General features: G+C 43.8%; 1 protein-coding gene across 1 annotated transcript; it reads right to left on the minus strand.

Moving 5' to 3' along the window:
- Positions 1-21,902: 21,902 nt before the first annotated feature.
- Positions 21,903-56,242, minus strand: ADAMTS5 (ADAM metallopeptidase with thrombospondin type 1 motif 5; the record flags this gene model as incomplete). Its single annotated transcript, XM_082279014.1, has 8 exons — positions 21,903-23,659; positions 26,975-27,150; positions 27,814-27,989; positions 28,423-28,606; positions 29,788-30,071; positions 33,864-34,031; positions 45,220-45,352; positions 55,391-56,242. The coding sequence occupies 8 exons, from the start codon at positions 56,240-56,242 to the stop codon at positions 23,089-23,091; spliced, it is 2,544 nt and encodes an 847-aa protein (XP_082135140.1). The 3' UTR covers positions 21,903-23,088.
- Positions 56,243-61,858: the final 5,616 nt, after the last annotated feature.

Genomic DNA, 61,858 nt, shown 5'->3' on the forward strand with positions numbered 1-61,858 from the left:
GCACTATCTGAACACAAATCGTGTTGGGAAGCAACTTCTGCAACAGGTTTGCTGGCTGTCACACCTGGATCACCACCTGGATCATCTTGTAAGTGCTTGACGTGCTTCCTCTGACCAACCCCAGTGAGTTTAGCTGGATTATTCAGGACACTGAAGCCTCTGCACACATATTTTTAAGCTGTATTGTACCAAATCTGTGCCAGCTCAAATCACAGTTTATGTGAATTAAGACTTAGAAACGCACTGACCTTTCTCAGGATTTCACTTAGAGAAAGACCCAGAAAAGGCATAAAATTTGTCTTTTGAAAGAAACTTCTAGTGCTTGGAGAAAAAACCAAATCCAGTCAGGGATGCAAGATGCTGTAACTCCAAGTTAGCCACCAGATAGCGCCACCACATCATCGTTTTGGGGTCAGATCATCGTATTTTGCTCTGCAAGAATAGTTTTTACGGCTCAGACCCAAGCGCTGTCGGTCTCTGAGCAGGACTAACAATACTGAAGCTTTAATTTCTTCACCACTGTTTGCATAAACGGCTGCTTCCAAAATCTAAAAATCTAAAAATGCAACACAAACAACTACCCCAACCTTATTTGTTTAAATGCTGCAGAATGATTGCTTGTTTCAGAAACTGTTATAATTTAAGAATTAAAACAGCAGATGGCACATTAGGCCCATTGAATAGGGGATAAAAGACTTGATGCTGTTGAAAAAGTCCTCTGAGAAACACTTCCAAGATTATTTCTGGAGATTGTTTCTCTATGATGTCTTTGTGTTATGTGTGATTAATTGATATTTTTCCATTTATTGTTCATTTTGAGGCCATTAACCATTGGGTTTTGTTAGTAGGATAACAGGGCTAAGAGAGAAAACCTCTAATTTTGCCTGTTTTGATAATCAGCAGAAATATTAAAAAGCAAAACAATGTCCATCGTCACCTTAATGAGAAGTACACATTTTTATTTTGGAGGAGAATCATGGGATTTAACATGGTGATGTGTTTCTTTGTAATTTCTGCTTGTACATTGCTGGTTATCAAAGTTGCCGTAAAAAAAATAGATGCAGAAATTTGGGCAGCCTCCAAATTTTATTGCTAAATAGCCCACAGAGGCCTCTCTGCACTCAAAATGAGCTGCTCCCTATTCTTTCTACTTTCCATTATAAGCTCTTATCAAAATGGGATTCAGCAGGAACTTGGGCTGACACTCCTGGCTTCGTGAGTCAAATACTTTGCTATTTAAAAAGGAGGTGGTTTGCGTGAGAATGTGAATTCAGACCTGGCCATATCCCACATAAATCCACAATAAGTGGTTTAAAAGAGTTGAGGTCTGACTCTGTGTCTCACTTGCTGGTAGTAGAAGTATTCCTGCTGAAGAATTTGTGCCACCATCTAAATTTCTTGTGAACAGCTGACTTAAATACGAATTTTCATGGTCAAAACAACTGCCAGGGATCAAATAAAAGCAATCAGGCAAAACAGAACACTGCATTATGGCATGTCTGCTTTAAAAGTCTTTCACAAGTTAAATACAGCTTTGACAAAGGCTCCAAAGTCCCTTGGCAAATGGCAAGGAGCACATTCATAGTGCCCTGAGCTCCACTGACATTTTGATATTTTTATCGCACTGGGATTTCAACAGATCCCACACTTTCTCCTGTGCTGTGGACAGGGGGTTGCACAAGCACTGCAAGACATGATACAGTTTCTGTGGAATTCCTCCTAATGAAAACTCAGCACTGCATGTATTAATTTCTTACCTTTGAGACTTCTGTGAGTGATGCCACACTCCTTCCAAAGCCACTGTCCAGTAAGATTTCCATGCTGTCCTGCCTGGATGTGCTGGTCATTCTTTCTGACCAGAGCCCACATAATGCTGATACACCTGCCAAGAAGTTTGAATATTAGCAGCAAGCATTTTCAGTGGAGTTAAATATCAAACTGGGCAGTTGCCTCACCCTGGCTCATCCCCTCTTCCCCCAGCCTTCCTCCTTGTTATGCTGGGTAATCAAAAGTTGGCCATGAGTGTATTTAACGAAGGGCACAAACCTTTAAGGAAAGTGATTAACCACTCTCCACTCTCCAAACAATTTATACACGTGTTTAGACTCATCTAATCCATGCTTTGCTAAAAGCTTGGATGGGCTTTCCTCTTGGTTTGTAGGGATGGGGCTCAAATGAGCAACTCACTGCCATTAAGGAGCATCTCCTAAAATCCCCTAGTGAGTGTTACCCTTCTTTAACTGGTAAAATCCTGAGGTACAAAGAGATTAAGTGATTTCTTAGCAATAAGACAAAATACCTTTGTTACATCAATGCAATTCTTAGACATTTGCAGAACCTGTAGCTCTGCCAGAATTTTCAGGACGGGGCTCATGATGTTGCTGATCTGTTCTTGCTTTTTGGCGGTTTTATCCACATTTTGATCAGAACATTGGTTGCTACCTCTTTTTTTTTTCCTCATGCTTCCAATCCCCCTTGTTTCCTAACGTTAGGCTCCAATTTCAGATTGCTTTTTGCTTCTCTTTTAATGCTGGGGATGAAGTACATGGGAAATCTTTGCTTGCCATCAGGTACAAGGGCATGTAAGTCAGTGAGACTTGTTTAGGTGTCTTGGGATGGAACAAAGTCCAAAAAGCTCTCCCTAAATCCTGGATTTAGGTCTCCCTAAAGCCACATAATTTCTATATGTCAACACTGATATGCTCTTTTAATCACAAGGTCAGCTGAGCTGGAGGCAAGACATCACCACATATTTTGCCTGACATAGCAGGATGCCTAATATTTCCATTTTATCAATGAAAAGAGTGAAATAAAAGGTTGTAACACTGATCTTAGGCAAAGAACTGCAGGATATTGTGGTGGGCTGACCTTGGCTGGATGTCAGCTGATCCCTCATTCCTCCTCCAGAACAGGAGGATGAAAACAAGATAGAAAAGCTCATGAATTGACATAAAGGTGGGGAGATCAATTACCAGTTACTGCCATAAGCAAAGCGGAGTTAACTTGGGGCAAGTTAATTTAATTTATTGCCAATTAGGGTGGGATGGTGAGAAGAAAAGACAAGATCTAACCCCTGCTTGCATTAATTTCTCCCCCCTTAGTTCCTGCCTCCTCTGCCTCGCTCCCACGTGGTGCAGGAGGATGGGGAATGGAGGGCTGTCCTAAGTCCGTGAGAGCTCCTCTTTCACACCGTATGATTTTCCCAAGCCATGCCAGAACCTACCACCAGGAACTGACAAAATAGATCAAGCTGTTCCATCAGGTTTGAGTCGACGCTGCCCCTTCCTGGCTGTCCCTCGCTGACACATCCCCAAGGAGGTGTGTGAGGTGAGGAAGCCCCTGGCTGCCCAGGCGGGTGTTGCGGGCAGAGGAGCTGAGCAATGGCAGCTAGAGCCTCCCTTTGCTGCTGCCTCCCGTTTTTGGAAGGTTTGACCTCTCTGTCTGTCCCAGTTGCCTGCAGAGGCCTGGTTGTGTCTCCCTGGCTGAGCTCAGGGAGCCCCTCTGGCACAAAACCTCTCTTGCACAACTGCAATTCCCACTGTTAATACCTTCCCCCCAGGAGCAGCCCCCCCGCGGCAATGGGACACGGAGCTGGGGCACAAAATAGGAACAAAGGAGACTGAGCAGACACGTAGGCCCCGCTCCTGGGAATATTTATAGTCAGGCTTAACTCAGCATCGTGCTAACCCCTCACAGGATCCAAAGCTTCATAAAAACTTGGCCGAAATGCTCTGTTTACAAATGATATCCAGAGGAAGCATGTGCAGTGTCTTCCACAAGAAATGAAGCTTTCAAACAAAACACCCATCCATCGCCCATGTCAGCTTGTCCCGCAGACACAGCAGGAAATCAACAGACAGTAGTAAACCCACGCAAACAGAATTTCTATTTTCACTCTTGCTGCTCTTAGGTCTTCTGAAAGAAACATTGTTGCTGCTTAAGACCAAACATCAAAAAGTTGGTTGACAAAACATGTAATTTCCATTTAGCATGACTCAATTTCTCCTCTTGCTTTGATACGCAAAGCCCTTGCTGTTGGGGATCTAAGAAAAGAGGGAAGGGATGAAATAGGCATAGGGAAAGCTTTTGCCAGTATTTTGACTTATTCTCTCCTAGTTGTTTCCCACCTTCTGTTTAATTGGAGGATTAGAAGTTTCAATTCCAAATATATTTCGATATGCTGTTAAAATATTGCAGGGAGAAAGATGCATCATTGTTTCACATGGAATATTTTTTAGCATAATAATTAATTTAATTGCCTGCACAAGCTCAGCCATCCTTTCTGACCATAAGATGGACATGACTGGAAGGTAGACATCATATCCCCTTTCCCTCTGGCATTGCCCTCTCCTGTTGGGAAAGAGGCCTGACTCTTGTGCCCAGTTTGGATCCATGGGGAGCACAGCTGAGGCAACCCCAAATTCTTTGGGTTGCAGCTGGCTCTGCCTGCCTCAGTTGCATGCTGGGCAGAGGGACATCTGCATGTCCCTTGGGAAATGCAAGTGGGCAAGAGGATGCAAAGTCCTCTTTGTGGCTGATCCGGGCTGGTTTGGGCTCTGTGGAGGTGCTGGTTGAGGTCATGTGCCTGCTGATGAGCTGATCCTCAGGGATGCACTGGGAAGAGCAGGGCAGAGTTGGGCTAGTCCCCGTTAAGTGTGGGATTTAACGAGGGATGTGGATTGGAGACTTCTTGGGCTTCTGAGGCTGACATTCCAATTATTTCAATTATTCCAGTAACCATTCTGCTTATATGTTATGTGTCTTCAAAGCCGTCTAGGGAAGCCCCTTCCCTGAGACCTCCAAGCTCCCAGAGTAGATCAGCACAATTTCCAAGCTTCCCTCACCCACTTTTCCTTTCTTGATTATTTAAAAATCTCAGAAGCTTTTGCTCAATACCATTTATGAACTGTGTGTGGTATAAAAATCCCCGCTCCAGTGCAAATATGCACAGCTGTCACATAGAACACACTTTTTAAAACCAAGGCACCATCAGGTATTTTAGCAAACAGGTAAAATTTTTCCACTTCATAAAAACATACATTTATGTAATCCTAGTGATGCCAGCTGAGCTGGCTTTGCTTTATATGGTAAATACACCAGCTAAAACAGGTTGTGCAAGAAATTGCTAATAAGGCAGAAAAGTGAACCCAAATTTAACTGAGAGGGCCCTGCCAGCTTTGCAATTTGGATTTCAAAGCTCTCCAAGAAAAATATTCTCTTTTTACCTCCTCAAAAGGATCCAAACTCAAACATGGTGTCGGAAACGAATTGAAACGCTATGAACACTCCAGCTATGACATCAGGCACTCAGAAACTGCAAGCAGTGACAACATTAAATCGTGATTTTTGCTTCAGGGAGGGCACGTGTGTAGATGTGCTTTCCAGCAGGAGGGATGGAGACAGAGGGCTGTAAAATTGAATTTGATGAATTTGAGGATTGCATTACGTGTATCTACCTCGCACCCCAGCAATGGAAAGGACGCGCTGGTGAAGGAAGCAGCTTCCAGACCCCTGTCCCTAAAATGCTGCAAACCATCCATGCACAAACTCCCTGCCTGGGCTTGTTTCAACATCCGAACAAATTTGCAAGCAGTTTTGATTATCCAAGAGTAGGGGAATGCAAGCCTTCTGACGCTTCTAGAAAGCCTCCAACAAGCACTTGGAGCAGGAATCAGTGCCTGGGGAACATTACCACACAGAGATAAGTTTAATTACAGACATCAGCATTTTGCTGGAGAGGCTGCCTTGTCCAAAATTTTGCTCTGTATGTCATTTCAACCCTCAGAGATAGCACAAAAAGGATCAGCTGGTGTTCTAGACTCCAGGGCCAAGTGGTGTAAATAAATGCTGCTCCACACATGAGTAATTCCTTTGGCTCTGTGTGTGCTGCCTCTGGGTAAGGGAACACAGGAAAAATGCTGACCTGTTCTTTGTACTCCTAAGGGGTACTCAAAGCCCAGCTACCTCCAACACCTCTGCTCTCCCTACCAGGTGGAATTAGGCTTTGCTACGGGAAGTGTCTCATTTGTCCAGGAGTTGGGGTAGAAAGGCCTCTCACCCCATTAAGGCAAAAGAAAAAGCATTACCTACTCCACTACACTCAATTTCTTCTCACTAAGGTGAAATTAGTTGACCACCAACCTTTTCAAAGGGACATTGTAATCTAATCCTATTTAAAATCCTATTAGAACCATTGGTTTATGGCTAGATTTTGTAATTTTCATGTACCAGGTAGCATGGGAGCAGTATTTTATGTACACTTTTAATTCTGTGTTGCCAGAGCAGGCGTTACGTTAGATTTCTGGATGCTTGGGTTTTGTCTGGTTTTGACATAGATCTACTTTTAGAGCTAACAAGGAATATTGAATTAAGACAATATAAACAATTAAATTAATGAGCATATTGTTGATCATACACTAAGAGTCAGGAGGAAGAAATTTGGTGCTATAGGGTGTGACTGAACACATAGATAATTATCTTATAAAATAGCACAAACATTGGCCAGAGCTGGAAAAAAGCAGTGCTTCTAAAGAGGAAAATATTTTGCTGCTGGGGATTTGGGGATTTGTGTGCTAAGAAGCGGCTGGAGCGGGCGGTTCTTTATGCAGCACGGAAACACTCCCAGCCATTCCTGCTCCCATTGAGTTTTTTGTCATCCCCGCGCTCTCTAGAAACAAGTGACACGTGGCTTCCCAGGCACAGAAATGGTGGCAAGTCTATAGTTGCTTTGATTAAGCTGTTCTGTAGTATTAGGACCACCCAAAAGATGGCACTAAACAACTTTTAGTCCTGCTCACATGCACCCACACGCATGAAATAATACTCAGAAATAGCTCACTAGCTTAATTCTGTAATTTTGTGTGCAAAAGTAGGAACCATTTTAGATAATTCTATGTTAGACCCAACAGGAAAATTGAGGAGACTTTTATATAAGCAGGTAAACTTTGCACTGCAAATACGACTTCCCATGGCCCACATGAAAGCATTCATGCTCTTGTAAACACGACAATGTGACATTTGGTGAGCTGTGAAAGGGGCTTAAAATTACCCAGGAGTTAGGCACTGCACTTAAAATATTTGTTTCCTTAGAAGCTGTACATTGACCTTTATAAATCTGTGGTTATTGGGCCCAAAGTATTTTTATTTATGTGGGAGAAATGTGGAGCCATCCCACCAAAGCCCACAGAGCTCTGTGGAATGATGAGGGTTAGCAAGGGGCTGATGGTCACTACCTTTTTTAATAGGTAGGGCTGATTGTTTTGATTTTTAAATTAGCTTATTTTCTGCAATAGGAAGAACAAGACATGTTTTTGCTAGTCACTATTCATTTTATGATGTAATAGTTGAAGGAGGAAAAAGAAAATCCTTTCATATTTATAACCTCTAAAAGCTCAGAAGTGGCCTCTAATTTACACCAAACCATAAAGATGAGAGTGTTCCGAGAAAATGCTAGAGGAGGAATCCTCACATCCTGTGGGAGTAATTTTCTACAATTACTTCAGTTTCATGATTCTAATCAAATACATGTTAATAATAAACGATATGAATGAAAGAACACTGAGCACCACCTTTGCTTGGAGCAGAAATCATTTGGGTAGCAAAAGAAGTTGAGAGATCCAACACCTTCCACAAATATTTGACTCCCCTTTTTATGAGGCTCCTCTTTTGAATGTGGTTGCCTGTAAAACTACAGCTAAAGTAGGAGGATAAAAAGAAACTTCCCAGGAACTAGACACAAAAGCTTGCACCAGTTGCTCCAAAGCTTGTCCCCTCCATGAGCTGAGCAATTCACTCACTTCTGCCTTTCTTACTGCCTAACTATCTGGTTATAATCAAAATAAGAAACTTGGATGTTGGGGTTCTCTTCAGGGAATGAGCTGGAGCACATTCAAGAGGATTGAGTGCCACCTGCAGAAAAACTGCACAGACATGAAAGCAGCAGCTGGCTCAATTACACTTATTCACCACGGAGTAAAGAAGGCCAAAAAAAGAGAGATAGTGGAAATACAGACACAGCAACTGGGTGAGGAGCTGGGTTCCCTTTGTGCTGGTAGCACAGCAACAAGAGTTCCCCACCGAGAGATTCTGCACAATGCAGAACAGTCAAAGCCTCTGTGTATTTCATGGTTACATTTTGGATCTCACAGTCCCAGCTCCTTGAAGCTAAAGGCTTGCCAATATTGGATGTGCAATAGGGATACTGAGTTCTAATAACCACTGCTAATATATAATTCAATAGTTGACCCTAAAAGCTCTGTAGTTACAGTTTTGATGTTGTGTATCAAGGCCAAGTGAAGCAAATATTTACCATCTCTCCAAGGCCTTCCTAATTTGATTTTAAACAACTTCACATTTTAATTAAAAAAAAGCAAAACCAAAACAACTGAAAATAAGTTGCAGCATAAATATTAGGTCACTCCACAGGAGTATATCTTGGGCAGGGGTAGGTGAGCAAAGCATTTTTCTGATAATCATTGCAACCTTCACATTCTGAGGGGATTTGAATGCGCTGCAGATATTTTCTATAGCAGAGAGGAGGTACAGTTTCTTACTTTGAGCTTGAAGATAACTTTGCAATGAAGTAAGAGCTGGAGGACGTCAAGGGGAGGGATGATAGGGAGGGAAAGAGGCTGAATTGGAACATTACTAATTCTCACAATGGTAGCTCAGTGAAAAAAAATGCTGCAGAACAAACCTGCCTTCATCCAGTCAATTTTTGGAAAGAATTATGGTCATTTGGAACTGAGTTCTTACTTGAAAACTCTTTGGAAACAGGATACTGCTCCCAAGCACTTTGAGCCCTTTGAGACCTGGAATGAGATTCATCTCACTCAGCCTCAGATATCTGCATTGTGCCTGTCTGCATCTGAACCCCGAGTCCCTTTGTCACTGGAAAGGAGTACATATTTGGAATGTGCAATCCAGCTCACCCACCATGGACATCCCCTGTAGGCTGAAAAGAGGAGCACAAGTGAAGTGCCTGTTCTCTCCCTGCTGAATCCAAAAGGTACCTATAAACACTGTTCAGAAGCACATCCAAAAGTCCTGGGAGAAATCCCTTCCCCAGTGTCAAAATATTTTTTTTACATTCTTGAAAGTCCATTAAACAGTTGCAACAGCTTTATATATTTAGGCTTTAAAAAATAAATAAATAAGAGGAGCAGTGTAATGCAGCCTTGGCAGACAATGTGGCACTGGAATAAATTATGACAGCAGTGTTTGTCTTCATAGATCTGCTCCCAGAGAAGTCAGCCATTGTTCCATAATGCAGCCTGTAGACCAGTCTGAGCCCAGGGATGGATTTGTCTGGTCAAAGGGAGAAGCATTTTCCATCTATAAGGACCTAGACCACTGAGGACAAGCAAGAGCCTGTGGGGCATGGTTCACCTGACCCTAAGGCCAGTGGCAAAAGCCACAAGCATTGTACCTCTTAGGTGCCTGCCTGTCAGTCCTGTTTGATCTCTTCAGTCCTGTTTAGTACCTTTACAGGCGATCTGGATAAGGGGATTGAGTGCAGCCTCAATCAGTTGCAGAAGAAACCAAACTGGACAGTTCTGGGCCCCTCACCATGAGGACGTTGAGGTTCTGGAATGTGTCCAGGGAAGGGAACGGAGCTGGGAAGGGGTTGAAGCCCCAGGAGCGACTGAGGGAGCTGGGAAAGGGGCTCAGCCTGGAGCAAAGGAGGCTCAGGGGGGACCTTGTGGCTCTGCACAACTCCCTGACAGGAGGGGGCAGCCGAGGGGTCGGGCTCTGCTCCCAGGGAACGGGGACAGGAGGAGAGGGAACAGCCTCAGGCTGGGTCAGGGGAGGCTCAGGGTGGAGATCAGCAGGAATTTCTCCATGGAAAGGGCGCTCAGGCCTTGGCAGGGGCTGCCCAGGAAGGTTTGGAGTCCTCATCCCTGGAGGTGGCAGTCAGTGCTCTGGGCTGAGGACAAAGTGGCATCGGGCACAGCTTGGACTCAATGATCTTGGAGGTCTTTTCCAAGCTCAGCGATTCTGGGATTCTCTGTCAATTAGCAAAGGTGCCTGGGTTTACTAATTAAAGGTGCTGTAGGCAGGGCCAGTGCTCCTGTCTGCAGTGTGGAGCTGCTTCTGTGGATGCAGCTGCAAGAGGTGGCTGGAATGAAAACATAGCTGCAAACGTAAACCTGATGCTGAAAGCAGCTGTAAAAAATCCTGGTAACAGAGGAACAGTTGTTTTATATCACTATTTTGGAGCCTAGAAGCCCACGGTACATTCCTGGCTGTGGTTCTGCTCACTGTGTGACTTAAACCAGGATAATTATGACTTTTATGTCTTCCAGTTGCTTCAGCAGGGAAACGGGGGGAAGGGTATCTGCTGGTACCTATTTGTCACCACTTCATTTGACCTGTGCAAGCCTAGACAAATTCTGAAATCTTGCAGCTCAACTTCACAGTTAAGGGGAACTTGGGGATATTCGATTAGGATTAGGCTTTGAATGGCAGCACTATCTTTTAGCTAGGCTAGGCCTGGATCAAGCCAGCATAACTTACCTGGGAGAAAGTCCAACCAATGAATTAATCAGTCAATCCTTGGACATGCAAACTTCAATTCACTTCATGGCATCATATGCATGAGCTTCGCCTTCTCATTTCTTTTGCTTCTCCTGTTACTGCAATGTGCTGCTGAACCTGGAAGTAAAACCATGAAAATATTGACCTCAAAGGATTGGATCCTTGTCTCTGCTGTTACCTTCCCTTCTATTTCCCATGATTTCCAGCTTTTATGTGTGTTTGGGTGCCCACACTGTGCTTCTGCCATTTGTTTGCAAAACATCTCATAGGCTGAAGCTACTGTGGTGGAAATTATTAATGACCCCAATGCGTGCCATGCCTAATTAGACCTGGAACTCGTGCCTTATCTTCTCAGAGGCAGCTAAAAATCTCCAAGGGAGTTGAATCATGATCGTTGTGGTGCATTTTGATAAAACTTCCAAATTCAGTCCATATTAGAGAATTCCTGCTTTATAAGCAGCTGTTCATTCTTGATTCCCTTCATTTTTGACATTCTTGTAAATTTAAGTTCATTTGCCACACAGGGGCTTGAAAGAACAGCACATTGAGCTGTTTGCTCCAGTGCTCTGTTACAATGTTTTCCCATAATAAGAGGGCATGAAAACATCCAGCTATCTGCTGGAAAATGTACTAATTATTTTCTGAGTGGTGAAAGGTCACAGCCGACAAAGCAAGGGAAAGACAAGCAAGATCCACATAGCTCTGCACTGGAATTACACCTTGGGAGGGAAAATAATAGTTATTAATACAGCCCATAAAAGCAATTGTAAAGCTTTTCTAAAAGCATGTTGTCAAACAAGGAATTTAAGACTTATTTTGTGTCACGACCAGGAAGAACTGCCCATAGAAACAGAGTTATGGGACTAGCAAAGAATAGGAACATTTTATTTTCCAATTCATACAGCAAACTTTGATCATCGTGCAGGAAATAGCCCAGACTTGAGAAATCCTGCCACTGACCTCGAAGGTAGAGTAAAACTAAGGGAAAAGGGGAAATAACTCACCAATTTTTTAATTAGTATTATGCCAAGACTTTTAAGAGTTTGAATTCCAAACATGTGTTCTAAGAAAGGAAAACATTTTCTTTCACTGAACAGCCCTGGGGGTTCACTACCTTTTTCTCCCCCTCAACTCTGCCTGAGAGGTGTTCTTATTTCCTGTCTCTTGCATGTATGTGTAAAAATACAAAGTCATTTGTAAGGAGTTCACTTAATTCCTCACTCTTAGCTCACATTCGTTACACATTTTGTTTGGCAGAAGAGAAAGGAAGAGTGTGCTCCAGCCAGGGAATGCTGCTGTCCACTGAAAAATGCATTTGGATGGAGGAGCTCTTTTTCATGGATGGATTGTGGCTTTTGGCAGCAGAGGTGGCAGGAAGCAGTTGCCATAACTACTATACCATTAAAAAAAAAAAAAAAAAAAGGCTTTAAGTAAAGAACCATTTTTGAAATGATGGTTTTGTTACCGATCCTGGTAGAATCCATCAGTTCAATATGATGGGTGGCAGGATCCTGAATGTGGTCTCCTGAGTGTATGCTCAGGATATGCTTTTAGGGCTAAATTCAGGCTTTGGCTTGTAAGGTACATAGAAGAGGAAAATACACAGCCAGCCAGAGAGCTGAACATAATCTGCCTTGCGTGGGATTTCAGGTTTTGGCTGGAACCACAGTCCGGTGTTAAATAGCAGAATAAAAAAAGAGTATGTTTTTCAAAAGCTTTAAGGATGGGATTTACAAATTCGCTGGAATGAGTTAGAAATGGAAGTTACATTTTAAGTGTAAATCTAGTTGTTGACATAATTTAATATTTATCTCTATTCAAGTGACAGATACTACCCAGATAAAAAGCCCAGATATAGTTGATAAACACTGCAAACAACTGGAGTAGAACCCAGGGATGGTTTATACTGGGTCAAACCCAGCTGAAGTCTTTTCATCCTCAGCATTACACCACACATTATTGTCCCTGGCAAATTACTCTGGCACTATTTGCATGCTGTTGGAATCCAAAAACATTTCACACTGCTAAAATAACCTCTGTCTGTTGCCATATAGACACCAATGTAGTTTTGGTGGTCCTCCAGCTACTTCCCTGCAGTGCTTTGAGCTGTGTCCCAAATTATGTACTCACAGGACCAAGTCAGGTGAATTGGCCTCACACACCGGCCCAAGTATTGGCTCCCAGGCAGGATTTATCCCTTCCTCCTCACAAATTTCTGGGGTCAGCACCTACGTTGTCCCTCAAAGAGCCTCTGCCACCTCTGGTCATGATGCACCTTCAGCTGGGGCCCTCCCCCTGGTCCCAGGCTTTCTACATTAACCAAGGGCCCTTGGGGCTAATCTCGTTAACCAAGCTAATGCCTAAATCCTGTGTCTCTGAGGTGCAGCTTCCTGGGCAGAGCAGGTGTCCAAAGAAATTCTCTTTTCCCTGCTAACCCTTTGCTCTGAAAAGTGTTACATTCAGAGGTACCTTAGGAGTGACTGACTCACTCCCACCCCTTTGTGAGTCGTAATGCATGTAGTGGCTACCATTGCTTCCACGCAGGAGTAGGAGCCTCCTGGAATATGTAATTAAATAAATCAACTGGGCTTTAAAAAGGCCTAAAATGATAAACCCATCTGGGCTGCAGCCTTTAGGTTTTTAGTAACAATATCCACATACTCATAAAAAAATGGGCTATGAATTCTTCAGCTAATGCTTCTAATGGAAATCCATATTTATCCTACTGGAATAAAAATTTTTGTTCCTTATATTTATCTGTTAAGTTTAACCTTGTATGAAATTATCCTACACCATCTGGGCTCCCTTCTTAGTTAATTCTCCCTCCTTGCTGTATCTAATTGAAAATTAAGGCATTTTTTCCTCTATCACCTCTCCATTCTCTTATTTTAGCTGTTCTGCTTTATTAAAGCTTACCCCAAGATACTGAGTTCTGTGAGATCTAAAATAACTCCCTGAGTTTTCCAGAGCTTTTGGATGCTGCCTGGTTATGGCTCACATCCAGATTCAAGAGAGAAGAGATACAGTTCATAGATAATGTTCCTTCTTGGAGTTTTCCCCTTTTTTTTCTCTTTTGTAGTTGTAAATGAGAAGAAACTACATCTCCTAATTTTTTTTTCTGATGTGTTTTTCTTCTTGATCTAACTGGTATTAGACATCCTCTTTTCCATATTTCTAGAAACCTGACCAGCTCTGAAAGCAAACCAGGTGATGATTTAAATACACATTATGAATGCAGCCAAAGGAAATGGCTCTGGGGTAGAAGATGTGGGCTCTGGGGAAGCAGAGCCCGAAACTGGAGCCATACTGGGGAAGCCTTGAGCAGGCTGAGGCAGGCAGAGACCTTCTGGAGGCAAAGCTGTTCCACAGCAATATTACAACTTGCCTTAGGTTCTGGCTTCATCTCTGCCTGGCCTATTTTGGGGTAAAAATAGCAAAAAATGCACAACAAACTCATCCCAAAATACTAAATGCTCTGATGGAGAGGGAAGCAAAGCATCCTTCAGTTCTTTCTTCTGTCCTCTGAAGGAAAAGTTCTCCATATAGAATTCTTCAGCATTTGATTTGATCCCGACAAAGGGGTGGTGTCGTGATGGAGATTTTTTATTTCCTGCATGCGTGGAGAGGCTGAGGTTTCCACAGCCAGGTCCTGCCACTTCCCTTCTCCCTTTGAAACCAAGCTGAGGAGCATTACAGCGTGCCTGTGCAGCCAAGTCTGCCTGTGTATTTTGGCATCTGAATGCCAGACTGGTTGGTAATTTCCCCTTAAATCCTTTCATAGCTCAAATTCCTGTCGAAACAACCTCTATCTCTGGTTTGCCATACAGAGCCTGTCTCGGCTCTGCTGCTCAGGTCAACCCTCACAAGCAATGCCATCACATGTTGCTTTTCTTCCTCTGTGTGCAGTGTGTATTTAAAATGAAATATTGGCCCCAAACCCCCCTCTGGATGGCTGTCAGATCTTAGCATGCCACATAAATATCAGTGAGAAAACATTCCTCCCAGCCCACACAGAATGCGCCCAGCGCTGTTTGTTCTGGACAAAACCCGGCCCAGCGCAGCGAGGCCTTCGGCAAAGGCCCGCTTCCAGTGGGCAGGGCCCTGCCTCAAATCGACCACTTTAAAGTGCTCTCGGAACGTTTCCAGTGTAATTTTTGCTCCCCTTTAGTTACAGGCCACCTTTACTAGGTAACTAAGCCTGTTTGTTGGGCAGCTGCCATCTCAGCCCTTGCATGGGTGGCCTGCTGCCAGCTCTCAACTCTTTCAAGATGTGAGTTCCCCGGTGCTCTGGGGCACGGCAGGACCGTCCTGGTGCTCATTGTGACATTCCTCTCCAGTACCAACGTGGCTTTGCGGGGCTGCTTTCCAATGGGCTTCTCTGCTGCATTGCCAGTCAGGTGCAATTTGCACTTTTTTTGTCCCCAAAATGTAGTTTATGTGCACTAACACGTGTGTATGGCTCTTGTGGGGGGTTACTAGGGCAGAATTCACATCTGCAAACCTCACCAGGGCATTTGGCCTTGGATCGTAAGCAAAATGTTCCATGGGCATGGGACGCATCCCATCGGGAGAGGGCACAGCACCTGCTACCCAGCAGCTTAAAGCTTAAAAGGAGTAAGGGCCTTACACCCTTCTTTCTCCCACACCTACATGTTCCAGAATCTCATCCAACTTCCTTGTCTCGCTGTATTTCTTTAGCAACACTTGGAGCAGTCAGGCTACGGTGGCAATGGCCAAAATGGTTGTTTTAATAAGCTCAGCCTTAGATTGCTACAACAAAGCCTTCTTGAGCAGCTGCTTAAGAAAATGTCTGTGAGTTTTCACTTAGATGTGGGTTTTTTCCCCAGAATAATCAAGAGAAAGCAAAGAGATTGCCGCCCTGGCCCTCCAAGCGTGGAAAATAATATTTTTTCCTTGGCTTTTGTTGAATTATTTTCCCACGCCATTACTCTTCAGTCCTGTCCTTGGGTCAGCTTAGAATGGTGAGTGGTCTAAGCATGATGAATTTATTGCTTTAAACTTCACAGAGTACTGGAGAATGAGGTAACAGCATAAGCAATGTGGAAAGACTTGTACATTTTCTAGTTTGATTACTGGATGTGCTTGGAGGTGTCCAAAACTTATGGGGTTTTTTTTTCTTAAAAAAAAGAATTTGGTTTGGCTAGAAGACTGAAATTGGATCAAATCCATCTTGCATCCCCACCTAGAAATGAGACTTGGGTGTACAAGTTGAGAATCTTTGGAATATACATGTCCCTCCTCACATGCAATTACGGATAGTTTCTGAAGAGGTGAAATGTCACAATATGATGAGATGGGAAATGCATTAAGAGAGAATGAGTTCATCTTCCTGATACAGAACAGTCCCGCACAGTTAATGGGATTATGGCAGCACTGGACATTTGGGAAAGTCTGTAATGCTGTGTCTGCTCCATTTGATTTGTACACCAATGGATTTCCCTTGCCAGTAATGGCTTTCTCGGAGCTACTGCAAACTCTAAAGTGGGAAAGAAAAATGGAATTTTGGGAAGACAGGACCTGCCATGATCACAGGGACATTGCAGTTTGTTATGCAAAGCTGTGGAGGAGGCACTCATGTATCCACCTGGTGATAACACTTTTTTGGGAAGAGCTTGGGCCCCTCTATAGGTACTGACAGCTCTGTAAAGCTGCACTGCCATTGTTTAACAGCCTAGGAAAAAAAGCTGTACCTAGGCACATGTAGACTGTTTCTGTAAATAAGAACTGATTTCATTCATGATTTGTAAAACACAAGAAAGCAAAACCTCCAAGTTAATAAAAGACAAAATCCCAAATTCATAAAGACGCCAGCAATCAATGGATTAGACACACACATGAGGAAAGATTTAGATAGGATAGGTTTGCTTTTCCTTTTAGGAAGAAAATCTTTCTGCAAAGCATCATTTTCGGGAACAAGAAAAATTCCAACTTAGTGTTGTGGGATGTGAAAGGATAAGCAAGAAATCAGCATGAAAATGAATTGTAAGGTTCTATTAGAAAAGGAAATATTTTTAATAGTGCCTTCGAAGAGCCTCACTTCAACTGGAGTTTGTCTGCAGCTCTGTCTCCCCAAAAAACCTCTCCCCTTCCTGTGCCACCACCTCAGCACACAGAGTGCTCCAACATCAGCACTTCTGGCAGGTCTTTACTGATCTGAGATTGGTTTAGATGGATAATTATGAATCTTATAACAAACACCACCTTCTGCACTTTCCTGCTGTTTTGTGACTCCCCAAAACACTTTAGAACTCCACCCCACCACAACTAAAATGCAGTGGTCACATACAGAAAGAGTATTTACGCCTTAAATTTATGCTCAAGCTCTTTATGCTCATCTGCCTGAAGTGGGGCACAAACAGCAAACAGAGGCCCCCAAATATACCATATAAACAAATATTTTGGACCTATGATACAGTTTGTATTTATTACTTTTACTGAAATCACAGAGTCAAGTGTTTTAGGATTACAACTGGTAAATTATACATATGTAATAGTTTACAAAACAAATTACTGGCCTTCCATGTGTCATAGTACAGTGTAGACCTTGCACAGTTCAGATGAATTTATATTTTGCTTAACATGTTTTTATGATGTAAACTGGCTGACACAGTAGTGCTCTAAAAATACTCTCTCTGATTAGACACAGACTAGGATGAAAAATAAATTTTTGTGACACATCTTGGTTTCTCAAAAGGTTCTGGTATTTCAGCCAGGTGACAAAGTGACTTCCCACAATATGCTGACACCAACAGTGCATAAAGAGGCACACAAAGTAAACTAAGCAACCGCTAACTTTGTGCTTTCCCCTTGTCTTCTCTGCAATACCTCATTCGTTTTCGCTTATCTGATGCTAAGCAGATGACCTGGCAATAGAAGTTACATTTATTGCTCTGCAGAATTATACCCTATCTCCAACTTACTTAATTCAGCACATTATTTCCTGTATCTGATGGGATTTGAACAATGCCTGTATGCCTGTCACAATGTTTCATAAGATAAACTATTTGCAGATTTCACAGTTCACATGATAAGTTGTGTAAACCAGTTACTATAAATAAAGAACTATGCTGTCACTTACAGTGGTGTAAGTCTGAAGCTCCTCCTGCAAAGCCAAGTGATGCCACGAAGTAACTCTAAATTTACATAGGCATAACTAAACCCAGTGTAACTTTTTTCCCTGTGAGTGGGAGGAATGGAGACCCAAGTACTCACATACCCAAGCACACACATGAAATATGCACCTGCACTTAGCCACGGGTGTCTGAACACAGGCTATGCCAGGCTGATGTTTGTGGAGAGGATTTTACTGTCCTTACACGGACTCTGAGCCTCCACTGACAACTTCCAGGGCAAAAGATGCTGTGAGTTTTGTCCTGTGACTCACAGAGTGCACAGCAGTGGTGTTGGGATGTTTGGTGTGGTGTGGGGAGAAGCTCTTACACCACTCACCTGTGTTTGGGGCTTTTCAAATTTTATCACTGAAAATTTGTGCTTGTGGTTAAACCTTCTAAGCCCCAAAGCACCTTTTGGGGTGGCAGCTGAGGGCCTAATAATCTCTCTTACATTAAGAGTCATTGCTGGTGGGTGTGATAAACCAGAAATATCTGCATTTGCAATGTTACTTGAAACAAGAATTGAACTAGCTTTACTATACCAGTTAGTATCAGGGCACCCACAGGAAAAAACCCCTTGAAAATGCTGCACATGGCAAGTATGAATGCACTCTGGCAGCTCTATAAAAATGAATCACTTCATGAATAAAAGGAACAAACCCCTCCAAACCAAGCAACAATTTTTTGTCCTGACAACCGCAGTCCATGCCCAGAGAATCCAATTTTGCCTCTTGCCATAGGCTCCATCTTCCTCAGTGACAACAGCATGGCATGAGGAGAAACGTTCACCTGAACATACTGCTGAAAGTCCACAATTAATGATCCATTAAACCCTGCTCAAAGCCTGCCCTTAAGATCATCAAAGCCCAGGCTTGTATTCCCTGGGGTTTTGGATTGGGCCTTGAGTGAGGAAGCATCCCCCACTAGCCATCCCTAATTCCTCTCAAGCCTCGTGGCTGACTCTGGCCTTGGACAGCGCCTGGGTGGCAGAAGAGAGGCTGAGCTGGAATTTAACTCAGGTGAACGTGGGCACTGGCGAGCGAGGTGACTTCCAGCAGTTTGGAATTGTTCATGTGCAGTCTGTAGCACCGCCCTTGCAGAGCAGGGGCTACAGGTAAATGAACTGACTGCGGGAAAGCCAAAGGTTTGGCCACGTCGCATTTCTCCCCTCACACTGCACCCAATTCTAGTTCCCTTGAGGTCTGCAGGAGTTGAACTGGATGAAAAGTGGAAACGAACAGGTATTATTCTCATGGAAACATGCTTTGCTGGCTTTTTTCATCTAACTTTGCCTGATGTGGTACAAAGAGCTGAAATACAATGAATACAGTGCAAAGGCTCCCAAGTTGGGCTTTTGACTTTTTATAGCCATATATACATATTTATATATGCATATAAACAGCAAAAACATGGAAAAACCAGCTTTTTAATGGTTCAGTCCTCATAAACCAAATCATATGTTGTTCAAGCTATTTTATAAAGAGACACCCAGGAGCTTTCTCTTTAGTGTTGTCACTTAAATGTAAGAAGCTGCATGAGAGAAGAGTCCTGGCAACTCAGAGGAACTTCATTCCCATCGAGAGGACTCCCAGCTACTGAAAGTCTGCTACAACTAAAGCAAGGGGGGAGGGTCAGCCTCAGGGGTCAATCACTGAGGCCTCTAGCATGAATTGCATGTGCCTTTGAGACACAAGTCTGTCTTCTGACTTCTTCAGGAGCCATTACGGGGCTTGTTTTGGTCCACAGACCTTTGGGACTTACTTGTTGAGAGCTTTTTGAAATGTTAACAAGGAGCTTGGAGCACGAGGTGTCATGGAATTGAAAATCTACAACTTCTCTAAGGAAAAGATGGCAGCAGAAAAAGAATAAACATCTGTACATGTGTGTACACATATACTCCTGTTCCATGCAAAGTCCTCTAAATAAAATCATACAAAAAATGACCAGTGCCATATATTATGTAAACTCACAAGGTGTACTTCCAACACAAATCCGAAGCATAAATTAAAAGAGAGCCAGAAAGAGAGCCAGAGACGATAGCAAAACATTTTAAATATAGAATTTGCACAATTGGTATTTTGTTAAATAAGAATAAATAAATTCATTACATCCGTTCACATACCAGTTGTAAAAACAATAAATTATTTTATTTTTTTCAGTGCTGTGTTGCTTTTTTTTTTTTTTTTAAACAGTTGTTATTAATCCACAAGATTATTCCCTCTTCCCCTTGTGATAAAACTGTTTCCACAGGAGGGCAGCTAAACTTAATTTCTTGTACAAAGTCAAACCAAAGATGCCAGGCTTTTTCCTAACGAGAATATCCTACTTGAAAAGCAGATGCTGTTAAACCCACTGATGCTCAGGGGTCCAAACTCACCTAAGGGCACTGGATGGAAGTGTGTCCCAAAGTCAGCGTGAATTTAACACTGAGATTGTTCCTGGCCGTGCCAAAAGCAGAACTCCAGGTTTCCATCCCTCGGTGCATTTCCTGAATCCAGCTGTACAACACTGGGTAGAAATGTAAACAATGATGTCACAGTGTGAGTGACACAGAATTCAGCTGAGAACAGACCTTGCACCAATTCTTCATTCATTAGGTGCATGGGACAGCTACAACTGGCACAGGCAAGATTTGGAACTGGAGTGTGATTTAGGAACACCTGAAACAGCAAGTGTTAACTTACCCTTTATCTTACACTTTTAGGCTCCTGCCTTGGTCTGTCCCCTTTGCCCCCTCATATCTTTGCTTGTGTGAATTCGCTTCATTGCTACACTGGTGACAAAAGTCACTGCAGTGGTTTGTTCTTGTATTTATTTCTACGTAAACTCTTTCCTTTTTAAAAGATACTCCTAATCTAAGGAAGCTTTGAATTTATACCCGCATATGGCACGCCTAGATAGCATCCAGAAGCTTTACTCAGCCTGCTGAATATATAATAAATTATTACCATGATGCACACACAAATACTTGCACATTTTGTCTCTATTATGACAGAACACAAATACCACTTAATGCAGCAGCTGTATGCTGAGACAAATGTTAAGTCTATGCTGAGACACATTAAATCTCCTGATTTTTCCTCTCATGATGGTTTCTATTTGTTAGGGATTTTTGGAGAGGTTCTAGGACATGTGTAATACATATATAAGCATCAAAATTAGATTACTTGAAAGGAAAAATAAGGCATTTCAAAGTGATCTTATTTTAATAGGCAGAGGAGGCATAAATGTTTACTTTCCAGCACCATGCAAATATTCTGAGCCTTGATCTCAGTTCTTAGGTTGGGATCAAGATTAGATGGGGAGTATTCCTCAAGATCCACAGTTTTGCACAGGGACTACTCCTGAACAGAAGGCCACACCATTTTTGAAAGCTGATTAATAACATTTGTTGGCAATCCATTTAACAGAGGAGGAGGCCCTGCCTTTGGTACTGTTTATTTAAAACAGGGTAAAAACCAGATCCTTCTCCAGATTTCACAGTTCTAGATGTAGCAACTCTATGCTGTTTTGAAATCATCACATGATTTTTGAGAGTTCACACAAACATGCCACAGTTGCAAAAACATGTTTGTGTCAGCCTGGAGTCAGACCTGCCCTTCTTGCTCCACACTCCCAACAAGTTTTCCCTGCTGATTTCATGCCTGGGATTTTCAGAAGAGCCTGAGGTGTTTCAGTGCTCAAGTACCACTGACTTACAGCTGAGGCTTGTCTGAAAATCCTCCTGCAGTCTCCTACTCTCATGTGTGGATGAACAAAGGAGTAAAAAATGGGGTTCTGCTTTGATCAGTGGTTTTTTACCATTTCTTTTGGTACCTGTTATCTTAGGGCCTAATTCAAAGCCTGCTGATATTGAAGAGAGTGATTTTAACAGGGTTGCTCCTGGGCCTCCACCTGCACAAGGTGCAATGCCCATCCTCAGTCACAGAACTTCCACAAGACAATAACGGGATTCAGGAACTGCTGCCAAGGAAAACTGTTACCAGCTACTGCCTGTGCTGTGGAAACAGTTTTATTGATATTGGACAAGTCCTCCACATCCTGATGTGGTTTGACTTCCTAGTGACCTCTCTTCCTCCCCAATGTGGTAGATATACAAAACGTGAATGCCTTCTATAGCTTTAAAAAAACCCCAAAACACACACAAAACACACACAAAAAAAAAAAAAAAAAAAAAAAAAAAAAAAAAGACAAATAGTTATAAACTTTTGCTGGTAAGATGAATACCAGAGTTAGACATGATGGACAAAACAGTGATAGAAATATTAACTGTTTGCTGTGTTTTTTGACCTTTATAGCCTCTTGAAAAGATGTAGGTACATTACACATTGTTAAGTTCAAGGTGGAAGCCATAGAGAAAATAACAGAGAAAGCAGCTGAACACAGCCTCAGAACATCTGAGTCAGAAGACACTTGATTACCTCACCTGTAATTTTTGGTTCTCTAACTAGTTTTCTACAAAATACAGTATGCCTTTGTTTCATGGAGAGGAGCAGCTCGAGCAGCTATTGTTCAGTGACAACAAGGACCCCAGGCTGGGACACAGCTGGAACCAGGGAGGTTTACAAGCACAGTGTACATAAACTCCTCCTGGCAGCCAACTCCTCCTTTGGTGCATGCCTGACACACACATGAGGAGGAGCTGCTGATGCTCCTGCTCTTGGAGCAATGTGGGGTTCCCTGCTCTGCAAGCTGCTGCAAGGCTCCTCCTGAGAATTTCTGGGTGGAAACACAGGATTTGTCAGAGATAATTGATATGCTGTCAGGAAATTCCTACCACAAAAACCTATTTCCTTTTGTCAAAACCAAAAGGTATCACTTTTTAAAACCAGCAGCAAGCTCTTCATTTTCCAGTAAAACATCTGTGGCCCTTTCTGAAGGATGGACCAAGTCCACAAGGGCTGCAGATATACTTTGGTCAATCATTTTGCTTATGTAGTTTGTCTTTTGATTTCTTTAATAGAAGGAAGTGATATCAAGTGATATACCAAATGAAAGATATTTACAAAACAGTATAAAATAAGCTACTGTGGGATCATGGGGATGTGTGACGTTTCCTAAGGACATACTGTAGTAGAGGTAGGTGAAAAAGGGGAGATGATTCTGTAACCTTCAAATATCCCAGGATCCTCCATTCACTAGTTTTTCTTCTTTTGCATTATTTTATTTTACATTTTTGCAGACACAGAGGGCTTATAACAACTTTAATGCTTACTTTCTTTGACATATTAAGACCACCCTACTATTATTTAAAGCAGTGCACATCTTCATTTGGTCCAAATAGGCAGATTCTGCCCATAATTAGAGACTGAACGCAAGTACATTGAAGCCTTTGCTTCTCTCTGTCTGGGCAGACCTGACACCAGTATGTCAACAATGGCTTACTCAAACCTCTTAGAAAGAAGGTCACCACCACAGGTTAGCACTTTTTCAGCAAGCACTGTTTGAATGCTGAGGGTCTCTGGGAGAGCAGGCATCCCTTGGCCAGTTTCCCGTGCCCATCCTTGCACTGGACAGTCCTGGTGTGCCAGCCCGTGTCGCACGTTCGCGAGCAGGAGAGCCAAGGCCCCGTCACCCAGCGGGGCTGCGCGGCCGCCGCAGTCACTTTGCTGCCGCCACCACTGCTGGGGACAGAGTTTGCCAGCTGCCCCTGTTTCTTTGGCACGAAGAAGCTGTAGCGCACGTCCACGGGCTGCGTGGGGTCGGTGGCCAGGATCTGCACGATCAGGATCTCCTTGGTGGCCGAGTGGCCCATGGCGTGCAGGAAATCATCCTTGTGGCTCCAGCCGCTGTAGTTCATGACGGTGCCGTTGATGTCGATGATGGTTTCCGAGGTGGAGATCATGTACTTCCCATTGACCAGGTACTCCCCGCTCTTCTTCTTCAGGGCCAGGTAGGCCGTGAACCTGCTCTGGTCCTTGCTCTTGAACTGCCGCACTTTGATGTGCGTCGCCCCTTCCGGGATCTTCACCACGTCCGTGTAGCCCTTGCTGAAGGAAGGGAAAGAAGGAAGAGTCTCACTGGCATGACACAGAATCACTGAATCAACTAGGCTGGAAGGGACCTTTAAGTCCGACCTATGGACAACAACATCTTGCTTCATTTCAGCTCAGGCCACCTGGATTTTCCCTAAGATTAATTTAACCAGGTTCCACTCTTGGCCTACTGTGTTGTTCTTTGTGTTCTCCAAGAAATTCCTACTGCACTTCTTGCAGATTGCTTCATCTTTAGCTTTAGGGACAGTCTGACGTGGGTCAGATACCAGAGGAATGAAAAATAACAGATAGCTTATAGATTTCAGCAAAGGGTGGGAGATATGAAATACGATGTGTGCGCTGCCTGCCAAGAAAAAAGATAATGAGATATGCATTGGTTACAGCTGTTTCTTGCTGTCTTTGCTATAATGATGATTAAGGAAAGCACGAGCAGAGGAACAGCTGGGTAGAGGTACCTTGGGAACATTTAAAAATAATCTTGATCACCGAGAAAAAATTTGTTTACTTTGAAATTCATAAAGCCGCAGATTAATCGTCAAGTGTCTAATAAGAGGGGCACCCAATGGCTTCATTTGTACCATCACGGAGTTCTCTACTACTTATGAAGTATCTTAACTGGGATTTAGAAAAGGAGATTAAACTCTTTTACCAAAAGTGACAAGCATTCAAAACCTGCAAGTATGCTGGAATTTATCACTATCTCAAGTATGTTATTTTAACTTTACTGATATATAGAAGAAAATCTAAAGGCTTTACACAGCTGTAAGCTACCAGATGGACTTTGGAGATGTGTTTTCATTCCTAAACCTGTGACAAAGCCATCCTTCAAGTACCTCGTATCTGAAAGGTTTAATGAGAAAAATTAAAAATACATGAAAGTGATGGCATCTCCTTTGGGATTGTTTAAAGAACAGACTGCTAATTTTGAGAACTTTTGGCTGCACAAGCAGAGACTGAACATATTACAGATGAAACATTTGTGCTGCTCCCCTGCTATTTCCAGCAGTTATGGGACAATGACTTAAGACTCCATTGATTTAGCACCTCCATAAAGCTGGAGGAATACGGTGCGAACCCAGCCTGGGGACTGCTCTACAGCACTGCACAAATATTTTTACACAACAGTTGCCAGAACAACTCAGTGCAAACATGTCATTAAAGTTACAAAATCATTTGTTCAAAACCTACAAGCAGTGCTGGAGAATTCAAGTTGTCTGCACGAAGAGCTGTAATGCTCCATGTGCACAGAGAAGCATCTGTAGCATTAATTCTCCTCTTTCCCAACTTCTGATAACTTGGCTTCATAGCTTTTTAAACAAAAAACTTAGGAAGCAAATTTCCCAGAAGATTCTGTTTTGCCTGCTTTAAAAGAAAAAAGAAGTACAAACAAATGTTGTTATGGCAATTGTCTGCAATGGGAAATACTGGTTTTGCCCTGTAAATTTAAGTTTCCTCTACGCTTAATGTACAGATTGCTAAAATTTGGTTTATAATGGACAGCAACAAGGGACCTGCCATTTTTCAGGGGAGGAAAGACAATTTTCCTACCAGCACTGCCCTTTCATACAAAACTGTAACAACAGTTTACAGACAATTAAGATTTCACTATTTTAACCGGGGGTTTATTTTAATGTCAATTACTCGCAGAGAAGAATCGCCTCAAACAACTTTTCCAGTAAAAATAAATCAGCAGTCCAAAACCCAATCAAAATCATATTAGAACACAATTTTACCCTCTAGCCAGTCTCATGACACTTAAAGGCATGATTTGAGGAGAAAGATGGTAACTCACAGGGATCATTATAATAAATCTCTCCATTTCCAAGTGTATCTATTATACAAATCTGGCCTCCCTGAAACTCGTGGAGCCCCTCTAACACTTTTCCTGGAGCTTGATTATTACTGGATCACATGAAATGTATCTCCCACTGTCATCTTCATTTAGACATCCCAGACATTCCAATATTTACAAATTGGAAAAGGTTTGGTTTATATAATTACTAATTTGGATGGAAAGCCATTCTTTTTGGCAGAGGTGTTTTGGCATCGTTAGGTGAGCAGTCATTGGTTTACCAGGATGAAGATTAGTTATGTTTATTTTTCGAATAAATTCACTCTCCAAGTCCTTTTTGACTGCTATTAATCAGTCTGTTGAAATGTACAGAAATAAAAGATCATTTCAGGAATCAGATTTCAACTTCTGGTAGCTTTCAATATGCCATGTAAGAATTTGGAAGGTATAAAACAAAATCAAGTTTATATATAAAAGATGTTTAATGCAGTCACTGACTCTGAGTAGAAATCGTGAACTAAAAGTTTCTATGCATAGATCAGTCCTTTGAGACTGTGGCATCTGTATAAACGATGATGAAAAATCCCCATTTTTCTACGAATCTTAAGAATTGAGGAGGAAAAAAAATTAGTTCAGACAGAAAGGACTTGAGGTTGTTCTATTAGTACTGCCCCCACAATGGGGTGAGAGAAAACCATGGCAGCAGCTCCTTTTATTTTACTAGTATTAAGTTTTATTACAGTGAAAAGGTGAACTCTGACAGAAAAATGGCTCATGGATAACTGCTCTAAATATTTCGACTTTAAAATATCCATCTGGAGATTGATATTATGCCAATGGACATGAAGGGATATGAAGGCATATGAAGGGATATAGTCACGCTTAAGCCCAAGATATTTCTGGTATCTCATCTGTTTACCTGATCTCCACACATACTCAGCAGTGGGAAAAGGTAATTTTAGGGTATAACCTCTCTCAGCTATTAAGGAAGCTGTTTACTGCTGCCTGCTTCTCTCCACCACTTATACAAGGAATGTGTGTCACAAAATCAGGCGGGGTGTCCTCAGTGTCACTCAAAAGAGATGAGATGAAAAAACATTGCTAATGCAGCAACAAGTGGGAAAGGCAAAATTTCAGAGATGCAGGTAATTCTGATCCAAACAACTCTGATTCACTCCTGTCCCTTTTTCTCTGTCCTCTAGGAACCACAGTCCATCTGGCACAGCAAGATCTGCAAGTGGCACGAGTTGCTGTGCCTTATTCCTGTTGATGCTCACCTGCATCACTGGCGCTTTGTGTCAGAAATGAGCTGGGTGCAGTGTTTTGCCAGTTGATGCTTTGCCAATTTCAGGGTAATGCTAAGAGCCAGCTGCACACATCTGGAAACTGCAATAATCTACAGGCAATGTGGTTTTTTCCCCACGTGAAAGCAAATTGCGTTCTGAGACAGAAAGCAAGCAGCACGTGGCAGAGTTACTATTTGCACAACAAGATGCATTTACTACTGAGATCAGTACCTCTTTTTGGTGAAGGTTCCCATGACTTTAGTGCAGCTGGAGTTGTCTCCTCCACACACCCCACACTTGTCATACTGGAGCTTGGATCCGATGATCCCGTCACAGCCCGTTCGGATGCACTTCCCTCGGACACAAACTGAGTTGCTGTAGGGTCGACACTCCGTGCCATCAGTGACCTGAGCAAGCAAATAAAACTTGGTTCAAACTGCCACAGAAATTTGCCTTTTTGGATCCACCTGGCAAAACCCAGTTCCTTATTTAAGTCACCAACTCAGAGCAGGTCACCTCCCCTGACAGACAAGACTGATCTTCTCCCATGTTCTTGGCACAAATCAGAAGAAATTTAGCAAAAGGACAAAAGCAAGGACAGATAACTTTCAGTTTGGATTGCATCTGATAGAAGCAACCACAAGTCACATCTCTACTACTTGGCTAATTATGCCATATTAATTGCTTCTGTAAGAGTTACTCCGGACTCCTTAAACATAGTTCAGGGTTTGACTTATTCTTTTCTCCTAGTACTCTTTCTCCTCCAGAAACCCCAGAATGACAGAAAATTCCAGGCAGAAACTCCTCTATCCACTCCTGAAAACAAACTAGTGCAGAGAGGCCCATATTCTTCATGAATTCACATACTGAGATGTGGAAAAACTTCTCTCATCTTAGAAGCCAGTTCTGGCCCTACTGTACAACTACTGGATTGGACCATTAAATCTAATCACACAGTTAAATCTTTGAATCATATGATTAACTTCTTTTCCCTGGTGGTAGAGAAAGATTTCTAAAATATGGGACACTTCTAAAGTGGAGCATGAAACCCTGACTGGAGCTGCCATTACCTTCTGAGAAAATACCACGTAATAGCCGGTTCCTTTGGCTCGGCAGGTGAGCTTGCAGACGTCTCCAGGCAGTACTCCAGCATACTTGGGGACCCATTCCACAAAAGTCTTGACACCCTTTGCATCAGACTGATAGCCATTCCTTGCTTCACACTGCTCTTGTCGGAAGGATTTAGCTGTGGAATTATTCACATCATCAGTGGCTATTTCAGACCACGCTGCAAATATCATTATGTCCATCTATTATTCCGATTTCTTTCCTACATCATTTTTAAGTTATGTCACGCCACTTCTTTACTTAGAACTGGCCTTCCAATCCCTCTACTGTTTTAGCTTGGAAATCTCCCCATGGCATAACAAGCACTAAAGGTCTAAAGTTTGCATTATGTTTCATTTTAGAGGACTGACTTTTTTTTGCTCAAGCATCCTTTCTCTACCACGTCCAGGGCGAGGTGTGGGTGAAGAATTAGGATATTGTACTAATGCTGAATGTCTTGCCTTGATAAATCCATTTTGGGGAGGCTACAGTGGGCCTTTGCTGTGTGGTTTCAGGCAGACAATCAGTATTCAGTGTCTGCGAAGGGAGGGCTGGAGCAGGAGGGCACTCACCGTTGGCAGGGCAGGGCGTGACGTTGCAGGAGCGGTAGATGGCCCTCTTGCCCGTGCAGTACCTCCCGTTGTTCCTGGGGGCTGGGTTGTTGCAGTGACGATAGGCAAACTGAACTCCCCCCCCACAGGTACGGGAGCACTGTCCCCAGGGTCCCCAGGACCCCCAGTTGCCATGGCTTGAAGCCTGAAAAACACACGAACAGTGGGAGGTGAGTGAGTGCGTCATCCAAGTGCGAATGGAGTCCTTACATCTCAAAGTCACTGCTAATGCTTTCCTCAACTGAAGGCAATTCCTTGGCCATTTTATCAGGGATAACAGGTCTTAGGAACCTTCCTTCTCCCAGCAGAGTTAATTTCTTTTATTTGCACACTGATGACATCTCATTGGCACTGTGGGTGCAAAGGCAATACCGGGCCTTGCTCTGCACAGCCGCCTTCAGCCTCTCCACAGAACACACTCACATTTTCATGTGCTGCTCTCTTATTTTTTGCTATTCCTACCAAAAAGGCCCCTTAAACTGGCTCCAAGGAGTTCAGCTCCCAGAACATACCCGTAGTGCTAATCTGAGATGAATTAAATCCAGCTATTGTGATGTGTAGGCATTGCCTGGAATTACTGGCAAGAGGTGGAATTGTCAACTCTGCTGCATTGGCTACAGTATTGCAATATCATGTAGAAGTATATAAATCCATGAAAAAGGGTATAGAAATCCATTTTAAAAGGGTGTTATAAAGGCTGTAGCTTGATTTGAAAGGCTCCCATAGTTTGCAAATATTTTCACAAAGCTCTACAAGTCTGTGGATCTTCTGTGGGTGTAACAGAAGGGGCTACAGTCTACCCAGTGAATTTAGAAGTATCTGAACTGTGCAGCTGACAGCTCTCATGAGCCTGGGGACTCTGCAGAGGTATAAAGTAGACAGAGGTTCTCTGTCACTGGAAGCATAAACTTCTCTGCTCCAAAGATTATATTCTGGATTAATTTAATCTGCCTTTTTCTTCATTAGAATTAGGGCCCTGGGGCCTTTCAGATGAGGGCTGTAAATTAAATTTAGAGATGTAATTTGTCTTGCATTCCATGGCCAAGAAGCCCTGATAACTGATTTACTGAATGGGCAAATCACCTCCTCTAAAAGGACGTTCCCAGTTTTCCAGGAATGAAGGCTCTCCTTAAAGAAGAAAATACATTTCCTGAACCTCAGCAGCATTTTTCCTACACCCTCACCAACAACACCCCAATTATGTGCTAAAAAAACAAGGCAGCTTTCAATCTGGCTTCCACACAGCCCATTTCACTCCCACAAAAATCAGCACCTCTGAGGGATCACCTTTCAGAACTCCCCCTGGGGTCACGGCCGCTAACTTACTGAGTAGTATTTCTTCTTGGTTTTGTCCACGCATTTCCCCTGGAGGCAGATCCTCCCCTTGCCGCAGGGGGTGCCCTCGACGGCGGGCAGCTTCTTGGTGAGGCAGACCATCTGTCCCTGGCGCACCACGGCGCACCAGAGGCGGGAGCACACGTCCATGCCGGGGCACACGGTGTACTCGGCGCCGAACGCCAGCTTGCACTGCCGGATGGCGTCGTACGTCTGCCCCGGCAGCTCCTCGGGGCCCACGATGTGCTTCCTGGGCTGGTCCAGCAGGCAGTTCCCTAGAAGAGAAGGCCAAGCTGTTGTTTACTCAGTTATTTACTGCTATTTCCCAGTTTTCTCCACAGTGCTGCAAAGTTGTTCGGGTGACAGAGAACTTCCTTCGAAGGATGGTGACATGAAGGCTGTGAGGTGACACCAGATTTTGCATGAGGTCAGACTGCTGCCACTGTGTTCTCACCCCACTGTTGAGCTGCCTGTTCCCACCCTGAGGTGTAAATGAGTTTTACCCAGGTCCTTTTGGCATTTCAATCCTCTGTGCAAGACTCAGAACACATTCTGAGCTATTTATTGGTTTGTGATTTAAGGACTGAGCAAGACTCACGTAAGCAAGACTCAAAGTAAGCAGAGTTGTCATTTGAGTTTTAAATCAGGATGTCAGAAATGGTAAAGCTTCTAAAGGAATGCCAAAAATATCAAAAAACACAGACTTGTAGCCAATGAGGCCAAAAAACCCAAACAAAACAGAACAAAAAATAAAGAATTCTCCCAGGCCAAAGGAAAAATATAAGCTGCATATCAAAACTAATGTTGGCATTAAAGCTGGATTGGACTTTACTTCTAAGGAATGATACTTGGCTGCTTGTCCACAAGTTTGAAAAGGGCTATCAATTTAATACAGAAAACCATAAATAACAGGAAGAAAAAACTGCATGAATGTAAAGATTTGTATGTGTTTTAAGGTCTGCAGTGCTCAAGATTTGTCTGGAATGCTCTAAAAATGAGAATTCCCATTTATGTTCTAGCTATCTTCTGATAGCTGTTTGTTTTACTATTGAAAACCTCACTTGTTGACATGCAGAACTATTATTCAGTGTAACCTCTTTCACACTTCATGAAGGGGATATGTGGTCTGGGCAAGCTTCACTCATCCTCGGCCAAAATAACTCACCACAATTTACCTCACTTTGGAATCCACACCAGTGTTCTTCACTTGCATCATGGCTGAAAAAAGCCTATCTATAAAACCCTCACTATTTACACAAAATGGAATAGAATTTCAAGCTATGGCAGGGATTTAAGCAAACCAAATACCCCATTTCTCAATAGCTTGAGTGCTCCTTCCAAAACACACACTTACTGCAACTGTTCTTCTGTCCTTCTAAAGACTAATGCCAATTAGCCAAATTAGCCAAAAATTCTTTCTGCGTGATGACTTGCAACCAAAAACTCTCAGTCTTGTTAAACCTGTTCCATTTGCTGACCCTGATTTACCCTAGCCTTATATTTAATCTGGATTATGCTGAATTTTTAATGCAGACAAGGTGTGCCAATGCTAGATGTCATGAGATAAAGATAATTAAAGGTACCCTGAGTTGCTGTAGTATAAAATATGAGAGACATGACGAGGAGTGAGGAAGCACCTATCTTTTTCCTGGAGTTTCTGGACATAATTTGCAGAAGTTCTGGCAAAAATACACTTTGTAAAAAGTACGTAACAGTGGAAATCCTCCTTTATATTCCTTGTGAGGGTGGAGGAAGCCACTGAAATGTGAGGGCAGTGATGGGAAGGCTGTAGAATGTCAATGTTTAGTTTATATACTGCTCTTGTACCTACACTGAAGTTTATCAAACTCCCAAGTAGGGCTGTTATTCAGTATTTTAAAACATCATATTAACACTTGATTTTGGCTGGAAACAAAAAATTAGAGAAAAAAGAAAGAAAAGTCTCATCCTTGCATATACTCATCTGTCAATCATTTCAGTTAAAACCCATTCATATGTGAATAACAAACAGGTTTCACAAGCTTGCACAGCACATACAGCATTCTTGCCCCTCCAGAACACAGGGGAAGGAGATCCAAACCTCTCCTTTACTGAGGAAAGGTGTCTAATTTCTACAAAGCCAGGTGCTCCCGCTGATCTCACACGATAAATTCAGAACTGAAGACAGGGAAGACCCCAAAGGATTTCCCATGGGAAAAACCCCCGTATTTATATGGGTAGACTGTAGCAGTGTCTGTGTTTGGACAGGCTGCAATGAAGTGAGGTGTTTTTGCCACCAGCTGGTCCAACCTCCTGCTTGTCATGGTCAGAAAGGACAGAGTGGGCCCCTGGCTGGGAGGGCAGGCAGGGCTTCCATTCACTGCGTTACATTTCAACATCCAGAGCATGTACGTACTGCTATTCCCATTTTTTTTGTCCTGGGCACCAAAGAACATCTTTGTGCCCTGGAATAGAGCAACATTGTTGGCTGATGACAGTGCTAATTAAGCCATCTCATTATCTCTCTCAATGCTATGTGTAATGTATCTTGGGGGGGAAGAAAAAAAAAGGCGGAACAAGATCTGTGCAGGAAGCAGATAAGCAGGATATAAATTAATTAAAATACAAACAGTCCTTGTTCCAGGTTGCACAGAGCACTGGGACTGAACACAGTCGGTCCCAAGCAACCATCCCACAGCCTGGTGGTTGGCATGACAATAAAGGCAATTAGTACCTTTGGAAAGGCTTTGCTAAAAGCAGATGGATATAAATGTCACTCTCCTCTGGACACGAACTGAGCCTTTTCTTCCTAAATGTCAAACTGTTGTCTGGGGTCATCTCATGAGTGTAAAACAAATGGTGATATCATGACAGAGCTGTTTATTGTTCTCAGAGCAGGCCCCAGGAGACAGAGAATCAGCACCTTGATCCTCCCCAGCCCCCTGGCTGACCTTGGACGAGACATTTCTGTTGGGATTTATTCAGCTGACTTCATGTAATGCTGGTGTCTGCAGTGCACTCAGCTGTCAGGTGTTTCCCTACTGAGAAAAATGAGTTTATGGTGTCATTCAGCATCACCCATGCACCCAGTGCTGCTGAGGCCATTGACTGTCAAATCAAGTCTCCAAATCACTTGAAGTCAAATCATGGACTTCCATTTCTACCTCATGGATGGCGTTTGTGTTCTGTTAGGACAGATGTGTGATTTAAAATAAATAGCTGGAAAATTGTAAATTTCTACAGAAAAGAAGAGTGTTACTTAAAAAAGGTCTCTGAAGGGGTGATCCATCAAGAAAAGAGACTCCGTAAACATTTTGTATTTGAAATCACACCAATAGCATCAGTAATAAAATTAATTCCCAGAGGACTATGGACCTCTATGATGAGAGGTTCAAATTTTCTATTAATAATTGAGTCATACCAGTAACTCCTGAAGACTATACACCTGAGTGATAACTACTCATGAACTGAGGAGAAAACAGTTCAGAGTTCCTTACACTCTCTGAGAGGTCATTCATGGATGGTGGGAGAGTTACCTCAGGAACTCAAAAGGGAAAGTTCTGTTCATTTGTGGAAACTAATTTGGTAATATTAAATCAATGCCAGAGCAATATGGACCATAAAACAGGACAGTATAGATTAATGGATCTAATAAAATTGAGAGAAGAAATTAAGTCATTCAGAGAAAAATGTTTCAGAGAGCACTGAAATCAGCCGACAAAATATTTGAAAGCAAACCTTGACATTCAGCAGACACACCATACTTTTTATCCATAAGCATTTTGGTTACCACAACAACTTGATCTATTCACTCAATTATGTCATTTTTATCTCAGCATTTTGGAATTTGAGTGGTTTGTTTAATAACTGCAGTTGCTTTGGGAGCACAAGGAAGACTTTAAAATTCATTAAAGAGTGAAGATTATGCTTTTTTATTTCTACTTTCGGAAAATGGAATTTTTGTACTTATTCCCCAAGGGGTAAATGTCATATTAAGCAAATAAGCTGCCATAAAATGTTCTTATTAAAAAATATAGATTCACTGTAAAAAGTACCATGTAGCTGACACAAGGAGTGATAACACATACCATGGCCATCATCAAAGAATTCTGTGATAGTTGCTGAAGTGCACTTGGACCAGGGTTTTGAAGCATCAATGCTGGTCAGAATGGAAGACATCAGGCGCTTGTCTTCCATGGAGCCAAAGTTCTCCTCACAGAACTTGGAGTCATCATGGGAAAGCCCAAGCAAGTGCCCTGCGGAAATGAAGCAAATAAATAACATTCTATGACTATCCAGAGTTGACCAGCTGGAGCTTACAGTCATGTGGAGGAAGGGGACTGTACTCATTTGTATTTATCAACAATTGGCTTCTTACTGTTTTTCCAAATCATCTTCAGCAAGAAAAACTTTGTGAAGACGTTCTGCAACTGTCTAGAAAGGTGCTGCGTCTTTTTTAAGAGGTAAAAATAAAAGCATTTATGATGCAGCTAAACAAATGGTAAAAGAATGAATGGGAATAAAGCTGCAGAGAGCTCAAGCCTGAACTTAACACTCAAAAAAAAAAAAAAGTCAAACCTAAGCCAGAAGTTGATTAGTAAGATATGCAGGGCTAAACTAAGAGTGCTATAACAACAGGGACAAGATCACCCATCAAGGCCACTACAGAAAAAAAGCCTGATGCCCTGAAAGGAACACATTCTGCAAGATTTGGCCTTTTTCTTTTTTTCAGGCATTTTTCTTTGGCAATACTTTCTACGTAAGGCCGATAATGCTGTTCTGGTGCACTCAGACACGGCTGACTGTCAGGAGGTACATGTCAAGCTTCAATCTGACACAGAACTACATAAAGACTTGCTCTGAAGAGATGACAACAGCTTTGTTTCATTTCAGAGAAATGCTGGTATTGAGTAAAACAATTCACTGCTAAGATTATTATTTCAAACGGATGGATTCCTCTGACAGAGTAACCAAATAATCAGTGCATCACTTACAACCTACAAAGCAAATTCTCTGGAAGTGGGCTGAGGGTTTAATACATTGTATTTACATTGTATTTACTGATCCAAGACTGCTCACAGTTGTAGAAATTACCTCACTGCAGAATGTTTGTGAAATAAGGCAATGAGGGTCTCTCAGTGGAAAAGGATTTTCATTTCTGAGTCACTACCTTGGTATTGAACAGCTCTGGGTGAATGAAAAAAGCTGGAGCATTGATCCAAAGAGTTTGGCTGAGTAACATCCCATGGCACTCAGCACTGGTTCAGAGTGGGATATGAATGATAGTTGGGTGCACACCAGAAACTCGAGGATGTAATTTTTCGGAGTGCTCAGCATTTTATAGCACCATTCAGAACTACCCAGAACTCTGTGGCATGAAGCTTTCAGTCTTTTAGGGCAGAATCCCAGTTTGCCACAGCCTCTGGTACCACTCTGCAGCACTTCACCCATGTAAGACGCACTTTTGCTCTCTGCACAAATCCCTTCTTGCATAACTGTCCTTCACCCTTCAGAACTGCCCATTTTACGTGAAGGACATCCATGTAAGTGCACAATTAAACACTTAACACAGTGCACATATTCACAGGCCTGTTAATGCTTCTGCAACTTGGGCAGCTCTTGAGTTTCTCTCCTACCTATGACATCTTTCTTTTTTCTCCTCAAGGAGCCAAATAATAAAATATGCTTTGGATATGAGGAAGCTTGCAGGCAAATTTCAAGCTCTTCACTTGGAGCAGAGAGACTGAGGATTTCTTCATAACACTGTTGCAATTTAGTCTCCCTCCTCAGAAAAAGGCTGGCCAGCCTCTGTGGAGAAGTTCAGAGTAAATAAATAAAATGAAATGCTTCTCAGGCCATTGTTCAGCACAGAACATTTCATCCCAAATACTTTGGCAAAAGCAGAGGAACCTCAAACAGGGTCATCTCCTGGAAAGTGTCAGGCTACTGAATTCACCTTTAATGAGAGAGTAGCATAACTTCTATGCTTTACAGTGATAAATGGGGTGAGCTGAGGACACACCTCATTAGCAGCGTCTACTTTGTCATATTAAATCAGGCCATTGTTCCAGTGTATGACGAGAACTAAGTCACTTACTTGGCAGACTTCAGCCTTTTGGAGGAGAAGCTTCCCAAAGGATTTGTGAATCTCCCTTGTTATGTTTAAAATTTTCAGAAATAATTTTAAAAAGCCATCATGACAAGGATGCAGTAAGTAGCATATAATTTCCAAAATACATAATTCTGATTGTCAGTATTTGAGCTTCTAAATTAGCCACCAGTGATGTTAGTGAGGATAATAGCATTAAATATATGGATTTTAGCTCTCCATACTGATTTGCCAGTTAACTTTTTATGCATGCTTACAAACACCGTGAATGCAACTCTCAAAGGATTTTATGGAGCTAAAATTCCTAATTCTTACCACAACCTAAATTTTTCCCTGTCCTAACTTTGCCTTTTAAGACACTCTGACCAGACTTAGAAGTGATTAAAGCATATGACAAACTCCCAATGATGCTGAAACCTGGCTTTGCATTTCATTAAAAAAAATCAAAATTCAAAATATCACAGGGCTTTGTAATCTCTAAGTACTGCCTGGCTAAGTTTTGTTCTTTTTAGCACAGAAGTGAGAGCAGCAAAGTCCTTCAACACCTGTGCCCTTCATCCTTTTGCACCCAAAAATTAAGGATGGGACACTTCCCTTCCTATTTCAAGAAGTCTCTCCCCACCACACCTCACATGCATGACCGTGCTGGTGTTATTACATGATATTAGGGTGGTTTCTGGCATTTTCTGGTGGGGTGCTTCCCTTCCAAAGTGGAAAGGCTGATCCTTCAAGTGACCCTGTATGGAAGCAGAGCTCTGGAGAAAGCTCTGGACAGAAGCAAAGACTCGAGGAATACAAATCTTACGAAGAAGGCTTTTAAAAACAATGACAATTTTAGCCCCACCCCATTTTGTATGACTCTGAATGTCAAACCAGGCTGTTGAAGAAAAAGAAAAGGCTCCCAGCAGCTGTGTGAAATGATGACTGATTGAGAATGGGTTCGTAGATCATCTGCTGTTTTCTACTTAATGAAGCATCTTACTGGTGCTGACAGTTCCCACTGAGTGAAAATGACATAATATAATTTTACCAGCAGGATGGTGTTTAGTTAAGTTATGCTGTAGGAATGCACGAAATGGTGAAGGAAACAGATGGAGAGGAGGCAGGGTTTGCCCTCTTGTAGCCAAGGAGGAGGTGGCCTGCTTGTAAATTCATCTCAAACTCCAAAGAGACCAACGACCTACATGGAACGACATCCTCCCCTCACAACTTTCCCTGCTGAAGGCCAACACCTGCTACAGCCCAACAGGAAACAATACCTTCCATGTGTTCAAAAATGATCTCTGTACCTTGCAGGAATGGGGTGTATATCCCTATACAAGGTGGGAATACTCCAGAGCAATTAAGTTAAAACTTTCATCCTCTCTGAGGAACAGGACACGAGAGCCCTACAGGGAAACCAGGAGTGCACCAGAGCTGTGCTGGATGTGTGGTGAAGCAACTCTCATATTCCCAGGAGCACTGGGAAGCAAACCAGAACCACAGGATGTCCTGAGCTGGAAAGGACTCACAAGGATCATTCAAGTCCAGCTCCTGGCCCGGCACAGGACAGCCCCGTGAATCCCACCCTGTGCCTGAGAGTGTTGCCCAAACATTTCTTGAAGTTTCTGGTTTTCCTTAATACACAGTTCTAGACTATCTGCAGAGTTTCTCTGAGTGAACAGCAGGCAAAATTACTCTCATTCATTTTTCACTGGTATTTCAAGCATAAGAAACAAGAAAACAGAAAATATCCACAACATACAGCAAGCCAACCCCAGCTTTTGCTAAAGCACAAACCAAGGTGGGTCTCCTGGAAAAAAGCCACCAATCCCTGCTTATGGCCAAGAACTTGAACAGCACATCAAAGAGCAGCTCTTGCACTCCATCTGACCACAGGACACATGCAAGGTGACACAGCAGGCTGAAAAATGCTGCAGGCACTGTAATTTGTTTTCTCAGAGAAGCTCAGCTCGGATGAAGCATGTGTTTGCCAGTGAGGTCATGCCTTTCACCTAATTTCCAGTTGGGACAACTGGGCTGCAAAAGAAGGTCAAGAGGTTTGCCCCAGGTTACCCCGTGAGTCGGTGGCTCTCAAGGGATCAGGGCTCAGGAAGCTCCTGGCTCAACATTCCTCAGGCTAATCACCAGCCCAGACCTTCTGCATTAGCCTCCTGCCCTCCCCTCACTAAACAAAGATTGCATGAGGGAACTCTGTCAAAATAAAACCATTTCTTCTGGCATGGGCTGTTTTTCTAACTCCTGTGAGTATGTGACTCCTTCTTAAGAAATTCATGCTGGTATCACTCAGGAATCCTCCTGAAGTCATGATGGACCTAAGCAGTAACAATTAATAAAGCTGGTGTTTTTATGAAACAGAAGTGATTTGAATTACACAAGCTTACAAAAAGATTGCATAGAATATAAAACTGGCCATTCCTCTTTTTTATATTATTGAGCTTTCCTTCCAGTTCTCTTTTCTTTGACTGCTATCAGTCACTTACGAAAGAAAAAAGATTAAAAAAAAATCACTCTCTCTTTTCAATCTCCAGCCCAGAAGCAGTTTTTAATATTTCTGGCTTAAAAGAGTTCTTCAGACTCAACAAAACAATAGTCTGGAGTGCAGCTTCTTCTCAGGAGCAGACATAAAAAAAAAAAGCCCCAATCAGACATTCACCCACCAGTGCTGCAGACTTTACACAAAACAAACCTGTGCTGAGCTGGCTCATTGTAACAGACTTGTGGGAGATCACAGACACATCACCCCTGTCAGACAGGCAATTCCCAGGCAAGATTCTGCCCAGCCAATGCGGGCCAGGCAATCACAGACTGCTGTGTCCACACAGACTTAAATAATCATTAAAAAGATGTGGCCTTGGAGGTCCTCACTACATCTGCTACACTAATTAATGGGGCATGTAGAAGAGAAGTGGGAGAGGGTGACACCTATTTCACACCTGTTCAACTCAGAGGAACTTGGAAAGAATGTAATTCACAGCAGTTCATGGTAAATGAATGAACTCTGTGGGAGTACACAGTGCAGGAATGTAAAAATTGTATTGCCTGCTGCCTGTTATTGGGCAATTCTGCCTTCCTACTCTGTAGCAGAAGCACCTTCCCCACAAAAGCTACCTTATTGTATCGGTATTATCTACCTGCCAAGGAGGAAAGCAATCCCTACTCTACCCTGCAGTCTGGAAGGCTGGAGGCACAGGCTGAACACTGAGCTTCTTTTAGGATCATAAAATCAGAGATCACTTAGGTTGGAAAAGACCATTGGGTACAACCATAAACCTGACACTGCCAAAGCCACCACTAAACCATGTCCTTAACATATTTTTTGATAAGGACTGCTGTGAAATATTAGGCAAAACACAGAGTTTTACAGTTTGCTTTAAGCACCACGTCTGCTGCAGGTGGAATGATGATATATTTTATATTACAAGTTAATAAAAATATTTCTGGGCAAGCCAAGAATTTTTATTCAAAATTTTAACCAGCAACCTTTTAGACAGCTGATGTTTGCTTTTTCAGGCATCAGCTTAATTTTCTGCCCCACCTTCAGCTCTTGTGAAGGCTTAGCTTTGTCTGCCCATCTCTTCATCAAAAGGGGTACGTTCATGAAGGCTTAATTTGAGAGCTTTTGCAAGCAGAAGTTAAGACAGAACTTTGAAAAAAGGTTCAAAGAGGAGGAATCAAGTAATTTTCCTGATGCATGTCAGCAGAGAAGACTTGGATGAGTGTACTCTCTCGGTTTTTTGTTGTTTTAAGAAAGCAAATCTGCCTAATTATGATTACCTGGATATTCGTCTAAACATCACCTGTCATGAAGGAAACATAATATGAGATTCAGACAACCTCCACTGTTTTTTTCATGTGGCTGTGAGACTCTGTGCCCTTGGCAATGTATCCCCCTTGAAATGAAAGGCTACAGGAGATTTGTAGCTGTCAGGTCTAAAGCTTGTCTTTATCTGCTTTATCTTGACAGCCTTGAAATCAAAGGGCTGCATGTTCAGCAGAACATGGGGAAGAAGAGATTGCTGTATTTAGTTACTTTTGAGTGTACACAAAATGAGCACATGTGGTAAAACAAGGAGTGGGAGTATCTTTTGACTCTTCTATGGACATCAAAAGAAAGACTCCTTTAAGTATCACACACGTTGTTCTCGGTTTCATTTGTCACTGAAGAAGGGTCAGAATCAGAGTCTGCTGTGAGTTAGACATGGTATTCCTTCCTCAGTGGCCTGCAGCTCCAACACAGCTCAGGCTCTGAATAAATAGCTCCAATCCACTCATAGTTCATGGTATTCTGATGTATTTCAGTGAACCAGGTGAACAGAGATGCCAGGAGCGATACCTCACTTCTAAAATGCCTTTTTTGACAGAAAATTATGCTCTCAAATACATTTTGCTGATGTAGCTCGTGACACTTTTGTCCTCAGTGGTGTCAGAGGCCACAGAATGATGCCATGCTGGAAAAGATTTGGTATCATACTCCTTACTTAATATATGAAGAAAATTCTTGGCTGTGAGGATGGTGAGGCCCTGGCACAGGGACGGTGTGGCTGGCCCCATCCCTGGAAGTGTCCAAGGCCAGCTTGGAGCAATCTGGGACAGTGGAAGGTGTCACTGCCCATGGCAGGGGTGGGACTGGATCATTTTTAAGGCTCCTTCCAATCCAAACCATTCCATGATTTTCTAGCTTTAGTTTCTGTGCAGTCCCTTGGTTTCAGGCATTACACAGCCCAGCTGTGGAGGATGTTGTGATAACTCCTCATAACCACAGAAAATGATGCTGAGCAGGGACCTTGAAAAGGCATCCTGTGCATCCCTCTGCCCTGGGGTAGGATCAGCATCCCCTGAGCCACAGCTGCTTCAGCCAGCTGGCTCCTGTGAGCCTCCAGAAACAGAGCCTCCCCAAGCACTTCAGTCCTGCCCTCAACTGTCCTGCTTAGATGATTTTGGCTAATGCTTAAAGCAAATCTTCCCTGCTGCAATTGCAGGCCATTACCCCTTGTGCTGTCCCAGGTGGACAGGGGGAATGATTTATTATGCAAATTTTTGCAGTGATTTTTTAAACATATTTGAAGGCTGCTTTTATCCCACCCTTTGGTCTTCCCTCCCCAAAAGTCACATGTGAAAGATAAAAGGAAACTAATGAACAAAGGTTTAATGAGTTCCACGTAGCAATGCTAAAGCTATAGCCTAAAAATAAAATACTTGGAAAGAACATCAGTAAACCATATTACTCAGGAGGACAGAAGGAGTAACTGCCTGCCAGAGTGTTTGTGTAACAGAGGAGTAGGAACATTGCAAAAGGTCAAATGAACATTATCACTGAGAAAAAAGGCTGTATTGGCTCTTTTTTTCAAAGTAAGTTTCTCAAGAGTGATGGAAAGAACAAAGATAGATCTGATTTAAGCTGTTAGACCCATGTAACTCCCACGGAGCTGAACTGGAGCTTTGCCTGCTTGAAGGCTGCAGGAAGGATGCTTTTGTATTTAAGGACTAGATCAAAACTCAAGAGACTCTAGATCAAAACTCAAGTTTAATTCTTGGCTTTCCCTGGGATTCCCTTTGTGATTTGGGGAAATTTCCTATTGAGAAAACAAGCAGTAGCTTCATCTATATCCCCTTGAACTCTCCTCATTTTGCTTTTGTAGATAGCAAACTGTTTAGGGTGGTGGGCTGTCTGCTGAAGCATGTGGGACTCCAGCAGAAACCTTCTGACCATGACTGTACCTCAAAACACAGCACCAAGCTGCTAAACATGGATATAACCCATCACAAAATACGTTAAATGTAATTCCAACAGATTGACTGTGCCTGTTGCTGATGCTGGATCATGCTTATCTTCACTTTATAACTCAGCACTGTCAAAGCAACAAATCTTCAACCCAAAAGTCCAGAGTATCAGAGTGAAAATCTCATTGTTTTTGTTTCCTGATGGTTATTTTAATAAGGGATATATGGAGAAGCAATACAGTGCTGCCCTATGAAAAACATTAAATAACTTGAGATTATGAGCAATCTCAGGTTCTTCAATGCTCTCCTCCACATGTCCCCAAGAGGCAGGGAAGTGCGTGAAGCAAGGAAACATCATTTTTACAGACAACAAGCTGCTGATGACAAAGGCTTGGAGAATGCTACACACTGTGCCTAAGCTCAGACAGCCCTGCAGAGCTGTGGAGGTGTAGCTGAAGGAGCTGCTAGGAGTAAAAAAAAGCATCCATATGCCACAACATGGTGATGAACTGATGATTGCAGGCAAGAATCCAGGGGGTTATTTTTGTGAAAATGAAGCTGCTGTTGTCCCAGCTGACAGCAGCATGTCCCCTGCTAGAAAATAACCAGATATGGATTTACTGTTGGTGGCTGGATGTCTTGGCAGGCTATGATTTCAAAATAACATTTATAGTATTAGCACTGCCCCCCTGTATTCTCAGGAGAAACAGGATTATCAGATTTTAAGTTACAAGGTTTCTTCCTGATGCTTTTATGTTGCATTATCCTCTTTTTCTCCCCATTTGACTTTGGAGACAAGCTATTACTGATTTTCCTACGTGCAAGTAGGACAAGATTCAGGTCCTACCTTATCAAACTTTATATAAAGATCTCTACCTCTTATTGCCAGCTAATCAGTTGCACCAAGAATTTGGCTGCATCTATTCCTTCCTGTGCTCTCCTTTACAGGCCTGTGGAGGTTTTGCCTGTTGCTGCCCATCCATTCTCTCCCCCTCAAAAACCACTGGTCAAAATCCATCTATTTTATCTGAAAGAAATAAAACAAACATCTCATGTGTGATGTGGCACAAACCCTGGCAACTGAAGCAGCAGGTTTATTCTGCAGCAAGCTGCTTTTTGGCTTCCTGTGCACCAATCCAACCTGAGCCCCTGGGCTGGGCATCCATCCTCGTGTCAGGTTTAGCTGCAGTTCAATTTACTTTGGTTGCCTTCCAGAGAAAGAATTTGAGCCTGGAAAATGCTCTTGGATCCTTCACAGGGGAAACAAGAGCATTCACATCCCCCTGGAAGCCACAGCGAGGATACTCTGAGAATCAAGTCCATGTTAATGGTGCTGCATCTGCTCCCCATGCACAAAAACAGCTGAGAGTGACTCTCCTTCACTCAGTGGCTCACCTTGACCTTCCTACTGCCAGAAAAGAACATCTCAGGCTCAGAGCATCCCCTCTGACTGAGGAACTGAGCCACTGTAAAATTAAAGCTACACCCTGCCCACAGGATAGGGGGAACTTGAAGATTTCTGGATTGTAGGAAGAAACCTGGTCTCCAAATAAAATAAAGCAAGGTTTTCCCCAAAGTGCTTAACTAAAGGATATCCATGCCACACTTTTATTTTTCATCCTTTTTTGACCTTTGATTTAAGTACTCAAGCAATTTTAGCTGTTTTTTCTTCTCAGCTTCTCCTACTTCAGGCCACACACACAAAGATCATTCTGTGACCTGACACCCCTCCTTTCTTAAAAACTTCTGGTGAGGAGGAAAAAAAAGGATGTTATTTTAAACAGCCTCAAAGTAGAGGTTTTATGTCCATTAGGGTTCTTATTTATTCATTTCAATTCATACCTTTTTTACATTGAAAATTATAGTTTTTAGAGATTCCTGTAAATTTCTAGGTATGAAAATGGCCTTTCTCCAAAATGTGCTTCTAGATCACTAAAAATAATTCACTTTTGCTTATATTTTCTCTGTGTGGAATTCAAGGTAACAATGTGAACATTAGCTGCTTATCCCTGTCTTTACTGATCTGTGTTCTTTCATTTTTAATCTACCTAAAAAATGTATTTATTGCTGATAAAATGGCAGGAAAGACATTGCTTTCCTCTTCACACACCAGATCCATCAACACTGGCACCACAAGGCGGCTCCTCACCCAACCCTGCCCACTGACCCTCAGCAGAGGCATCACTTCTGGGTGCAAGGGGACACAAGCAGTGTCCCCAGCACGCTGGCTCTGAATGACAGGCTAAGTTTGCCATCTAACACATCCCAGGTTTGTGATGGCTCATTCACAGCATCCACATCCCATGTGAACCTGTCTTTCTGCACTGCTGTAGCTATCTCCAAATGCACTGAATTAGTGACTCCAGAGGAGTTTTTATTTTGTTTTGACAAAACTGCTTACTAAAATAAAACTTCTGCTTTGGGGGCTCATCTTGACACAATATTTCATGTTTTCATGCAACGCCCGATCCCCTCTCCAGCCACTACTGATGTAACTCCTTTGCAGAGCTATAGGAGGAGCAGGGTTAGGATCACTTGTCACTGAGCAGTCAGGTCATTTTCCATCCTTGGTGACCTCTGTTTCCTGAGTTATATGTATAAGGCACTCAGATCTCAGCCTCTACCTGCAAGCTCCTTGAAAATGGAACCACTGCAATGATAGTCCCAAAGCAAACTTTACTTTGGTTTGGCACGAGGTACAAGGCAATTCAGCAGCTGGCTCTCTGTGAAAGTTCTCCTTTCCTTGTTATTTCCTTCCAAGAATATTACAAAAAAAAAAAGAAAAAAGAAAAAAAGAACATTCTCCACTTTTAAATTGCTGTTCACTCCCCAAAGTGAATAGCCCTTATAGCAAATGCATTTCCAGTGAACACAGTTCACAAAATACCAGTAAATTAAACATGATCAAGATGGCAGCAGTCACTCTGAAGGGATATATCATGACAGATGTAATATACAAGACCACAAACTTTCTTCTCTCACTAATTCTATCTTAAACCCTTGTGAAGGGTACATGCAAGGCTCCTGATTTAATTGCTGTCCACTGAGGTGGAAACTGAAACAAAGCTGAACAGGTTTTTTGACCAAACTTTTATCACCTAAATACTATTTAACTTATTATAGGATTCATAAAGGTGGAATTTCCATGCACTTACGAAGATATTAGAATTATGTTGGTTTTGTTGCCACAACAGCTTTTCTCTGCAGGTAATACAATGAAAAAAATCTTCCTAACGGTAGCACATGCAACAAGTTGAAAAATGTGACTTATTTTCCAATAAATAAACGCATGCAAATTACAACAGATGGGCCAAAAGCTTTCTCAGGAGGGCCATGCATTGACATCTTTGGGCAGTAGCAGCAGCCTTTGAATTTTCACTTCAACTGCTGCTTAGAAAGGCCACTGTCAGGGAGGAAACACCTACTGTGCGCCTTCCCCTGCCTTCTGATCCCTTATTAGTTAACCCTGAAGTGCATATGTACACAGCCCTAATCCCCAGGCAGGGCTCTGGGCCGGGGGAAATCTGGAATTAATTGCGGGGTATTTTGGTTCCTAATGCAGCTGTTGGGAGTGTTTGGCTTGGCGGGGGAACAGAAAAGGCACTGCATACCAATTTCGTGAGCCACCGTAAAGGCTGCGTGGAGGCCGTCGTCTTCAATCACCGCGCAGCTGCGCTCGGGGGAGCAGATGGTCCCAACGTCTGCCATTCCCAGGGTATCACAGGAATGATGCCCACACAAATCCTGCCCCAGAAGGGAGAAAAAAAAATTCAAAAAATCATTAAATTAAGTTTTGACACTCAGCGGTAACAACCGGTTAAAGTCGCCTTCGGCAACAGCAGGACCTGGATGAAAATATCAACGTAAGGTTCCAGCTAAAGATGTTAAAAGCACAGCAAGCCAGTCTATGGTAAGGTCAGTGGGAGTATTTTTATGGACTTTAACAGAATTTGGATACATTCTGAAGCTAACTGCTGTTAGTTACATTTGTATTTCTGCGGTGCTCACACTTGCATTGAGGTAGGTACTTCAAACATTCTGTGAAAGCATTTCCTCATGGACAATAAAACCAGAAAATTCTTTTTATTTACACTGACAGAAAGCTTCAGCTTTCTGATCAGTCCTTGAGCCAGAGTTCACCTTGCTTTTCTGAAGCAAATCTTATACCTGCACTTAAATGACATTGTTACGTGTGAAACCTCCTTTTGCACCTGTAAAGCAGTACAATTAATAGTGTGTTACCCAATAATATACCAAGCATTTAAGCAATTCTCAGAGATTGCTGAGAGTCAGAGAGTGCAAAATCCCAACAACTCAACCACTTCTCCCACATGTAGATATGGGGTGTCTCCAAAAACCATGCAGGTAGCATTAGGTTTTTCCTTTCAGCTTTGGTCAGACATTGTGGTTTTATCACCAGCAGTAACTTTTCTGTGCTTCTGTTGGAGCAGAGGGAAGAATATTAGTGTGAATGTGCATATGTATACATTATTTGGATGAGAAGGAAAAGTAGGGGCCATGCTATTTGGAACACTTCAACGTTTCATTGTGGTTGAATGAAACTGTCATTTCAAGGCATGACAAATGGTATTGTCAAAATGATCAAAGAGCACTTTTTTCCCTTCATTTTTAAGATTCTCTTCTTCCCTTCTGATCTCTTTCTATAAGGACTTCCTTTAATGAAGCCTTTCATAATTAATCCATCTGAGTAAGAGACACCTTGCAGGAGGCTTCAGAGCAGCAGTGTTCACTGATTATGACAGGTTAGGCAAACTTGGAAATGCAGAGGATTCAAATCCCACTGAAGTCAAAGAAAACCACACAGAGTTCACAGATACTGTGACAGAGCATCTCTTTACAAACACACACACAAAAAAAGAAAAAAGGTGTTGGGTTTTTTTTCCAAAGAAAGAAATTTTTCAAGCTGAAATACAAAGCAATATTACATATATGGAGGAGAAATTTCAGGCTCAGTTCTGGCTTCCAGGTATCTGGGAACTCTTGGTAAATTCACTCTTGTTGCTACTTAACACCAAGCTTTAAATGCTTCACTACCACTGACCAAAACAGCCTGGCAAGAAGAGAGGGAATGTAGTTGAAAAGTATTGAATTTCCAAATTTTCACAGGTGTAATCCATGGTTTAAGGAAAACTTCCATTCTGTACCACTGCAGATAATATACAGACAATTTTCTCTCTAAGCCCCCAGACTTTGCCTCTTGCTCTGCATGGGTTATGGGAAGTATGGGATGCATATTTCAAAGTATTTTAAAAGAAATGCACAATTTTTCCAGTTCTATTTAGGCAAATAAACTTTGCATCATTTTCAGCAGCTCTCAACCGGCGTTGGGAGAGGCCTCAAGTGAGGTCATGTTATTCTTATGTCACATATCTGGGGCATATTCAACAAAGAAGACACCATCCTTATACTCCTACTACTTTTGTTTGGGTTCATATCTGATTAACCCTTTACACTGAACTTGGTCCTTCTCACCCTCCACAACTCCCTGACAGGAAGGTGCAGCTGGGTGGGGCCAGGCTCTGCTCCCAAGGAACTATCAATGGGACAAGGAGACACAGTCTTAAACTGGATGTGTAGGCTGGACATTAAGAAGAATTTCTTCATAAAAAGGGTGATTAGATATTGGAAAGGGCTGCCCAGGGAGGTTTGGTGTCCCCATCCCTGGAGGTGTCCAAGGAATGACTGTATGTGGACTCAGTGCCATGGTCTGGTTTACAAGGTGGTGTTCAGCCACAGGTTGGACTCAATGATTTCAGAGGTCATTTCCAACCTAACTGATCCTGTGATTCTGTGACAGAGCAATCTGACCTGAATCCACACAAGCAGCTGAACTGAAATTCTCACACAAGTACCAAAAAGCACATAAATCAGACAGAAAGCAACTTACTGGAGGAGGGCAGGACAGGTTGACAGTGCCAGTAATAGTATAAACTGAATTCAGGCTTTGCCTCTGCAGGCAGATTCTATATCACTCGTCTGCTCTTGTATTTGGGTGTCATTATCACGTAGATTCTGACATCAGTGCTGCTCCCAGTGTAAGCACAATGGTATCAGCACCCAGATGCCTCATGCCAGTCAGGATTTACTCCCATTTGCACACAAGAAGCAGCTATGCTGGGAATTTACACCAGCAGGCACAGCCAGACCTCACAATGATTCACCAGATTTCATGACACAAATATAACTACAAGAATATAATTTCTCTAAGCAGGCACTCTCATAAACTTCCATAGAGCTAATTCTGATGGGATGTGTAGAGCAGGGAACATTAGGGCAGGGATGTTACCATAGTCTCACCTCAGCATTTCAAAAGCCGTGCACAGGACTGCATTACACTGTCTTCCCTAGACATTAGGGCTGTACCAGAGGCTGGTCCTAGGAAATCCCACAGCAGGAAAGACATGATTCTGCAAACTGCTTCTATGTAAAATCACCTAGCTCCTCCAATTCCTCAAAGACAGCTGGAAAACAGGTGTCCTCAGACAGAGTGCGACCAGCCATCCCCAGAAAGGAGAAGAGTGACCACTCTGGGGTCAGAAAGTGGTGACCAGTGCTGCAGCAAAGCAGCCCAGCAGCTCCGTGGCCAAGTCCTTGTGGCCCCCCAGCAGTCGGTGTGGGAGTCCTGCAGCCGCTGCCAAATCCCAGCTGGGAAACAGCAGAGGGGCTTGTAAAGGATTCTGGGAACAAGGACAGGAAATATTTTCTGGCATCAGCTCCTTTGTAAGAAGCTGTTAGGGGGATGTCTGTGGGTTGCCCATCTGCTGCTAGAGCAGGGCATGCCATGGCTGTGCTTTGAGCAGAGCACGGATTGAGCATCATGGTTCTCCCTGCCAATTCCAGCCCTTGGATGCTCATTTGCAGCTAAGGCTGATATTGTCAATAACCATTTAGGCAGATTACTGAAAGCTCAGCTCCTCTGTGTTGTCATTGTCTCATTCTTTCCTTCTCCTGCCTCTGCACGATTTGAACTGGAATTTCTATTCATGGTATACACTATAAACAGAACTGCAGCCTATCAAGCAGCATTTCTGAGACAAATACTCTGAAAAGTTTGCTTTTGGGTCAATTCACCAACACTAGCTTCTAAACAGCTTTATTTCAAATGATGTTACTGAAAATCATGCCTGCTTACCCATCAAACACTGGCTTATGGATTATTTGTTACCAAAATCAATAATTACATTGTTTTTTGCTTTCCTGGGCAGTCCTGGAAAGCAGTCTACTACTTTCATGAAGTAAACTTTCTGGGAGTACAGTAAAAGGTTTTATTTTCCTGGAAAATACTTTATTTTTTTGTTAAAAACAGGCTTCACTGTAATGATGCAATCCTAAAAAATCTGTGTGGGTAGCCTCAACTTTTCATACTCCAGCTAAAGCTTGAGGAAAGAGGCGACTCATGATACATAAAATCAGTTTCCAATTATTATTTCACTCTGTTTCTTTTAGAAAAAGAAAGTTACTCAGTTCTGTATACTCAATTGCCTTGAATCAGTGGCAGAAGCTTTAAAGAATGTTTTTTGATATTTCTAAAGGAAAGCAGCCTGGCCCTTGATCCGCTTTACAGTAGTTTCATAGCAGAAGAATGACAAGGAAATGCATTTGCTATGCAGGAGGCAATAGATGCTAAGACTTAAGCTTTGGCAAAGGAATGGCTTAGTAAAGCTAAGCTGTACATCACAAGTCTGGTAGTTAATTAGACAGCTCATTAGAGGCCAAGTTTTCTTGGCATTCTAAATCCATCAGGAGCAGCTGGCTGGCTGCCATGTATACATGGCATTGTTGTGAAGGGAGATAAGTGTCACCACGTCCTGGCTGGAGCAGGGAGTTTATTTCACCTGAAACGTGTTCAGTAGGTTTCAGAACAAGAACAAACTGTTTAGTGAAACCTGGTATTAGGTCAGAGCCTGCTGACCAGATCTAAAACAGGATGTGAGCACCAACGAGGACAATTTGGTGGAAGAACACATCCTCAGGTGTTTTATCTCCCCTCATAGGGCTTGCAGTTTGGGATCCTGTGGGCCTCTAAGTGTTTCACAGTCTGGAACAGCTGGGCACTTTGCTTACTGGGGTTCAGATGTTTCGTGTTTCTCCACCTTTGCCCCTGAGGGATGCTGAGCCTACAGAGCTTCTCAGATCAGAATGAGAGGAACCCACAGGATTAAGCTTTGTACCAGGCCAAGCTGCACGTCACCTTTTTGTAATGCACAGCTAAAACCTTTACAGTTCTGTTCACTTGTTCTTCTGGTTCCTTTACAACAGCTCATCAGCTAAAGCCTTTTCCCAGTAAGAATGTGATCCAGCTACAAATTCCTTCCAGGGATGAGACCAGCTAGAAGAATGTTTCTTATGAGAGCACTGTATGGTCTACACCAGGCTACTGCCATGCACACAGGGAGCTCTGGCTCCTCCTGAAGCAGCCCCTGTGCCCAAGGTTTCTCTAGCCCAGGCTGCACCTGAAGTGCAGTCAGTGAAGTGACCCAATTTTTGGTCCCTATTGCTCATCCTCCTTCTTTCCCACTGAACAGCCTGTGGTAAATTACAGAAACAGCCTTCTCTCCATGCTTGAGGAACCCAGACCACATCAGTCCAAGTGCTGCACTCAACTCAGCGGCTTCAGGTCATGATTCCTCTCGTTCTCACCATATGAATTACTCACTACACAGTGACAGACCTTTGGTCAGAGGGGTGGAAAATTTCCTTAACACCTGGAACAGCTTACGACCTCCTGGTTAAGGACCCCTCCTGGGAGGTGGGCGATACAGACCTAAAACCCCTCAAGCAGAGGAAGGGATTAAGCACGACTTTCCGACTTCCGGCAGCAGCGTTCCCACCACAGCCCTGGGGAGGGAGGGTGGGTGAGGTGGTGTTAGGAACACACACATCCACCCTCCCTTGTGCTCCTCGGCAAAGTGGGTGAACTTTTATTGATGTCACAGCAACGTGGAATGGCACACGTGGTTTAAAGAAGTAATGTTGAAACGAACAGAAAGGATTCAAGGTGAGGAAGGACTCCTGTCAGACTCACTGGGTTACTGCTCTGGGCTTTCCTGGCCACATTCTGAGAGAGTGGCCAAAACCTGGCTCCCTTCTGAGGAAAACCACAAGGGTGATACCTGCCATATCTACCAAAACAAAACCCACATGTATTTCTCCAGTAGTTTAGCTTAAAAATTGAGGTCGTTTGCTTTTGGGGTTCATGTGATAAATACGGGCCTGAGGCTTAGGCATTTGAAAGAAAACGCAGCAGAGTTATGCAAACCACAGGTTATTTAAAAATATGGACAAAATGCACATAAAGCATTTGGAATCTGCACGGGGAGGAGAAGTTTCAGTTACAAAACTGGTGAGCAAGTAAAAATGTGTGATTTAACCTGCCTAAGCCACAATTCCTTTGTGGGAAAACTCCACACCATCCCTCTAGATCAGAGTGAATCAAACTTCTCCTCTATCAGTTATGTCCCACTTTATTTTCCCTAGGGACATTATTTAAATGTATTAGACGTGCAACAAAGTTGGTGAAAACACTGTGAAACTGCTAGACACATCACACTACCATTTCTTCAGAGTAATAATAACAACCAGTGCAATCTATTCTATTGATCATTGGTACAGCGACTTGTTTTACTACTAGGGGATAATAATTGTTGGAAGATGATAATAGAGAAAAGAAGTAAAAAAAAGAAAAAGAAGAAATAAGTAGAGCCAAAGAAAGCATGTGCTCCATGCAATGAAATTATCATCTACAGAGCTGAGATAATACAAAGCTTGCTGTTAAATTTCAACAGCACTGCCAGATGGACAGTTAAACTAAATCAAACATACCAGCCCCATATAATTACTGTGTAGAAAAAGGCAGGACAGTGGCCTTTGGCTCTAGCATGAACTCTAGCTTGAGCCAGGCATGATGGTACTATCACAGATGATGCTAACAAGCACTTAGGAAAGGATTTTTTCTTGCTCCTAATGTCTGTATCTACTGTGAGAAACATCTATTTTAATCTTCAGATGATTCAGAACTGGGGGGAGAGGAAGAGAGCTGGATTTTGTCCAAATGCATTCAATAGTTCACTTGAAATTTAACTAAGGGCCATTAATGAAACAGATTGGATGAATTCTAAAGGATAATTGCAGAGCAGGCTGGACCTCAGAAAAAGAACAGTGTGAGTTCAACTGCAGATTGCAAGTCCCATCTAATCTGTTTTGCTACTGTGACAAATAATCTGGCAAGTGTTTTGTTGCACCCATAAAAATCTGAAGATCGTCTGCTTCCAGCTTCTGCAAACTGTTCACAATAAAAAAGGCTGAAGCAGACTAAACTCTAAATTTGCTGTTGACTCCATTGCCACTGAGAGCGAGTGATCTAATCTCCAGGGAAAGAGGGCTTTGCAAGCTCTTCCTCCTCCCCACCACACAGCCACTTCCCTATGGGGTGGAGAACTCACGTGGCCACCAGAATTGAATCCCTGCACCACCATATTCCATGGAGGATGCTCTAAGATTCATGCGGTCCTAAGATTTACAGCTGCTGTCAAGGACTCAACCACAAAGTTGTCCAACAGCAGGGGACCCATGAACTCTTCAAGGCTGTTATGGTCAAGCTGCCTTGAGGAAATTTAGAAATATCAGAAAATTATTACGTTTTCTGACTGTCAAGTCAGAGCTCTGTCGTGCTTGATCCTGCTCATCGTGGGTCAAAATGAGAGATGGGATCACTGGGAAAATACACTCCTCATTATCAGATTCAAATAATCATTGTGGAACCCAACTAAATTCCTGCAATATTTAGTGACAGATAATTTCTGTGTCCACTGCAGGTTTTCACAATGGCCAGGCATGTTCCTCTAGTGCTCCTTCCATCTACAGAGTAAACATAAGGACCCACTGCGGCTAATGGACCCTTGCCATCACTGATAAGCAACACAAAGCCTAAAACCAGCTTTAACATGTTGCCTGTATCACCCCAAACTGAATTCATGTTCACAGTGATTTACTATGGTCTGCAGCATAATTGCTTTAAAGCCCTTATCCAATTAAATACAGATTATGACCAGAAGGAAGTGGCTGTTTTAACTCACAATCAGTAAATTTCCTTCTAAATTTTTTCACATGGGAAGTGCTTCCTAGTATGAATGATGATGATGACCATAATTTGAACTTATATAACATAATTTGAACCACTACTAATTTAATAATAAAGGAGAGCTGCCAATGCACTCTCAGTCTATCAATGGTTACTAATTTATCTTTGAAGAAGTAAAGACAACCACAGAGGACGAAGCAACACTGCTGAATTCTGTCGGGATTCTTCCCTCATGAGGAACTCAAATAAAGCCCTCTTTTGGTGTAAAAAAACAACATCCAAGCAAATGTCACTCTGGAACAAAGATAATTATTATATTAGGGTTTTGTATGGCACCAGCCATGCACAATGCAGATTCTATCTACACAAAACCAGTTCCATACAGCCGAGGCCAGGCATTCAGCTGACAAACGATCTGCAAATATTATTCTATTGACGGAGAGACACGAAGCTCAAGGTGGCCTCAGTTAGTAAACAACGATGGAAAATGTACCTCACACATTTGCCCAAGGCCTGAAACCCGCAGCACTTAGAGACATCTGGATGTTTAAAAATCAGCATGACGATATTCAGAGCCCATCAAAACACGCAGCCACGGCTTGGCGTCGTGTAGCTTAGCAACCAACTTCATCCATCCAAAACAGAGTTGTAAAAGTGGTGCTCTCCTGCCAACTGCTGCCACTCTCATTGAAAAGCTAAACTGGAAAAAATCTCTCCTTCAGTTCAAAGTGGGGCTGTTTTCTCCAGGAAACATGTCCACTGCTTTTTCATCCTTTAACCCTTTTCGTGTTTACATTCCACGGGGAGCAAATAGATTCATGTTGACATTTCAAGGGTAAGCATATAAAAATCGTGTGGGCTCACACACACACTCCCTGCAAAGAACATCATGAACACATGTAGCAAGAAACTCCAGTCTGGTTCTTAGTTCAGTCAAACACTGCCAAACAATGTTCGTGTGCACACAGCAAAGCATTAAAGCAGATTAAGTTGTTCTGAATTGCATCTAGGAGCTAATCCCAGAGTTAAAGCTGTTAAAATGTAAACCAAGAGAACATAAGCCTGTGCTTTTTTTCTCATGAAGCAGCCCTGAGCAGCAGTACAAGCAACATTTGCATCTTAAGAGTGGAAGCAGATCACAGGAACTACGGTGTTTTGTTGATTTTGAGTACTACTTACATCCCAAAGAAGTAACTCTATGCATTGCTCACGAGTCTTCGACAGTGGATTATTGATTAACAGCACCCTCTCACTCTGACAGGAGGGTGTCCATGCAAAGAAATACAGCTGAGCATCTGTAAAGCAGGTGCACTTTAGAGTCGTATCCTATCTCAATCCAAATTAACTTAATAATTGATGTTACGTTAATTAATTGTCCGAATTGTCATACAGCCCAGGGAAAGAAGTGGGAATACTGGCAGGGAGAAACACTCTTCAGAGAGAAATGATGGATGCTGGCCCGGGCTTAATAAGCCATTAGATAAGATGTTTATATCAAAACCCAGAAGCTTTCTGACACAGTCCAGGTAGCCTGCTTTCATTCAGGTTATAGTGATAAAAAAATGAAAGCTTGCAAATTATACTGATGGGCTTTAAACTGCTAAAAGGGGCTCCTGTTGTACAAGCGATGCCTGACTGACACAGAACCTAATGTCTCAACTATTTACAGCTAGAAAAGCGAGCCAGGCGCTTTTTTCCCCCTTCTGGAGCAACTCCTTCCACAAACCATCCAAAGCATCCTTTTTGGCAGGCTCCTGCGATGTAGCAAAGCCGGAGAACTCAAATGAACGGAAAGTCATGCAGTTATTTTTTTCGTACTTGGGGAAAGGGAAAAAAAGAAAACACCAAACCCAAACCGCTGCAGGGATATTCTTACAGAAGAACCTCATTGCATAAACTCGGCCACATGTCTACCAGAGCAATGTCCCTTAACGACCTCTGGCAATGCAATTAATCAACAACCCAGCGTGGAGCAACAGGACACACCTTTGCATGGGCAACACCGGCCACATCCAACTCACAACTGATCAGGGCACCCACCTGGGGGACAAGACAGGGACTGCAGTCCCTTGCCACCAGCCCAATTCAGCTTATGCAGCTCTGTTTACCTGCGGTCTGCATTTACGTCCTACACTTGAACCACAAGTGCTGCCGGCTTCCAGCGCGGTGGAGCTATTCTTGCTGGAAATAGCGTCCCAATGTGCTCCACAAGCAGGACGTCTGTACTCTTAAGGTGCTCTCCACCACTTTCACTAGCAGGTTTGTTTGGGGACTAATTTAGTTTAGGAAGTGCTATCAGCCCTTCCTGCCTGGACCACCTCTGCAGAGAGAGAGGAGCCACTGGGACAGACAAAGTCACGTCTCAAGCAGAGGGACTTTAGGCTGAGTCCCACGACCAAAGTTCCCACCTCTCCACCTGGCTGGGTCCCAGCACTGCACTGGTGCACCCACAGCAGGGCTGACAGCACAGGGCAGGGGACACACACATCTCAACCCCTCTGCCACGCCGGCAGCTGTGCACGGGTGCCGGTCCCTGATGGAAGAGCTGGATCCACGAGAGGGGAGGCAACCCGTGGGCAAAGCCGAGCAGGGCGACTGGAGGTCCACCAGCCCGGCCACCCCACGCTCGAGGGACACCTCGTCGCTGTCACGGCCATGCCTGTGGCCAGGGCCATGCCTACCTCGCGGGTGAAGAGGATGGCGGCATCGTAGTGCTCCTCGTGGTCGTCGTCGAGGCGGTTGTGCTGGTGCTGCCACTTGCAGAAGTTCTTGAGCGTGGTGGCGGCGTTCCTGTTGACCTCCAGCCCCTTCTCCTTGTCGCCCAGCGCCACCACCTTCACCACGGCCAGCCGCACGTGGTTCTCCAGGCTGGCGTGCGCGTAGAGCCGGGAGGCGATGGAGGCCAGGGTGAGCAGGTAGTGCTGCAGCCCCTTCCCGTACTTGCGCACCATGGAGGCGTCGGCCACCAGCAGCAGCTCCACCTGCCGGGCCCGGGACACGGAGCGCCGCCGCCGCCGCCGCCGCCCGTCCCCGCCCGCCGGCCCGGCGGGGTCTCGGGTCTCGCAGCTGGTGCGGGCCGGCACCGTCTCGAAGCTGAAGCTCTCCCTGCGGAAGACGTGAGGGGTGCGGGCCGGGCCCTCGCCATAGATCCGCGCTCCGGCCTCTCCCCGCGGGCCGCGGCGCGCCGGGCGCACGGTGTAGCGGGAGCGGCCCACGGCGAAGAAGCCGTCGAGGCCGCCGCAGAGGTTGAAGACGGCGAGCGAGCGCGGGCTGCCGTCCACCGTGCCGCGGTAGTGGCAGCGCGGCCCGTCGCGCTCCAGGTCGAGCAGGAAGCGCTGTCCCCCGGCGTAGAGCACGTAGCCCGCCCTGCCGCCCCCCGCGTAGGTCGGGTCGAGGCGCCGCACGGCCCCGCGGGGCGGCCCGGGGGCGGGGGGCCGGGCGGGCGGCGCGCCGGGCTCGGCAGGTGCGGGCGGCGGCGGCGCGGCGCGGCCGGCACGGGCGGCCAGCAGCAGCCACAGCAGCGCCGGCAGCATCCTCGCCTCGGCGCGGGGCAGCGGGGTGGCGGTGATAGTAATTATAGTAGTAATAATGATGATAATAACGGGAGACGGCGTTGGAAGGAGCCGGCCGGCGGAGCGCGGCAGCGTAGTTAAGGGATGGGAAGAAAAGGGGAGATGCGGGGAAGGGAAAAAAGAAAGAACAAAAAAAAAAAGAAGAAGAAGGAAAAAGTTCTCCCTCCCCAAGTCAAGTGTGAGTGGGAGAGAAAAAAATGTCAACAAAAGCCGCTCGCGTGTGAACTTTGTGTTTCTCTGCAGGGAAGAGCCGGGAGCACATGGAAGGAGAGAGAGAGAGAGAGAGGCAAAAAAAAAAAAAAAAATTAAAAAAAAAAAAAAAAAATCCCAAATCGCTGCTGCCGGGGAGGCAAAGTGAGGAGAGAGGAAAAGGAGGAGAGACGGCTCGGAGCCGGCAAGTAGAGAAGTTTGAGCACTTCCCACTCCTCTTCCACTTCTCTGCTGTAGTCACCGGATCATCACCAGCAGCTGCAGCAGGGGCAGGTCTGCTGCGACTCGGCACTTTCTCGGGGCTCCGGTGGGCTCCTTTCCTTCTTTTGCCCTCTTTTGTTTTGAAGAGAAGGAGGACTAGGGGAGAGAAGAAATTCAGGCACCCCAAACCGCCTCGATCGTCTCCGGTGAGATGGTTAAAAAGAAAAAGAAAAAAAAAAAGAAAAAAGCCCAAGAAGCGGAAAACGTCCTGGATTTCTGTAAAAGCCCCCTCCCTGTATCTTTCCTGTTGTTGTTGTTGTTATCCCCAGTCTGTCGATGTGAACAAGAGGAGAAGGGAGAGAAATGTGAAGATGAGAGGAGGTGGAACAATGAATTTATAGCGGAATGCCATCCTGCAATGGCAATTTCAACAATTCGTCACTGCAGGCTGCCTCTTAAAGGGAGAGCTTCAAAACCACCACTCCCACACTTCCTTCTCATTTAATCAGACAGAAGGAGAAACTTGAGGGGAGGCGGAAAGGGGGAGGGGGGGCGGCTTCGGGAGGAGGAGAAAACCAGCGAGAGTGAGCGGGAGAGAGGGAAGCAGGCGAGGAGAAGAGCCGGAGGAAGCCGGGAACGGGAAGAGAGGGACCGGCAGGAGAAAGATGTTCGTGTGTGTGTGTGAAAAACGCGAGGTTTGCCCCGAATCGCTGGGAGCCGCAGAGCCACGCGGGGCTCGGGGTGTCCCCGGGCCGGCAGGGCTGTGCTTACCTCGCGTCCTGCCGGGGCTGCGGCTCGCAGTGCTCGGGGAGGAGGAGGAGGAGAGGTCCGTGCCTGGCTCCAGAGGCAGCGAGGGAGCGGCCGCGGCTCTGCCGGGCTGATGGAGCGGCGGGGGCAGCGGGGAGGGGGTCCCGCCGTGTCCCCGCTCGGCCCCGGCCCCTGCCCCGGGCAGCGCCGAACTTCCCGTCTTTGTCTGGGCAGCCGGTCTGCACCCAGCCTGTCATTAAGGGCCGGCAAGCTGTCATCCCCTTGGGCGGACTGTAATTCCCCCGAGCCCCGGCAGCAGGGTGGGCGGGGAGGAGGTAATGCTTGCTCTGACCTTCGAGGTGACTTCGGACCCTTAGATGTCCCCCCCGCTGTCACACAGACCCACTAACCCGTCTCGTCTGCCACTCCCTGCTCGGGGCTCCGGCAGGGGCACCGCAGAGGGCAGGTGACTGCAGTCACCTTTGCACCTAAACATTGCCAATGGAGTGAGGGGAGATGGCAAACAGCTCATTCCCTGCCGAGGTCATGGGCTGGAAGGGCTCTGGGAAGGTGAGAGCAACGGGGCTCCTGAGGATTCTGACTCATTTCCCCTTGCTGAGGTCCAGACCCCCCACTGAGAAACAAAAGTGTGTGTTTGTCCCATGTTTCTTCTCCACGTCCCAAGACAGTGCCAGGAACAGGTGTTCTCTGGCTGCAGGACTCCACAGGGCTGCAGGTCTCCAACCTCATCCTCACCTGCAAGCAGCAACTCAGCCTGACCACTCTGTCTGGAAGAGAAGGACGTGCATACCTGTAATGCTTGGCAGGGTCAGGATGGGGGCTGGGATGCACAGACCTGCCCCAGTAGCTTCCAGGGGTTGCTTTGTGAGTCCACCGCTTCTCTAAGGGACAGCTTAACTAAAGCCACAAAGGCTCCAAAAATTAATATTCCCATGTTAATGATTGCATTAACATAACCCTGAGGTTGTGCTTATGAAATAAGCACCAAAGTTTTGCAGGTGTTCATTCTTCTTTTTCCATTTTTCTGGAAATGGTGATACCTGCGAATTAAAGTTCATTTCTCAACCTCCTGGTGGTTTCTTTTTCTGCATTTCAGTGTTCTATCATCACCAAAAATTCTTGACTGGAGTCAGTAAGTTTCAAAATTAATAAGAGTTATATTTTAGGAAGGTCACGTTAACTTTTTTGGGCATTGGGCCAGGACTATTCAACATTTAAAAATTTAAACATTTTCTCAGTTACTTTAAACTCGTTATAAAGTTAAAAGAGCAGAAAAAAAATTTAAAGGGGGAGAGAGAGAAGACATATTTTGATTGAAAAAAGAACCTGTGATTTTCTTGGATGGGTTTTACTTTTCCTTTGAGCCTAATGCATGTCTGCTCAGCACCAACAATATTTTTATTGACTTCACTGGGACCTGATCAAGCCCTGGATTTGCAAATATGTCTGGGTCCAAAATCCCAGATACCCCTGGGAGAGGTGCTAGAGATGAGATCTGGGATAAGGAATGTATTTTGGATAACAACCTCAGCAAGTCTCATTAAAGAAGTGTTAGTTTGTCAATGAAAAGGCATATGGTGCACAAGAGGCCAGTGTAATGTTCTCCCAGGCTGCAGCCTAATTCCAACTGTCCGGCCATATAACCTTGGAAAAACAGGAATGCTTAGAAAGGCTGGTGATAATTAAATGGTGTGTCCCACTGCTCATCTCTGGAGTTGTATTTGATTTCCCAAATGACAGAAGAAGTTGGCTGGGATGCCCTGTTTCACTGAGCAAGGATCCAGGCTTTCCAGGAAGGTACAAATTAGTTTGTGCAAATTACCTCACAGATTAGGAAATCTGTCCTGTTTACATTTCAAAACTGCAATAACTCAGCACAGCAGTGCAATAATGGAAAGATGGGCCAGTCATGCCTCGTGCAAGGAGAGGGAGCATCTTTTAGTCTGAGAGCCTGGAAGTGCAAGGATAAATCACTAGAATGAATCATCTCTTTCCTCACAGTTCTGCCCTCTTAGCCTCTTTTTACAGTTACAGCACTGCCTTTAAACAAGAAATCCTGTTAGCGTGTCCCAAGTTGTGGATGACACTAAATCCTTGTCAAACAGTTCTGACCTGGAAATTTCAAGGCTGACCTTCCCCAACTGAGAGATAGAGAGCCACAAATCCTCAATTAGCTTTGAGGCACAACACAAGTTTTGTACACTTTGGATCGAATTCAATCCCGATGAAAGACGACGCAATCCTCTGGAGTGTCTGTGAGCTACGAGCTGCTGTCATTACAGTTGTGTTCCACCCCCTGCGTTTGTCCATGAAACCCTTCAAATAAGAGCCTGGGTAGCAGGGCATTCCTGATCCTACAGTGTTTTAGCCACATAAGAAACTGCTCTGAGCATTATAAACACTCACATGAAGGAGTAGCTTGAGAGATGTGGAGATGCTGGCAAAGATGTTAATGATTTTATCCAGGTGTCCTTCCCATTCTTTATAAAAAAGTCCTGTTTTACATCACCTCTTTTTCGGTTCTCAGGCACATTAGAAGGGGTAGAAAACCATAAATCCAAGGTCCTGTGTCTGCCCACAGCCCCCTGACAGTAGTCAAAGCCTAGCAGGGATGTCCCACCCAACACACTTGTCTTTCACCATGAATTTAACTCTTCCTTCCTGGAAATTAAAATACTTCTGTTCAGCTTTCATTGTTCTGGTGTTAGGGCTGTCTGGCATTTCTCTGTCATTGCACAGGGAGGATGGCAATTACTGTGGGAAGTAACATTTGTTCTGTAAAATTACAAGAAGGCCGAATCACACCCAAGAAATTTGCCCGCCCAACATGTTCTAAATACCAACAAGTCAGCATTTGATAGATCATGATTGACACAGGGCTACAGCTGGGAACGGACCCGGGCTTGGGTAAGATCCTATCCAAAAATCTACCTGTAGGAACACAATTCTTAACATAGGGCAGCTTTCTCCCTCCTGAGGGTCAAAAGCCTCTGTTCTGTTAACTTGATAGGAAATTTTATGATGATGATGATCAGAGGGATGGAGCACCTCTGCTAATGAGGAGAGGCTGAGAAAACTGGGATTTTTCAGCCTGGAGAGAGAAGATTTTGGGGTGACCTAATGCAGCCTTCCAGTCCCTGAAGGGAACGTAGAGGAAAGATGGAGCAAGATTATTTATAAGAGCTTGTAATGACAAGACAAGGGGGAATGACTTCAAATCGAAAGAGAGTATGTTTAGATTAGATATTAGGAAAAAATTTATACTCTGAGAGTGGTGAGGCACTTGAGCAGGTTGCCCAGAGAAACTGTGGGTGCCTCATCCCTGGAAGCATCCAAGGCCATGGTTTCTTGGTCTTGCAGCAGTTTTAACAATGCAAACATTATGATTACAGTGCTCAAGGCTGCTCATTTTAAAGCTTCCCTACAGTGATGCACTAAAACCACTGAAGAAATTTATTTCTAAAGAGCTCATTATTAAATAAAATCCTCATTATAAGTAATTCTGCAAAGTACTCTTACAGATTAATATTTTAGGCTAGTGTTCTGGATATTCCAGCATTCAGAATAAGTTATACAGCCTTTAACCCCCACCCTAGGATGGCAACACAATCAATATTACCTCTTTTTTTGGACCATGTGTCTTTCTTTCTGTGGCTTGGATGCTGTGAAAACCCACTCAGACGGAGACCTCCTGGCAGCTGTTTTGAGTGACTCTATCTTGCTTGTTGATATTGAAATGGGTTTGTGGTTGACAAATAAAACAACACCACCATTATTGGTGCATCCTTCCTGCCAGTCTCACCAGATGTGTTGGGAGCTGAGTGCTCCTGGAGACTGAGGTAACTTCTGCATCCTTCTCCTCTTGCCTGTGGCAAAGGCAGCTCGCTGTGGGCTGCACCTTCTCCCATTTCCACAGTTGGCATTCCCTCCACACACAGCTGGCATTTCCAAGGAGTCCAGGACAAAGTTTTTACAGGCCTGTAGTGGTTTATTTAAAGGTCAAGTAACATCTACCTCAGAAAAACAATCAGGAAGTATTTTCACAAGGAAGACACAGGCTGGTGCTCCTCACTTTCTTGGATGCCATTAGCCAGGTTGTGCCCCTCACAAGCCACCCCTGCATTTGGCCACCACCCATAGCTGTTGTAACTGGCCAGGTTCTTCAGTTTAAACAAAACCATGAACTTAAAGCCGTCACATTTGGTGAGGAATCCAAATGTTTTTGGTGTGAACACTGTGGCTTTAAGGCAAAATGTTTTACTTGCTTCTTTATGGTCAACAACATCTTCAAGGGAGCAAAGGAGACGCCTTTGGCTTGGGGTTTGTGTTTTTGTAAGTGGCATGTGCAAGCAGTTGATCAAGGGTATCACAGTTCCAGCAGGCTGAAAATTTTACATT

Source organism: Coloeus monedula (genome assembly GCF_965178545.1).
Source record: "Coloeus monedula genome assembly, chromosome: 3".
Lineage (NCBI taxonomy): Eukaryota > Metazoa > Chordata > Aves > Passeriformes > Corvidae > Coloeus > Coloeus monedula.